Source organism: Coptis chinensis, chromosome 2 (assembly GCF_015680905.1).
Source record: "Coptis chinensis isolate HL-2020 chromosome 2, ASM1568090v1, whole genome shotgun sequence".
NCBI classification, from domain to species: domain Eukaryota; kingdom Viridiplantae; phylum Streptophyta; class Magnoliopsida; order Ranunculales; family Ranunculaceae; genus Coptis; species Coptis chinensis.
The window spans coordinates 62060731-62112222 of NC_141457.1; the positions used below are offsets into that span (position 1 = coordinate 62060731).

The 51492-nt window shown below is 34.9% G+C and overlaps 2 protein-coding genes across 3 annotated transcripts; one reads left to right on the plus strand and one right to left on the minus strand.

Moving 5' to 3' along the window:
• Positions 1-20206: 20206 nt before the first annotated feature.
• Positions 20207-24356, plus strand: LOC147517011 (blue-light photoreceptor PHR2-like). 2 transcript variants are annotated; one of them, XM_086589447.1, is made up of 4 exons: positions 20207-21334; positions 22871-23100; positions 23351-23431; positions 23940-24356. In XM_086589447.1, exons 1-4 carry the CDS (start codon positions 20354-20356, stop codon positions 24028-24030), a joined length of 1383 nt encoding a protein of 460 aa, XP_086445573.1. In that variant the 5' UTR covers positions 20207-20353; the 3' UTR covers positions 24031-24356. The 2 variants fall into 2 exon arrangements, with proteins under 2 accessions (XP_086445573.1, XP_086445574.1); XM_086589448.1 differs by having other exon boundaries at positions 20228-21334; positions 23354-23431.
• Positions 24357-25360: 1004 nt separating this feature from the next.
• On the minus strand, positions 25361-27003 carry LOC147517012 (large ribosomal subunit protein eL22z-like). Its single transcript, XM_086589449.1, has 2 exons — positions 26713-27003; positions 25361-25617 (listed from the first exon to the last, which is right to left on the minus strand). The coding sequence occupies exons 1-2, from the start codon at positions 26934-26936 to the stop codon at positions 25473-25475; spliced, it is 369 nt and encodes a 122-aa protein (XP_086445575.1). The 5' UTR covers positions 26937-27003; the 3' UTR covers positions 25361-25472.
• Between the last annotated feature and the right edge of the window lie 24489 nt (positions 27004-51492).

Below are 51492 nucleotides of genomic sequence, written 5' to 3' on the forward strand. Positions count from 1 at the left end.
CAGTTGCCTCATCACCTGCATTATCTTACAAGGCTAGTTGTTTTTCATTCCAGATTTCTTGTCAAATCATCCTTCAAGTGTTGATTTAACTGACAGCAAAAGTTAAATGTGGGGGTTGGTGCTATGCACGTTAGGTTAATTGGTTAAGCGACAATAGCAATAGAGTTTCAACAGTGGTAGTGTCCTGGTAGGGCACGTTAAGAGTCAATACATGAACAAAAGATATTGAAGCTTGATCAACATTAAGTTTTGCATAGAACCTTGTTTTGGGTCGGCGCATGTTATGTTCTTGTTTTTCTTTGCTCTCTTTTGATTAGGCACATTGACATTGTTAGTAAAGGAATTTTGCATGACTTCATGAAGTTTAGCCAGTGATGGTTTTTTATTATGATAGAAAGTATTGGTATGGGGAGGTAAGAGGAAACATTAAGTATTTAACCCTATATAGCAAGTGCTTTTGAGATGATTTCAGATACAATATTGCACAAGCTAATTTGTCTAAAATCTTTAGAGTTTTCTGGGTGATGTGTTTTGGGATTAAGGTGATATTAGCGTGATTAATATTTTCAAGTGAGCTTCCATGAGAAAGAAGTTTGAGACTAGGTTTAATACATCTTCTTGAAGACTTGAACCAAGTCCCAAGAGATTTGGAAGAAAATCATTGGGAAGCCATCAAGTCCTGGGGATCTTAAAGCCCTAATACTGAAGTTCTTCACACTCAAGAAGTTTAGTTAGCTGTGTCAAGGCATGTTTTAAGTTAGGATGGCATAACATTGTGGAGTGAATACTTTTAATGGCTTTTGTGTGTTGTAGGTTTAGAGTGACTTTCTTTATTACTTTAAATCACTTTACAATAAAAATATTGCTATATCGGCCAAAAAACGTATGCCTGATGGTATTTGTTGATGTGAGTAGGCCAGGCATGTTGAATGTATTTTTGGTTGTCTCATTACTTGAATTTGCAAGGCCAACCTTACGAGACTCGACTCTGCAAATATTTCGATCAGGGAAACTGTAGCAAGGGCAACAATTGTGGATATGCACATGGAATTAATGATCCATTCTACTGTCATCCACCACTACTATGGATGATATTATGTCTTATGAGTGTTATTGGTCAATTGCATGTTCTAGATGTGTGGGGGTATTAACTCGGTTTATCCTTGTACTTGGAAAATGGTTGGATGCTCTGCTGAAGGTGTTGTTATCTCTTTGTAAGTGGTCTCGTTATATGTTTATTGTTTCTTGGAATGAATATATATATTGATGGTGTACAACGTATGAAGATCTAAGCCATAACAAGTTTACCTGCGGATGAGATCAAGGGATTGAAATACTTAAACTCGTCATATTGTTAAGGGTCGGATCATACACATAAAACCAAACTCCTTTGTGCCTACTGCATAGAGAGCTGAAATTAGAAACAGCTCACTCATAAGAAGGTATTGGATCAGAAGGCAGCCTCAAGTTTTAAATATCATACGATATTTAATACTTCTAAAAAATTTGCAGCTAGGATTCGACTTTAAATTTTATCTTCTAGTGGGATTAAATTTAGTTTGACGCACATCCTCTAACCCCAAATTGTCGAAAATTTTATCGATTGTCTGTGCATGCATGGTTTGTTCTAGTTACCAATGCTAATCAGTTCATTCATATTAGCCTGAAGTTTTTCCACTAGACATTTCGAATTATGTAGAACACAGATTCAACACCATTAATGCATCTCTCCATAGGTCTAATTTCTTACATTTTTTTTTTTTGCTTGGTAATTTCTTACGTTCTTTCCTTTGCATATTAGGTAAAGGGTTATTTGTGTATACAAATCAGATATCCTACAGTGGTGTACGTTTGGGGCTTAACCAACATGATTATCTATCATAGTAGCGATGATCGTATCTCTTTCATTTAGTAGTTATATGATTATATTTTTAGTTTACTTAATTAAACAAACTAACACATTCTTCTTCATATTGTTTTTTAGGTTATTACAAGTGAGATAGCAGGGTAGCTCGATTAAGTTTGTTTGAAATGGATCGGTTGATTGGCAATTTGTTGGATGGGTTATGTAAATTGTATTATTGTTGGATTATGACTTGATTTTGAATCAAGTGTTTGAGCTATTTAATTTTTTTCTTTGTGAATAAATCATGTAATATGAATAAGTTCTTGGAATGATTTATGTTGGTAATAAAAGTATGATTCTTGTTTCTGTAATGGACTTGAGTTGTCAAGGTGTATGAATGCATTGGGTTTACAGGAATTTCAAATTTACAGGAATTTTCAGATTTACAGGGAAAAAAAACAAATAAGTTATGACGGCTTCCAAACAACTGTCGTGTTACATACCAATTCTTGACATTTTTTAATGTTAATTTATTGACGCTTTTGTTTCTCATGGTGACGCTTAAATAAAAACAGTCATAAAGAAGGTTTATTTCTTGACACTTTTTCTAGTAAAACTATGACGGTTAAGTAAAACATGTCACGCAAAAGGATCCAATTATGACATTTATAAATGAATTTTTGTCATATTAAGTTTGAGCATTTATGTCAGCTTCTTCAGAACCGTCATCAAAATTATGACGCTTTTGGTTAACTTTTATGACAGGCTCTATAATGACGGTAGTTTTTTTAATGAAAAAACGTCATTAAACCTATTTCATGACAGCTAAAAGCCGTCATCACAAGTCATTTTTTTAGTAGTGATCACAGCGGCCTTTGCCACATTTAGCATGACTAGACCCATCTGTGGTCACAATACTAATATCTCCAACGACATAGATTAAGTATGGATGTGTAGAATGAAAATAACATGTAATGTGATCCCTGAACATGTTCATTTTCAACTGGTCCAACCTTATGATTTATATTGATTTCTTTATTCTACTTAATCAAACTTTATATACACAACCATAAATGAATAAGTAGATAACTTTATTTCAAAATAATCATCAATTACTAAAGTGACAAACAAGAGTTACTTAGTAATACAGACTCCCACTGAAATGAAATATCACAAGGACTAATTAACCACTCCTTTACAAGCTATAAGCTTTTTTAAGTGCCTTAAGTGGTAAGCCTTTAGTAAGTGAATCCATATTTTGGAGATCAGTACTAACATACTCAACTGTCAAAAGATAAATAATAATTTTGATCCCTTTCTTCATGTCAAGAAACTTTATATCAGTGTCATACAGGACGCTAATGAACTCTTGTCATTCTCAAAGGAAAATTTTAGCGGCTTTAGTATCACAATAAATCTTTAACAGTTTCTAAATGAAACTTACAACATAATACCAGAATCCGAATATCCAATCGGTTACCAAATGATTGGTTTTTTGGCATGTGAGTGTGAAATCTTTTGTTCTTTGCAAATACCGCATAAATCTTTTATCCGCTTTCATATCTATTCCTGGATTAAGTATTTGCCAAGCATTCCAACTACGTACGCAGTAACTGGAGGCGTACAAAATTGAGCATATATGAGACTCCCTACTGCTAGCACATATGGGATATTTTCTTATAAATCGTTCTTTTAATAGGTAAGCAAATTTAACTTATCACCATTACCAAAATGTGCATTACCTGGTAAATTGTTGTGCATGCCGGAACTACTTAGCACCTTTATTGACGTAAGCATTTTGTGAAAGCCAAAAAATATCACGTGATATATCACAGTGATCTTTATGCATATAACAAAATTACTACATCGTATGTCACTTCTTGCTAGTAGAATATCATCAACATATATTACCATAATAAATAAATTTGCTCCCACTGATCTTATAATATAAACATTGATCCACGTTAATTTAACTTAAAACCAAAAGAGGCAATAACGTGATCAAACTTTAAGTACCACTGACGAGATGTCTGCTTTAAGCCATAGATGGATTCTTCACTTGCAAACCAAATGTTATGTGTCTTTGGACTCAAAACCCTGAGGTTGCTACGTATAGAAAGTATCCTGAATGTTGCCATTCAGAAAACCAATCTTAATATCCATCTGGTGTAACTCTAAATCATAATGAGCTACAAGTGCCATAATAAGCCTTCTCTTTATAATAAATGCCTTCATTATGAGTAAAGTCTTTCGAGAAAAGATATCTTTTATATCTTTCGATGTTGCCTTTTTGAGTCATGATTGGTTTTGCAATCCCATTAGCAAACCAATTGGTTTGACTCCTTTACGCAATTCGATAAGATCCTAAACGTCATTGTCTTTTACATATACTTAAACTCATTTAACATGGCATTCATCCAATCTAAGGAGTGAGCACGTTGTTTGGCTTGAACGAAAATAATTGGATTATTTTCAGTTCCTATATCAAATTTATGCTCTTGGAGATACACTATATAATTTCCTTAAATAGCTAGTCTCCTCCCCTTTATGTGAATTCTTTAATGACACTTCTAATTGAGTTTGTCGAGATTTTTCTGTAAAAGTAGGAGGCAACTTAGGAATACTTGGTTGATTTTCAACCGCATACTATCCAAAGACAGGTATGATCAATCCATTAAAGGAACATCATGTTCTTTCTTCAAATCATTATTCCTAGGTTGTGTACTCCTACTATTCTCAACATTCTCAATAAATATGGCATTATCCGTCACAAATAAATAGGGTATTTGAATAGGGGAAATAAAACATGAAACCCCTGTACCTTTTCGAATAGCTAATAAAGTAGTAACTAATAGTTCTTGAGTCCATTTTCCTTTTATTAGGCCTGTAAGGCCTAGCCTTAGCTGGACAACCCCAAATATGTAAATGCTTTATACTAGGTTTCTCTCCAGTCCATAGTTCATCATATGGGGTTTTAGTTACTGCTTTACTAAGTACACGACTAAGGTTGTCTATTGCAGTCTTTAAGGTTTCACCTGTAGAGACTCTGGTTAGAAATATGATTTGTCATTCTAACAACCATGTCTTTTAAGGTCTAATTTCATCTCAAATACACCATTTTGACATGGCGTCCCTGACATGGTGTACTAAAGAACGATGTCACATTCCATCAAGTATCTTACAAATAGTCTTGGATGTTGGCCTGATTCATCATACCCACCATAATATTTACCACTTCGGTCAGTTTGATGGTTTAACTTTATAAGCCTTAAACACATCCAATGACTGATTTTTCACGAATTAAGCATGGATACCCATAGAAAAATTCATCTATAAAAGTGATACAATACCATTGACCATTCCATGAAACCGTAGGGAATGAACCACAAATAATGGTAGATATGTATCAAATCTAAGAAGCCTAAAATTCTCTTGTTGGCACCAAACTTCCATATGTTTGTTTGTTTTCCCCTTTTACTCATTCAATACAAACTTTAAAAAGTCCGGAAAAAACAAGGGGACCAAGAACTCCATTTTGACACATATTTTTCAATTCTCAACTTAGAGATATGATCCAAATGCTCGTGTCATAATGTAAAGGAGTTCTTATTTATTAATCTACACTTAATACCATAGTTAATAACATGCAAAGTTTCTTTTGACCTTAAGTGAGAGGCATCCAAGTCTAACTTACATAGATTATCCGTATAGCATGGACTATAAAAAATTTGAATTTTTGCTGAGACTAGAGATTCTTTTTTCCAAAAGAACAAGTATAACTGGATTTGTTCTAAGAGGAAATTGAAGTTACTTAATAGTCTCATTAAAATCCAAACAAAAGCCATACTTTTTAATCTAAAGACCATGATGTCCTCAACACAATCTTTATTGTCATTTCCTATGAAAATGAAACCTTTGGGTATCAATGCGCTTTCCGCTCCTTGAGCAACTTTGCATGAAAACACTAATGTGAATAGTTGCAACCAGTATCTATCCACTATGACTTAGATGGTACTTCACTAGATTAAATTTAGAACAAACAAAACTTAAATTCATTACCTTTCTTTGCGAGTCACTTATGATATTTTGGACATTCTTTATAAAATGTGACTTGCATGTTTCTTGCAAAAGCAACAGAAGATAACCTTATCATGTTTATCTTTCACGTACATTTACTTAAGAAGTCACATTATCTGCAATATTTTTACCCTTATTATTCCATTTTCTTTTCTTAGTGCCTGAGTTGCCATTTCAGAAAGTTGCCAAGTGAGCACTATTAGTCTTATCTTGTTTCAATATTTCTCTTATTGCACATATTGAGCAATGAACTCACTAAATTCCTTTGAGTATTATACTTCATCTCAATGGGACCAAATTGTGCTAAAAGAGAAACTAGAATGAGGTGCACATAAAGATTATCAGAAACTCCAACTTTAGTGTCCTCAATTTAGCAACAAGATTAGACATTTCCATAATATGCTCTCTAAAAATTCATATTCCAGTATATCGCAAGGTGACAAGTTTACTAAAATGCATACTTGCCTCCATCTTTTCCGATGCAACATCGGTATGCAACTTGGCTTAAGAATTTCTTGACATTTTCTATCTTAGGCATTGCACAAAGAATTCAGAAACATAGTACTTTATTATCATAAGACTAAGACTATTATAGCGCTCCCACTTTTCCTAGGTAGTCTTTCATCAGCAAAACTAGTACCAGTAAAGCTTCGGAGGCACATCAACATGCATGGCATAATCCCAAAACCATACATCCAAAAAACGATTATAAGATGCATAACACAAAAGATATATCACATTACTATATATGTGTCATCTACTATAATGCATTGACAATAATAAACTGGAATATTATCATGCATTCATTAGTCTAAATGAAAATTAATAATCAAGTAGACAAATGACAAAATAGAAAACATTTATAAAACTTTAGTAGTGGGCCTTAATGAGAAACCTAACACACCATTATAATTCAAGTCTTTGGACAAGCATTTAACGTGTAAGTGGTTCTCTCTAAATACAGAAGGCTAATCCACATATGTAAAACAAAGTTAGGCTTGGCCAAACAATAAGTCTTCCTTAGGGCCGACTATTGAATGCATAAGTAACTCCTAAAATTATTTTCCGTATATTAATTACCTTATACCGTCTTTAATCTGGCCAAAATATTAAACTTCCTTTGGGCCGATTATTACTTGTATGGATTAAGACGCAACTATATACAATCCAATATACTTTGCCATTAAACCCAAATAAATTTTCCATGAAAGAGGCCACTTAGGCAGCATATCACTTTGAACTTATCCAAGTTTCATGGTTTAGATTGCTAATTTTTCAAATGTTTGGAACATGCTATTATTCAATTCTATTAATTAACATGATGATAATAGTAGAAAAGAAAATTCCAATATCAAAGTTCATAAATCCAAACATGATCAAACTGAAATTTAAGTCCATCTACTTTATTGGGCCCGAAAAACACTTCAATTTGACTATTCATATGCCCAAAACGGACTTAAAACAAGGTATATACAACTGAAATAAGTTAATTGGGCCCAAAAAAAATACCAAATAGGCCCAAAAACGAATCAAACTAGGTCCAATCAACTTAAGTCAGACCCAGTCAAGGTAGTCAGACTTTGTTTGCAAAGTCAGACCTGGCATACATGGGTCAGACCCAAGCCCAATCTAGTGTATGGGTCGAGATGGACTTTGGGTTATGGGGCAGACTTTAAGAAAGCACAAATACTTGTTTTAGCGGGCTTTAGAAGAAAACAAAAGGCCCAAAAAGGTTTTGTGTTTGGGATCGGTTTAAAACTCAGAATTTTGAACTCTGACTCAAGTGAGTTGACATTGAAAACTCATCGTCACTTTCACCCACAAAAGACAGAAGCTTAAAAAACAGACTTGATGGTTTTTCCGACCAAACTGCCGCCATTAAGCCCGTTGACTGAACGATACAAAACAAGTTTCGACTGTCAAATATCATCTCTACCATCACACAACCCACCACACCAAATTTCAGCCCCATTGGACCCTGCATCTCCGAGATACATAGCTTTTAAAATCGCCAGATTCATATAAAAACGAGTTTTTAACCACTTTTAACATCAGTTAACTACATGAATCTGAGATCGAAAACTACAAGCCACCGTACAATTTAAAACATGGTATGAAGAGATCAATTCTGGAAAATCTCAGCACAATACATCCAAACCCGAAGGAGATCCGAGAGTCCAAACTTGACAGGAAAAACAGTTTCGGGAATTTTCGATTTCAACCTTTGACGGCGATACCCACCATAACTGGCGATCAAAACCCATCATCCACCGTTAGATATGATCCTTAGATGATGAAGTACTGACCTCACAAATCCCGACCCCAAAAAAATCCGGTCGCCGGAATCCGACGGTTCAATAACGTTGAAACCGAAAAAAAACTGATTTTTCTCAATTTTAATTTTAACTGTATAAGAAAATAAACCGTATGTTTTCTTAGTGACTAACATCCAGGTGACTGATACCAATTGTGAGGATTTCTCCCGTATCTAGAATCACATGTCAATCAATAAATAAAACCAAATTATAATAGGACATACCTGAAGTCATAGCGTTGATCAAGCAAGTCTTATAAGCAGCAGCGGAACGTTGTTGTCTTCCACTCCAAAACCCTTCTTGTGTTATCTCACAGTGGATGGAAAACTTATGAGAATCAGAATAGGGTTTGGGGTGGGGACCTCAACTTATATATTACTAGGGTATGCCCGTGCCTACAACCCGTGAAACCTCAACGTGCCTGTCGCGCTACCCTGACAACTCGTTGTGCCTTCGGGTAAAGAAGCGCGATGTCGCGATGAAATCGCGTGTCTTCGACGCGAAAATAACCGCGTCGCCTACCGGTAGCAAGGTATATGTCGTCTTCGGTGAAACAACTCATCGCGTAAGGCCGGTGATTGCCCATTATCCATAAGCCCAATAACATCAATTAGATTGTCCCAATTAATCGCGATCTGTGTCAAATTTGGAGCCCAACAGGTTTATAAGCCCAGCCTTTTGGCTGATTTTTGGATGCCTACCTCCACTATTACAATTTTTTTTTAATTGAGCTCATGCTCATGGTTCCAAGCCCATAAAATATTCAACCCATAAAATTTTTGTCCAATGTTGACTTTTTTGTGTGGGGGTGGGTGAGGTGAGAAAAATTGTTTAACTCACCCCATAAAAGCTTTTTAATTCACCCGGCCTCCATGAGTTTTGAGTGGCTATGGTTAGGAGGTGTGTCGACCACGTCTCACCTTATGACGTGGAATCTGTCCTCCCACTCCTCCCTTTTTTGTTAGATAGATGGGTGTATTTCTATTATAGCTCATCATGATAATAGAAATACGCTTAAGCCCAAAAAAGTATCTACACATATCGTTAAGCACATACTCACTTTATACACGTGTCATGACTTCACGTGTGATTTGAGACATGTAAATGACTCGGTCATATTACTTTAAGATCACGGTTTAGTGAGTATTCTCAATGTCACTCGGACGTCGTTCGACAATTAACAATTGTGTAATGTGTATGATCTATGTAGATACACCTTAAAGAGAAAAGTTCTAAGAAGGAACTCTTAGTAAAATTCCTAGTATGATATCGTGAGGGAGATTTAGCAGCAACGACATATCGGCTTTCAGTTTCTTGCTGCTGTAGTTGTTTAAACTGCACTTCGCTCCCTCTTGCCACCCTGTAGAGTTTTTTTTTTTTTTTTTTTTTTGAATTCTCGTAAAGAATATATACGCCAAGATTGGTATACTGAACCTGTGGCATGGAATTGTTTGGGTTTGCTTGATTTTAATTAATATGATTGTTGAGTTGTTGACTTTGGCAAGAAGAACTGATTGGACGAAAAGTTTTTTTTGTTGTTTGTGCTTTGTGCCGCAGATAGAAACGACTGTATTATACGGGCAAAAGATAATTGAGAATAGTACTAATCGATGACGATCGTAGACCTAGTGAGGTGGAAAGAAGGTGACAGATATAGCGAATACACGAGGCCGCGGCGATGGGAAAATTAAGTTGCGTGAGTGCAATTCCGTTGATCAAAAGATATCGATGAAAAGTCTACGAAGAAAAGTTTCGAGCGGAAACAATGAAGCTGACGGAAAGTTTCACTCAGAGTTCGCTCATAAAGATCGGCTGAATGGTTTAGAAAAAATAATGAAGCTGTCAAAAAATTTCTCGTAGAAAGATTGACACAATGTTTTAGAAAAAATAATGAAGCTGACGAAAATTTACGCTCGAAAAATTTCTCGTAGAAAGATCGGCACAATGCCTTAGAAAAAATAATGAAGTTGTCGGAAAGTTTTAATTCGCTCGAAAAAATTTGCTTAGAAAAAGCGGGGCTCAATGCCTTAGAAAAAAATAATGAAACTGTTGGAAAGGTTCAATTCGCTCGGAAAGATCTGCTCAGAAAAATCGACTCAATGCCTTAGAAAAAATAATGAAGCTGTCGGAAAGTTTCTCATAGAAAGATCGGCACAATGCCTTAGAAAAAATAATGAAGTTGTCAGAAAGTTTAACTCGAAAAGTTTCTCGTAGAAAGTTCGGCACAATGCCTTAGAAAAACTAATGAAGTTGTTAAAAAAAATTCGCTTGGAAAATTTCTCGTAGAAAGATCGGCTCAATGCCTTAGAAAAAATAATAAATTCGGAAGATAGTTAACCGAAAGCGCTACTGACAGTGTTGTTGATTGACGTAGTTGAAATGAAATAGAACGAGACACCCTCATATAGAGACAAACGCCCCCAATGCTAACTTAACTTAGCAAAATTATACTAAGCGAGCATAAAAACGTTCAAACATAGACTGACGAAGTTAAACGTAGTAACTTGGGAGGAATTTGTCGTAGAGATAGTAACGTACTAAACGAGCGTAAAAGCGTTCAAACTTAGACTGACGAAACTAAACGTGGTAACTTTGTCAGATTTGTTGTAGCGATAGTAACGAACTAAGCGAGCGTAAAAGCGTTCAAACTTAGACTGACGAAGCTAATCGTGGTAACTTCGTCACATTTTGTCGTAGCGATAGGACCGTACTAAGCGAGCGTAAAAGTGTTCCAAGTTAGACTGACGAAGCTAAACGTGGTAACTTCGTCAGATTTTGTCGTAGCGATAGTAATGTACTAAGCGAGCGTAAAAGCGTTCAAAGTTAGACTGACGAAGCTAAATATGGTAACTTCGTCAAATTTTGTCGTAGCGGTAATAACGAACTAAGCGAGTGTAAAAGCGTTCAAACTTAGGCTGATGAAGCTAAATGTGGTAATTTCGTCAGATTTTGTCGTAACGATAGTAACGAACTAAACGAGCGTAAAAACGTTCAAACTTAAACTGACGAAGCTAATCGTGGTAACTTCGTCAGATTTTGTCGTAGCGATAATAACGAATCGAAGCGAAATGCGAATAAATAAGCCAACTTAGACCGAAAAACTAAGCGTGGTAACTTCGTCAGATTTTGTTGTAGCGATAGTAACGTACTAAGCGAGAGTAAAAACGTTCAAACTTAGACTGAAGAAGCTAAACATGGTAATTTCGTCAGATTTTGTCGTAGCGATAGTAACGAACTAAACGAGCGTAAAAACGTTCAAACTTAAACTGACGAAGCTAATCGTGGTAACTTCGTCAGATTTTGTTGTAGCGATAATAACGAACTAAGTGAGCTTAAAAGCGTTCAAACTTAGACTGACGAAGCTAATTGTGGTAACTTCGTCATATTTTGTTGTAGCGATAATAACGAACTAAGCGAGTGTAAAAACGTTCAAAATTAGACTGACGAAGCTAAATGTGGTAACTTCGTCAGATTTTGTCATAGCGATAATAACAAACTAAGCGAGCGTAAAAGCGTTCAAACTTAGACTGACGAAGCTAAACGTGGTAATCTCATCAGATGTTTTCGTAGCAATAATTAATAATGTTGTGATGGAAAAAAAATGATATTATTAGAACTGAAGTAAAAGAAAGGCTTTATTGATCACCAAATCTTGAAAAGTGCAAAGAAAATATCGGAAAAGAAACTATTGAACTGGAAACATACTAACAAATTGTTGTCCGGTATTTCGTTTCAACTTGTCTATTTTGTCCACTCACTTAGTAAAATAATTTGTTATGACAAGCAAGAAACAAACACTGCCAGGGCTATCGAAAATAAACCAACAATGTCAAGGCCCCATTTTGCAAATGACCAAGGTTTATGGATTGGATGACGCTTCATCGCGAGAAGTTTGACCCATATCACATATCATGTTTTTGACAAGGCATACACTTCTCAGACAAATGCTTAACATCCTTTGGTATGTATGACCACCAATATCATTGGGTCATTGCTATGTGAGCGAGACTTCGCCTCCGGGAGTGGTGTTCACATAGTCCTAAATGAATTTCTTCGAGGCCTAGTAAATCGTTCATTCTGCCTAAACAACGAAGGATAGGATTGAAACTTATGCCACTGTAATAGAGTTTTTGGTTTTCAGGAATTCTGAAGCATCGACATCTACATGATCGTCGTCGGTAGATACTGAGATATTATCAGTGTCAAGCTCGTTGGAATCATCTGACAACATAAGTGGTTAATCCAGTGTTGTTTTGGCAGCGATGACTTGATTTCCACAAATAAGTTGTGATAGAATCAGGATGTCGTATATCATAACGTGAACACTGCACAATACTGATAGATATAAAATTTCATGCAATTCGTTGAATTAAGTTCAAATAAATGTCCATTCTATCATCGCGAGCCGCATATTATCATTCAAAGTGGCTAGCGACTAACTTAGAATAATTAATCGTAATTTAGTTACCCTTAGCTGAAGAGTTGTGTGTATACCGCAAATGACAGTTTCGTACTCGGCCATATAATGTGAAACATCAAAAAACCAAACGTAGAGAGACCTCCCAATTATGTCTTTATTCAATTTCAATATGACAAAAACCAAGACTGGAGCCAGACTTATTATGCAAACTATCGGTGTAAATATAACAATCAACTAATATATCCGATAAGTATTTCAGGTTAGCGCCCCCGGGAGGTAATGACAATTAGGGATCGACGTGTTTCTCATCGAGTAATGCGTTCAACAGATCGAGAAATATTATCGATAAAAAAATCAACCATTAGCAAAACCAAAGTTTATCTCTTTTTAACTGTATGAGTGTCAGAGACAATGTTGTAAGCGCTAAGGTAATTTTTCCATTCTGCGACTCAATCCGTAGACATTGCGAAAAAACTTGTGCAGCAGATATTCGATAAGTATAAATTTTGACTATTCCTTCTTTGAAATAAGCTTAAGACGTCTAACAGCATGAAACAAGGCCAATGTAATTTTCTCAAAGCAAGAATGCCTCCATTCAGCTGATATAAGAGCCGTACTAACAAATAATATGAGACGACCATCGTCACTATCAAACGACAATTGACAAATATGAATTAGATACGTTTTGCTGAGATTTGTGAAAAGTAACCATTGCGAAGTCCATATTTATTGTCTTGAACTTGTGGGTAACCATTGCGAACAACGAGAATCTAATCATCACCACTTAAATGATCCCATATTTATTGGCGTGTGTTACGTTATGGTGTGACAGATACAACACCATTTTCAAGAACTCGTGGATGATGTACGTTGCGAACAACGGCAATCTCATCCTCACCACGTAAACGATCTCACACGCTACAATGTCGTTGGCGTGTGTTATATTGTGGTGCGATAGATTGCACATCATCTTTGAGAGGAATAGTTCATTTCAGACGACGCTTGTAGTAACTGTTCTATTTTCAATCCGTACACATTTGAACTTTCGAAGAAGTGCTTCTCGAGGTACTTGACTTATATTATCAGTATCAGATTGCGGAGACCATATCTTCGTGGAAAAGTAGTAATGTCGCGCAGCGCTGAAGAGGAGTAAGATGGGGTTCTTTTTTTTTTTTTTTTTGTCCATTGTCGCCAGGTTGACCTTGAACATCATGGTTGGGTTGATCGACAGTAATTGTATCGAGAACTTGAGATCTTCTAGTATTCGTCATAATTTTTGTAGAACGTGATCGAGGGTATTGAATTAGAACCACAGACGGCGCCAATTATGTTTCGATCAAATATGATCAAAACACTAAGTGATAATGAAAGAGATGAAGAACGTAGAAAAGTAGTTAGAAAAGTGATGGTGATCGAGAGAATGATGAGACTGTAACTTTCTGTTGCCTACGTACCCAAATTATCGATGGGATCAAGTCTCAAAAACGTAGTTCTGTATGAAAAATAGTTTGGAATTTATATCTGTAGAGTAGATATTTCTTGTAGAAGTAATTGTAATGGAGTATGACTCTTAGTTGATGATTATCTCTTTGATAAGAAAACGAATCTAGACATAAATTAATGTACGTAAATTGCAAGCCATGCGGCTAGGGTTCAGCCCTAGACACATGAGTTAATGGGCATGTACATTGATCTATGATATTGCAAATTGGGTTTTATCCCTGTTGATTAAGCGAATAAATTGGAGACTCCTACCAATGGACGTTTGCCACGTAGGTGGGGGTTGAAACACCTTGCAAATTAGGTTTGGGCACATGTGGACACTTACACTTTGTATGCTCTGTAGATTGACAGTTGCTACACTTGTTCTTTCCAGCTCTCCCATTTTTGCTCAGCAGCTTCCACTACGACTACATAACAAGCAACCCAAAATAAAACTTCATCTCTTCACAAAGGAAATTTCATAATCCAAAAGTGAGATCTACATAGATACGTGTTATTTTTCTTAAAACGTGTACTCGGACAACTTATCAAAAGTGATTAAGTGCATTAACTTACATAAGTAAATTTATTTAGAAAAAAATACTCGTATAGGAACTTACATCCAACATCTCCATTCAACTCCATCTGCAGCTTGAGCATTGCACTAAACATTCTCCCTATTTACACCTACAACAGAGCGCACCACAACAAAAATGCGGCCAAATAAAAATCACAAGCAATTGCCTCATCAAAAATAATCAAACAAAGTGTTAACAAAATACTAAGAAAATAGATCATTATAATATTAAACAAGGCTGTCACCAACTTATATAAACTTACCCCTACCTTTTGGATACAAGCGTGGGCATTTGGGTTTCATGTGTCCTATGATACCACAATTGCCACACTTATTTCTTTTCATCTCGTTATGACCTTTTAGTCTACTAGGATTTTTGGGCCAACCCTTGCATTTTACATATGGTGGATCATTAACTGATTGACGATGTGTGGTTTTAGGAGGAGTAAAAGGAAACTCAAAAGGAATTGGTGGGCTGCGATCAAAAGTTGATGGAGTCTCATCCATTTTATAAGTTCGATCATGAGTAGAAGGTATGTCAGAGTGGACCTGGGGCCTACCATACGAAGTAGATCGAGTCTCATAATTTATTTGGAAAGAAGCTAACACGGCTTTTAAGGATTCACTGTCTCCCAGAGTTTTGGAAGCCCACAAACATATATCTTTGCAATTGCTTGTAAGTTCACCATAATGAATGGCTGTGGTAGACCGATTAGAATCATTTGGACCGGGTACTCTAACAACTGATTTAGCGACTTGGGTCCATCTCCTAGAAAAGCAGCTCTGCGGAATTTGTTGAACGTCTTCATGTTTGTAAATTGAAATTATATGTCTACAAGAAAATCCAGATGACTCAAATACTCCACAAGTACATGAACAATTAGCTTCCCTTTCTAGGACGTTGTATTTCACAATTGACTTTTTATGTCTGTTTAAATGACGACTTACAGTGTATACACGAACATTCTCACTCGCATCTTCTCTACCATCTACAGTGTGCATCACTTCCTGCTTTAACTCCTTCATGAAAACATCAAAAGAAGCTCGAGTGTAGATAGATCCAGCCTATTTTGCATATTCATCTAAGTGGGTTTCGATAACAGGCATGCTCATTATAGTCTTCACCTCTTCCTCATGCTCTCTCTGGCGGATATTCAAAACTGCAATTTCCAATTTCCCAAAAACATCAAACAACCGCATGCCAGGCCTCACATGATATCGTATAACAAAATTTATACCCTCACACCGCTGGTTGCTTTTACAACCAACAAAGAAATAACCATGGAGATAAGCTTCTGACCACTTATCCCTTTTTTAGTATATCATTCCCACCCAATTGTGCTTATCAACCTTGTAATTTTCCACAAACTTTTCCCATCTTTTATCAAATTCATTGTGGGAGCACTTCAAATGCATCATCGAGTTGAAGGCTTTTGAAAATCCTTGCTTGGGGACATTCTTGAGGCAATTATTCATGATGTGCCAACAACACAAACGATGTTTCGAATTTGGGAGAGTCGATGTCAAAGCCTCGCTAATCGCTGGGTCACCATCAATAATCACAGATTTTGGGTGTTCTCTATACATTGCATCAATAAATGATTGTAATACCCATTTATAAGACTCCACCGTCTCACTTGTCATCAATGTAAAACCAAAAATTAATGTCTGTCGATGGTTGTTGATCCCAGCAAACACTACAATCGGAATCTTGTATTGATTGCTCCTGTATGTTGAATCAAATAATAACAAATCACCAAAGCAATTATAATCTACATGTGAGGTGGAATCTACCCAAAACAGCCGAACTAGCTACCCGCTCTCATTTAATTGGTAATTATGGTGAAAGAAAAGATCTGCCTTTGTCTTGCTATCCATGTAACCCAGCAGAGTGTTGGCATCGCCATCAATACAACAAATTCTCCTATCATACCCCAATTTATTATACAAGTCTTTCTTCAGAAAGCCAACATTTGAGAAATCTCTAGCTCTATGAACAAAGATATCCATTATTTTGCAATGACGAATACCCACACCATTCAGAGTCCTAGTATATTCCAAATCATGTTAAGGCACTTTTCTATATGATCAACCGAACATCGAGCTTGGATACGGCACAAGTGAATGTGTGTGATCCCCAACAAAATCTTTCACAATCCACAACTTTGCTTGGAAATCATAACCAGCCTCAAAACGAGCTTCACATTTAAATTGAGTGATTGCTTTGGGTGCTCTTTTGTGTTACCTCGGTATGAGATGCTTTGGATCTTGTTCACTTGCAGCTGAGCACAAAAATCTCTACTTAACACGATCACCATTTTTACGAACTCTCAAAGTATCCTTACGAACACTAAAGCCCACTACCTTGGCATAATCATTATAAAGTTTGTATGCCTCCTCCAAAGTTTTGAACTGCAAAGAATAAAAAGTTGTTTTGTCTTCTTCATAAAGTTTATCAACCTCTGGCCTACTCACGGATGTATCCTTGGTGTCTGTAACTTCATCATTTTCACTATCCACCATAAAAACATTTGATTCATCCATTTCTTCACACCTAAAACTGTCAGAACATGTATTTCTAAGCCATTCTTCGTCGTCCTTGGAGATATGATTCATGGTAGGATCACTACATAAAACAAATGGAGACTTTTAGCACAAATTTATACAGTTCTACACCCTCTAAATGGTAATACTTGTAAGACATTAGAGAAGGGGCACCAGTGGCGGAGCCAGGGGGCCCAGGATACGCCCTGGCTCACCCTGAAATTTGGCAAAAAAACTTTGAGTAGGTAGTCAGCAAAACTGATAACATTATTTGCTCCTATTATACTTTGAATTTTCATTTTGTGCCATTGAATTGAATAAGAGCTTTAATTAGTTGTAAAAAAGTAAACTATGAGGGGTTATTTGGTAAAGGTAATATTTCTTTTGTTAGGCTGATGGATTCATCGGACTCAGCAAAGTACTCACATTAGAAATACTGTACCTGAAAAGATGGTTAATGATATAGAAGCCTCTCATATCTGATTCCATGGTCCTTTAAGTTTAATTGTTAGAAGTCATGTAGAATTTACAACAAGTGACAAGTCATGATTGATGGAAAACAAAAGACATATGACTTATTAATAAATATAAATACTAAAAATCTTATTTAGTCCAATTTACTAAGGCTAAACTAGATTAACTAGTTGCTATTAGTTGTGGGTTGTAACCCAATTCAACACTATTTATGAATTAGGAAATCTCCATTACCTAAAAAGGAGAGATAGACCCACTCCCATTAGAACCACTCCCGAGCCACTCTATCGGCTTACAAATTGAATTAAGACTTTATTTTTTGTGGATATGATATTCTCACAATGGATAGCATGCCCACAAAATTTCATCCTATTTGGATATGTCTAACCTTACGAAAACTAGTGTTCAATTTTAAACGTTTATCTAATAGTCTAGAATTTTCCGATTTCATAATAACATTTGATAAGTTAGATATATTTGAATGAGCCAAAATTTAGTGGGCATGTTATTCATGGTGGGAAGATCATATCTACAAAATATGAGCTCTTAATTTAACTGGTAGGATGGGATATGGCCTTGTACATTTTGGGAGTGGCTCGGGAGCTGGTGGCTCTAATGGGATCGGAGTGAGTCTATCCCTCCCCTTACCTAAATATATTAACATAATTTTTTTATTTTCAAATATTGACAAAATAAATTAAAAAGTGTTTGTTTACAAAAAATATTTATATACATTGATGAATAATGTTTAACTAAAATAAAACAAACTAAGCTCCTGTAGTTGTGTACACACAAGTTGACTTGAGTTGAAAACGTTTAGTGCTCACTGGCTCACCCTGGAACAAATTTCTGACTCCGCCACTGGGGGGCACAACCATTTATGAAATTGATGGGTTGGATGTTCCCCAAAAGATTGCGGCTAAGGAGTTATTTTCAAAGGATGGTGCTGAAAACCTGAAGATATTTTTTCTCAAGATGGATACCGACATGCGTGCTATTTGGTTATTGAAGAAGCTTGCTGAAAATTAACTTGATGGGTTCTTAAGTCTTCTCTTGGGGTTTTAGATGCATTTTTTTATGTTTATTTGAAGTGTTGTGGATGTTTTGAGAATTTAAACCTAGTCTTTTGTTGTTGTTTTCTAAATGCACTATGGGGTACATGGTTGTGGTAGTTTTATGATATTATGCATGTGTGTTGTTTGCAGGTGTAGGAAAGCTTGTTTATACTTTACGAGTGTTGATAAAATAAGGTAGTTTATGTCTTCTTTTTTTTTTATTCTATATGCTAAATTTCTTTTTACAGGTGTCATGTATGATATATGTGCCCAAAATATCGGTCATGCCAAATTTTTTTTCGCAGAAACTATGAGTTTAAAGAAAATTGTTAGGTAACAGGGTCAATTTGAGATACCCCCCTATTTGAGAACTTTTTTTTAAGATACCCCCTTGTGTCATTTGAGGAGTTTGGCAACGTGGATTAATTGTCCACGTAATCATTTAAGCAGCACTATTGATCTAACCAACGGATGTGATAATTTAACTGTTATAGAGTTTTACAGGGGGGTATCTCAAATAGTTTTACATATTACAGGGGGGATTCTAACATAAAAATATATTATATACTGTAGTATGGTAGTTAGAGATATGTAACTTAAGTTGTTATATGCAGAAATGGTTCTGTTCGGCTCTATGTTTCCGAACAGAAGGTTTGAGTAGTCTGCAGATGTATGTTGTAAAAAGTGACATAATATATAAGTATGACAATTATAGTATCATATCTATTCGTAAAACTTATATACGACAATGTATAAGCTGTGCACGACACTATATAACAAAGAAAGTTTATATACGACAATGTATAAGTTGTGCACGACATTGTAAGGTCAGGTATGAACATTTACTATTCATAATTCAATGGTATGAACACTAAATATTCATAGTCCAACAAGAGTATGAACATTCAGTGTTCATGTCCGTTTCCAACTCTCTTTTCCTTTCCACAGTTTTTTTTTATATAACAAACAGAATTATTTTTTTTTCCAGTTTTACTTTCCTTTCCACAGTTTACCAAACAAACACAATTTTAAAACTGTTTCCATTCCATAATGGACCACTCATTTCCTTTCCTTTTTTTCCCATTAGTTAAAATTTAACAAACAGGCCCTTACTCTTGATGTAGGGGGGCTCAACACAAAACATGTTTTTTAGACAATGACAAACTTGTAATAATTTTTTTTTTTTTATTATTATTTTTTTTTGGAGTCTTCCCAACCCAAAATAGAAAGTGCCATAGCGAGTACCAATACAATAATAAATAAGGGGTATGTCTAAAAAAAACCCAAAAAAAAAGAAGAAGAGATTAATGGACATAAGTATGTCCCTCGAGTCATTCACAAAAATTACACTAATGCTAAACTGCTGAAGTATAGTAGTATACCATTTCATTTTTAAGCCTATAAAGTTTGCATGGAATAGTATAGCAGTGGTGAATTTGAAGTGTGCAGTTTGGACGCTTCTGCTGAGGCTTTGGTGAACAACAGAACATCCACTATTTAAGACTGTCCATATATAATATAATCTACATTCAAGCATCACAACTCTTCTGAAACCCAAAAAAAATGGAACAAAACCTCAAAATCTCCACTCTCAATCCAACTGATGCAGAACAAGAAAACCCAAACCCCAAAGATGAAATTCCAGTTGTACCCTCACCCTTACCATTCCCACTCTTCATCTCTCTCTCCCTATCCACCACTCTCTCTCCTCCACCTCATCTCCACTCAAACCCATCCTCATTTTCTCCTTTCCCCAACAAACTCAAAATCCCTTCACAAATTTCCTCACTCTCCACACTTTCACTCACTTCCACCTTCACTCCACACAATAAACCATCCTTAAAACACACTATCTCTTCTTCCCCACTTCAAATACCACTTTTTAACACCCCACATCATTCCCCACACCCCAAAAACATACCTGCTATTCGTCGTTGTTCCATTGTATGGTTTCGTAACGATCTTCGTGTTCATGACAATGAGTGTCTTAACTCAGCTAACAATGACTCCATGTCTGTACTTCCTGTTTATTGTTTCAATCCTCAGGATTATGGTAAGTCGTCCTCCGGGTTTAATAAGATTGGGTCTCATAGAGCTACATTTTTGATAAACTCGGTTTTTGATCTTAGGAATAGTCTTAAAAGTAGAGGCTCTAATCTTGTTGTTAGAATTGGGAAGCCTGAAAATGTGTTGGTTGAGTTAGTTAAGGAAGTTGGAGCTGATGGAGTGTTTGTACATAGGGAAGTTTCCAAAGATGAGGTGAGAGAAGAGGAGAAGGTTGAAAAGGCGGTGAAAGAAGAAGGGGTGGAAGTTAAGTATTTTTGGGGTAGTACATTGCATCATGTTGATGATTTACCATTTAAGTTGGACGATATGCCGACGAATTATAATATGTTTAAGGAGAAGGCGAAGAAGTCAGAGATTAGGAAGACTATTGATGGGTTGGATCAGTTGAAAGGGTTGCCGACAAGAGGGGATGTTGAACTTGGAGAGATACCGACATTGTTGGATTTGGGTCTCAGGCCAGTTGCAACGGCTGCTCAGGTTCGATGAGAATTAATGTATTTATGTTCCATTCTATTTTTAATTGGATTTCCTCTTTCTTAGAAATACTGCAAGCTTATTGCTTCTTGTGTGTTTTTAAAACCAAATTGCTTAAAATTGTTCTGGATATATGTGGTTTAGTTGAATTTTGTTGATGAAAGCCTAGATTTTACTAGAAATTAATTAGTTTTAGGCCTTAAGAAGTGCAAATTATGTTAGTAAATTTTATTCAGAGATATGCTATATACACAAATCAGTGTAAAACTGTAAATTGCCAAGTGATAATCCACCCTTTTTTATTGTTAGTACATTAATGTTTCTTCGCATCTACTTGTGTGGATGAAAAACAGTATATACATATCAGCCTTTGGAAATAAAACTTTAGTTGACATTTCAAAATAAGAGCGCCATTCATATCGACCCGAGCAATTTCACATGTCCGTTAAGAAAATCTTACTTAATTTTGTTCTGGATATGATGTGTTTGTGTTGAATTTTGCTGCTGGAAGCATAGATTTTAGTAGAATAGAGTAAGTTTTAACCCTTGAGGCAAACACGAGCATAAGAAGCCATGTCTTTAACCATTTCTGTTTCCTGAATTGGTATTGGAGCGTATATGTATACTCAAATCTTTGTAACAGCGAATTGATACTCCGCCATTTTTTATAGATAGTACATCGATGTTTGTCATATGATTAAATATACGCCAGTGATTGAAAAAAATAAATAATAAAACTTCACTTAAGATTTCAAAGATAGAAGCGACTATTCATTTTATGTAGGTTATCGCTTGCCTCATTTAGTGAAGAGATTCTGCATTGGTTTGACTTCAAAGCATCAATTGTTGTGTCTATATATTGTTATTTATTTCCTCCTTACTTTCAGTTACCACTTACCAGAAGCCTGTATGAAAAAGATAAACCAATGTATCTTGTTGAGATGTTCGCTAGTGATTTTTTTAATAATTTAGATTGGTTTCTCATTCCAAACTGTTATAGGAGCAATTTCAGCCACGTCGAATGCTCTATTGGTTTCTCATACTAATTTGATTAGTTCATGCCTGCCAAAGAAGATTTTCAAGTACATTTCATGCTAAGAATTTCTCTCTCAATTTGTCTGCTAATAGTCTAAGTCACATTGACACAGATTCGCTTTTCAGTATCTGACACGGGGACCTGTATGAATAGGACACGGAGACACAGCTAATTAAAAAGAAAACTTTTACTATTCTTTAGTTACACAACTGATTATGGAGCTCTAGAGCTTAAAAAACACCTCCTTACAAACAAATAACTATGAAATTAAGTGGCATATTATATCGAGTTGTAAATATATTAATAGATTATTTTGTTAGTCTTTTATAGTATAGAAGAAACCCGAGTTTGAAATCGTATCCATAATGTGTCTGTGTCTCAAGCATGAGTGTCCGTGTGTCTATGTGTCCAACATGGACTATTTTCAGAATAGGAAGTGTCCATGTTACGTAGCTAATAGTTGATATAGTATCCTTGATGTTAAAGCTATTTTTTTCACACAGGATGGAGAACTTACTACCAATGCTTCTCTTGTGGGAGGGGAAACTGAAGCACTGCAGAGGCTCAAAAAGTTTGCTGCTGAATGTTTGGCGCAACCAACCAATTTAAATAAGGACGGCGGCCAAGGCAGCATGTTTGGGGCGAATTTCTCCTGCAAAATCTCTCCATGGCTAGCCACAGGATGCCTATCTCCTCGTTTCATGTTTGATGAAATAAAGAAATCTGCCGCCAGGTATGGCTCATTATACATCTTTGATCTAAAAGATGCTCCTGTTTCAAGAGCTCTCTCATATATTTTTGAATTAGATTTGAGTTATCATTTTCTTAAGTCTGAAAGCCTTTTTGAATTCAGTACACCCTAACTATTACATTCTTCTATAAGTACCATACACCTAAATAATAATCAGTATGGACATTACATAAATACCCTTTACATATATCCTACATTCTAACACATTTCTTGAACAATTTGCTACCTGAAGCAGGAAAGTAGATGGTAATGGCCCATCAGCTGGTGGAATGAACTGGTTGATGTTTGAGTTGTTATGGAGGGATTTCTTCAGGTATGTATAATTCAGTTATGCCACTTAAACTAGCTAGAGGCTGTTTTACCCTTCCCATCTGTGAGTAGACTAAAAGCTCTCTCCTCTAAGAACAGCCACGAGCACTTCTATTGAGCAGTGTTCTAGTTATCATTTTCTTAATGAACTCTCCTGTGCTTATCATAGTTTACCAACAGCAGTAAGATCAAGTAATTTACTTTCAGATGGTAAAACATAAATATGGATATCTGCCTTGGAGATTTCCCATTGCTGATTTATTCCAATCTAATTATCATATCATATCCATCAATATTATGTTATAAGCTCTTCTGAGTCATATATTGTTCTTCTGTGTCCAAACCATGAATGTTAAGGGGATACGTGGTGGTCAGTTCAAAATAGCTAGACATCCATTTCATCTCATCTTTTGTTATGTTTTTCAAAGGACATATACTAATGACTGCCGCGTGTTGACTTTTCTTCCCATACTAATGACTGCCGCTTCGGTTTCACATCGTGCTTGTTTCAGATTCATCACCAAGAAATGCAGCTCACCGAAGAAAATGCTTGAGAGTGCTCCAGCAACAGCTTCAACAGGCTCCCTTGCCCTTGCCTGTTAGGTTTTTCTATGGAAGTGAAATGAAATTAATGGCTACTATGCAAGTTTCTTTTTCTTTGCATAGTTTCTTTTTTTGATTTTCATTTAAGAGGTGATTTCTTTCTCTTTTGATGTTCTAGATGTACCTAGAATGTAGAGGGTGAAAGACCCGTTTTTGGGAAGATCCAGCTGTTGAGTATTGGCCTCTAGTTTTCAGTTCATAGGAAAAGTTTCTCCTATGCATGGGATTCTCTTTGTGTTTTTGGTTGAATAAACCGATGCATGGAATGCAAAATGAATCGGTAGTTCTCAACTTTGTAATATATGCCTTCTGGTGTACTTTTACAAGGCCAACTGTGCTTAGAATCAAGGCCCAAAATATTGATATCGATGAATATATCGGTGTACCCAAAAACCGATATATATCGGATATATCCATTTTTTTTGTGACTAGTCAAAATTTTGTTTTGTATGTCGATATATCGGAAATATCGTCTATTATATCGGAAATATCGATAATATATAAGTCAAAGTCAACAATATTTGGTCAAAGTCAACAATATCGGTCAAAGTCAATAATTTATATTGTATATATCGGTTGATATATATCGTTATATTGGAAATTCTGATATATATCGGGAAAAAAAAGTTCTATATTCGATAGATATATATCGAAAATATCGATATCGGTGTACTAAAATACCGATATATATCGGTGATATATCGGATATATCGGTGATATTTTGGTCCATGCTTAGAATTGCTCACTTGTAAGTTGTATGTTGTAATATCCTAAATAAAACTGGTCACTCATGTGTCAGAAATTGTTTTTACTTTTAAATTTTGAGAAAATGACGATCATTTCAAAATGGTTTCTCCCTTTCTTTACACCCCCCCCACACACCCCACACTGGTAATATGATTTGCTCTGCAGTTGTTTGTGATCAGGACATTCAAGCTTCTACAATCATTATGCACCAAGTTCTAATACCTCCAAAAGCATGTAGTACTTCCAGAAACTGCGGGATCTTATGGAGATTTAAGTGGGAACCCTTTAATGGAGATAGTAGGATTGTAGGAAGACGGATATAGATTGTTTCTCGTCAACAAGTTCCACAAAACAGAACTTCATTGTTGCATTAATTGGAAATGAAAATATCCATCTTCTGATTGATTGCTACAATCTTCTTGCTGGTAATAAAATCAAACTCCTACTTTGTTGCAAGGGAATAAGTTTGACTGTGTCTACAATCCAAGGGAAAATGTATAGCAGTCGATGTATCTTGAAATAAAAAATGTAACAAATTGCAAAATTTAAAAGTCGTGCATAAATTACTTGATACAAGAATCCGCACTATCAACTATTAGTTAAAATAAAACCACAGCTGTGAAAAGAATCAAGTTCCAAAGTAAGTACAAAGATGAACCTAAACCAGAGAAAATTTTAAACAAGTCCTATCCATCTCAATCTTCCTCTTCCCCCTCATTCTCAGCAATGTTGAAGTACCGCAGCTCATAAACATTACGTTCTTTGTTGGAAGCAATCACACGAAGCCAGTCTCTTACATTGTGTTTCTTCAAGTACTTCTTTGTTAGGTACTTCAGATACCTGAACAACAAAAGAAATAGTAATTAATTCCCAGTTTCCAATGACAATGTATACTTAGAAGCTAATTCAGCAGCACTTGAAAGCCAGACAGAACGGAACAAAAAGTAGTATAGACGAACACTCTCAAAAGTCTACAGAAGATTTGAAAACTTTGCAAAACAAACCATGTCAAAATTCCGATGCCTGCACAGTAGCATATATTGCCAACAAAGGTCTCCAACACATCAGTAAAGCAAAGAAAAAATCCCATGCTTACTGATCGGAAACTGAACTTCATCTTGACAATATAAAGATTGCGAATGAAAACAAATATGTGCCCGGGTAAATGCTCAGAAAAATATATACTAAATTTGATAAGCAAATGGTCGATCCTGCCGTCTAAGCAAGAAAACAGATAAGGGGCAGGGAGACACATGCACAGACAAGCCCCAGAAAGTCATAAATTAATCAGGGTAACGAATAACTATCTCATATTGTCTGCAATATAATAGGCCGTGTAAATATATGCAAATACTAAACATGGACCGGGCAGTCATTCTTCATTCTTCACAGCGGACACTCCTCTTATTGTTAAAGAATATGATCAGTAGTACCTACAAAAGCTAGTAGCAGATGTAATAATGCCCCTGGAGTATATCACTTAGCTTAAACCACTATACCCTCCCTTCAACAATACTGAAAGACATGTTTCCCCGTAGTGAAAGCTATTGCTTCCTTGGACCCGCATCCACGCTGTCTCCTGCTTCGCATAACCAAGTCTTAAAATGCATTTCTCCCTCTCAAAGTGCACCCCATCCGAACTCATCAGAGGACCAGAGATTCTGTAGACTATAGCTGCCTCCAGTGGACATCCTGAAGTAAACTCTGACCTTCTACCTAAGAACAATGGCTATGCTAAACACCTACCACGCTCTCCACCATTTATATAAAGCGATCAACCTGGGATCTCCAATTTGGAAAAACAGTGACTAAAGACTCCCAAGTCCCATCTGCACAGTATTCTAGGGGCATCATGGAATATAAACATAGGTAGTTATTGTAAATTTTTTTAACAGTCGTATTGAAGGCAGTTAAAACACAGACGTACGTACGTACCGCTTGGAGAAGTTGGTGTCAGAAGTAACAGAGATTTTGTTCCTGTGACGTGCAATACTAACAACGTCACCAAGTGCACCAACTTTAATCCTCTCTTGTAGAAACTTTTCCAGTGATGCAATGTCCATTATCTTATCTTCCACCGGTTTCCCACAGTCAATAACGAACGTTGCTGTTTTCTTCTTTCCACTCTTGTTGCCTCCCACTCCACCTCCACTCGTCATCTTCACTACACAGTTTTTCAAGCGCCGCGAGAAAGAAAGAAACGCCTTTTGGGGTTTATAATACTTTGTTTTATTACTACTACTAGGGTTTTTGTTTTTTCAAGGCACCCCACATCTCCAATGGGGCACCCCAAATCTTTACAAAAGTTTTTCTACTGGCCTAGGTAACAGTTACAAATTTGTAAAGCATGGGGGGGAATTCTCCAGTTCATGATATACCAATTTGTAAAAATTCACATGCCATTGGTTCAACTGATGTTTCAACAATGTTAATGGTCAGTTGGAATCACGTGTGTTTCTTTTTTTGTTCGCATAATTAAATTGAGATTATCTTTTTTTCTAATGGTTCTCTACCTAAGTCTGATACAGAGAGTCATAAACTCATAACAATCATTAAAACATAAAAATATATGGTATATAGCTAACCTTACAAAAAAATTTAGGGTCAACGAGTATTATCCCCCACTAGATGACCAACACGGTCAACCCAAGTTGACTTTTTTAATTGACTCATCTAGTGAGAGGGGGTAATATTAGTTAACCCAAAAATTTATGAGTTTTGTTTAATTCTTGTGGGCTATATTTTTACAAATGTTATTATTTATTTTTATAAAAGTTTATGTTAGAATGAAACAATTACTACTTATTTTACGACTACAATTTTGAATTTTATGTTGAATTTATATAACTCTCCCTCTCTCCCCCTCTCGTATTAAACTAGCAAGTGTAGCTAAAGGAAACAAGTGAAAAACACTTCTACCTCCTGCTCTCACTCTTTTCACGTGTTCTGTCTTCTCTTGAAATAAGAAATCTTATGCTGCAAAATGCAAAGTCGTTATTTGCTTTCTTATTCTTAGCAAGTAACAACACTACCAACTACCCATTGATTTATACAAGCTTGAAAATTCTTGAATAATCAAGTCCTGTAGGTGTCATTTCTTTGATTTGACAAACACCATACCCAGATAAATAAATAAAAACCAGTTAATAAGAGCAACCCAGACTTGAAGTTGCATTGATCACTCGAACTTTTGAATTTCAATTACCAATTTCGTGCATAGTGTATATATAAAATAAAAATTAACACGTACTGGATAAGATAGGATTGATGACGCCGCTAGGAAGAAAGAGAGAACAACACATAAATAATTGATTCCTAAACCATTATACTCTTTTTTGTGCTACCAGTGAATTTACTCTACAACTGGTTAACAATTCATTCCCACCCTGGAATCATGTAGTAAATTTGTGAATTACTCCACAACACAATTCCACAAGTTAACCAGTGAATTTACTCTACAACTGGTTAACAATTCATTCCCACCCTGGAATCATGTAGTAAATTTGTGAATTACTCCACAACACAATTCCACAAGTTATTAGAGTGATACACCAGCGATTAATACTTCGAAATATATGTCCACACAAGTTCGTCTCTACAAGTTGATTGATATTAAAGCAACACTATGTCATCAATATTTCATGTCTTATTTGTGTTGAACTGTTGATAAGATATGTCATTGCTTTAATAGAATATATTAATTTATTAGAAGATGCAATGTGCTATCAGAGAAATAAACATCCCTCCTCCCCACAATTTGGTATTTAGAATTGAAGTTGTTTTCCAAACGAAATTGGATTCAGATTCAACCCAAATGAAAAAAAATAAAATAAAGGTCTTGAATATTCAAATATATAGAGAGATAAAATTGTGGTGTATTGAACTTCTCACAAGGCGTCGAGAGCATGGAGAAGAAGAAAAAGACAATGGGGAGAGGAGGAAAGAAATACATAAAATAAAAGAAAGTGGAGTGAAAGAGAAGAGGGAGGCGGAAAGAGAAATTGAAATAGTTTCATTTTTGGTCCGTGGGACCCAGTTCTTATTTATAATTTGGTAAGAGAAAGTGTAATAAAGAAGGAGGCACGTGAGATTTCTTTTTTGTGTTTGAGTCCGTTCACGTCCGCATTTTATCAGTCCGCTTTAGAGCCAACCTGTATATATATATATATACTTTTCTCATTCATGCAGACTCATCTCTGCCTTGGTTATTTGTAGGAAAATTTTGAGATAGATCCTAATTAAGTTTAATAAAAAAAGATTGCAGCAATGTAGTAAGATGTGGCGGAAATTTAAGAATTATTGCACAAAATATTTTGTTGTACCTTACATAGATGACCCTGATCTAATGACCAAAAATCTATCCGAATGTTAAGAAGCAAGATTGGGAGAAATTTGTAAAAATAAGGTTATCGAAAGAGTTCCAGGTATATATTTGTCATTTCCTTTGAATTTTCATTTCTAATAACTTTATAATTTTATTAAGGTGTGATAAACTAATATATATAGTATTTTCATTTGGGTTGTTAGGAACTAAGCAAGTTATATTCAATTGGAAAGAAGAAACATGAACAAGTATAACTATCGACTAAGCAAATTAGGTTATGATGGCTTTGTCGATAAGATGGTAAGTAGATGTTATATTTAAGTTTGTAAGATAAAACCAACGTAGGTAATCTAATATTGCTTGGTTGGTTTGGTTATTTGTAATTGATAATAGAGAGCAGCTGGAATACCTATTGATGAAGATGATAGATCGCTTTTGTGGCATTTAGCTCGACAAGACAAAAGTGGTGAATATGTTGATGATGCCACAAGGGATGTAGTTCAAAAGATTGTAAGAATCATGCATGCAGTTGGTTGCTTCTCATTTTTTATTAAAGATAGCACATTTGTAGAGTCTGTTTGGGCATGGATCCTCTTGATGTTGTAGTCTTTATTTATTGTATTTTTCATTATATATTTGATTCTATCTTGAAAATAATGAGAATGAAACAAATACATTTTCAGTGTGATCAATACATCAAATATGTCCAAAAAAAAGAGAAAGATGAATCCAAATCCAAATTGAAACTATATATGTGACAATAAGCTTAGTTTCTTTGGAATAAAATACAAAGTATCTTCCAATTTGTGTATATACATGTGTTAATGCAAGTGTTAATTAATTATGTGTAGTGCCCACAACAACAAGAGGGGATTGTATGCGAATATATTATGTATAGCGCTTTATGCGAGATTTAGTGGAGGATCCTGGTCCACCACTCAAAAAGAATATGACTGTAAATTAGCATTATTTTTCATATAGTCTTAGATAGCTTATAAATTGGTGCATGTGTAAATATGGTAGGCAATGCATTGCCTACATTATTCATTTTCATGATATTTATAATATATTTTTCGTTGAAAAGGTATTTGGAGTATGTTCTCTAGCAAGAAGAGTTACACCACTGAAATAGATGAACCTCGTCTTGAATTTATCGACTTTATCCAACAATTTATCTAAGTAGTTAATTTGGATAAGTGGGCTTCCATATTTTCCCTTTCTTTATGCATGTATATATACTTTTCTTATTGATTTTTTTTTCTTACTTGTGCAATATACCCTTCTTGATTCACTTGTTTTTTTATTTTATATATTAGTCATAGTGGAATGAGGACTTCATGATGCAGATGCATGGATCGATTAACAGATAAATATATGGCAGCTAGGTTGTTTGGTGTTGAATTGGAAGTGCGCACAACAAGCTAAGATATGGCTAGGATAGCGTTAGTTGGCGTCATATAGTTTTTTGTTTGTTTTGTTTTATTGTGCTTATTTTGGTATTGGAATGACTTATTTTGTTGGGAGTCAAACTGGATGATAGATACTAGGTCTGATCCATGAAATCAATAGAAATTAATTGTTTTGAATGTTGTTTCTTTTTTTCCGAGTGGATGTTGTTTCCATATCATAAAGCAGGTTAAAGCGATTTTGGTTGTGATGTTTTGATAAATGTATGTGGATGTTATTTCTGTCATAAAGCAGGTTAATTGGATTTTGGTTATGACGTATATGATGCAGATTGAGAAATTAATATGATCGAATACAAAAATGAGAAAAGGTTTTAAAAAAAAATTATGCTCATTTATCTCACTTTTAGAAAAAGTGACATAATATCTATTAAAAGTGACACTGTCACCTTTTTTTTTTCTTTTTCATACGAGTTACATTGAGTTGATTCCCAAAAGTAGGGGTGTGCACGGGTCGGTTTTGGAGTATATCCGACCACCAAACCGATCTTGTCTGTTTCTGTGCTACAAGAACCGAACCGATGTTTTAGATTTAACCGACCTGAAACCGAACCGACCAATTTCTAATCTAACCGATATCCGATCCGAACCGATTGTTTGACGGTTTTAACCGATATCAACTGAACGGACTCGACAAATATGTGCTGCCAATTCTCTTGATGAATTTCGAAAATTAAATTAAATTCTCTCAACTTGTAGACCGAACACAGTTAAAATTAGATAGAGAAAAATAAAAATAAATGAGATAAAGAGAAAAAAAAAAGATGAAATAGATGAACTAGAAAAGAGAGAGATAAAGGAAAGTAGAGATTTGTTAATGGTGATGAACTGGTGGCGGCTAGATTAGAAGTGAAAGTGATGAAGGTTATAAGGGTTATATACGGGGGCATAAGGGGAATTATGTTTTATTTTAAATTTGGGTTGGATTGTGGTCAAAAAGTGAATTGAAAAGAGTGGACATGTGGTGACAAACACACGAGTGCAAAAAGTTGACATTGACGTTAGTTTCTTTTATTCATATTTCATGGTATACTAGATTTTGGACCCGGGCATACGCCCGAGATCTATTAAATATTTTGTGTGCTGAAAAGGCTTTACAAAATGTCTTACACAAATTTTCGAATCAGAATATATTTTTATTAAAAATAAACCGAAATACGTTTAATGACTAGCGATTATGGTGCATAAGTACTTGAAAACTAATGGATCAAATTGAGATAGTCCCTTCTCTTTGTGGTTTAGGATATTAATATGTAATTTTCAAATAGAATTATCTTAAACTCGATCTAGCTTGTATAATAGTTTTATTAGATTTATGGTGATTTAGCGGTAAATTTTTGAATCAGAATATATTTTTACTGAAAATAAACCAAACTACATTAATGAGCAACGATTATGGTGCATAAGTACTTGGAAACTAAGGGATCAAATTGATATAGCATATTCACTTTGTGGTTTAGAATATTAATCCGTAATTTTCAAATAAAATTATCTTAAACTCGATTTAGTTTGTATAATAGTTTTCTTAGATTTATGGTGATTTAGCGGCAAATTTTCGAATCAGAATATATTTTTATTGAAAATAAACCAAAATACATTAATGAGGAACGATTATGGTGCATAAGTACTTAGAAACTAAGGGATTAAATTGAGATAGCCTCTTTACTTTGTTGTTTAGAATATTAATCCGTAATTTTCAAATGAAATTATCTTAAACTTGATCTAGCTTGTATATGATCTTAGCACTTTTCAGTGTTTTTAGAAATTTACTTACTACGTGCTAAAACTCAATAATTCCTTACTCACTGTTTTTCTTTTAGAATGTCAATCTAGTTCGAGTAGGGATTTCGTTCCAACTTCTAAGACAAGAATCTAAACGATCACAACTGAAATCTACACCTTGGAGAACTAAGTGAGAAGGATTTGATAGATAGATTTTTTTTTTAACACAAGTTATCTAAAATTTGTAAGTTTGTTTTGTAGTTAAATGAAAGAGAGAGAAAGATAGGGAAGGATTAATCCTACTCATGCAAGGCCTAGCTACAAGTCTTTTAGAAACAGGTCACTGCCATCTCAAATCCCTAACATAATATACATATCTCTAAACATATCATGCTAGCATGTGCAATTGAAATGATATTTCATCTCTGAAATATCATTCCAACTCCTAGTTCTACTTTACAATAGTTGATCAGATATTTGTCAATCTCTGTCATTTTGGGACAGGATAAAAAATAGAACCTAAGTTTTTTAAGTAGTGATTTTGGAATCCTAAATTTGTAGCCTGATTCTCACATGAGCATCATTAACCCTCCCCTTGGGAGAGTTTTAGCTCATGATCCTAGGATTTGATTAAAACTACAAGTAAGATAAATAAAAAGAGATAGAAAGAAGAAATGAATACAAAACCAACTAATTACCTAAGGAAAACAGAAGTTTTTATTCAAGAACTAGAAGGTGTAGTCCTCCATTAACAATAATAGAAATGAATACAAAGCCAACTTCATTTTGCTATTTAATAATAGAAGTTTGATTGAAGTTGTATGAGATTGCCTAATAAGGTGAAGTTCATATATATTGAAGCTACTTGAATAACAAGGAGTTCCCAATCATACGGAAAGAGATAAGATAAACACCATTTTAAATGCAAAACTGTACTTATCGAGACATTCCCACAACATATAACCCAACTATGTTTTGAGGTTAGTTCAATGCATTTGCATTCAGTTTCTGATTTTCCATTATTTATATTTTGAGGTTAGTTCAATGTAGTTGCATCCAATTTCCAATTCCCGTTATTTATTTTTTGAGATCAGTTCAATGCAGTTGCATTAAGTTTCCGATTTCTCGTTAATTATTGTTTGAGGTTAGTTCAATGAGTTTGCATTCAATTTCTGATTTCCCGTTAATTATTTCTTGAGGTTTTGCATCTGGTTTATTTTTTGAGATTAGTTCAGTGCAGTTGCATCCGGTTTCCGATTTCCCGTTAATTATTTTTGAGATTAGTTCCACGCATTTGCATTATGTTTCCAATTTATAATTAATTTTTCTTTGAGGTTAGTTCAATGCAGCACGTTACATCTAGTTTTCGATTTCCCGTTAATTTAATCTTTGAGGGCTAGCTCAGTGCATTTGCCTCCAGTTTATGATTTTTCGACAATTATTTTTTGATGTTAGTTTGATGTATTTGCACCCAAGTTTTGATTTTCTGTTAATTATTCTTTGGGGTTAGTTTAATGCAGTTGTATTCATATTTTGATTTTCTATTAATTATTTTTTAAGATTAGTTTAATGCTTGCATTTACATCCAGTTTCTGATTTTCTGTTAAATATTATTTGAGATTAGTTCAATGCATTTGCATCCAGTTTTTGGTTCCCCATTAATTGTTTTTTGACGTTAGTTTCATTCAGTATTATATATATTTTAAAATATTTGTCATTATTGCTTTGTCGTTATTTTTTTTTTATTTTCTATTATATATTTTGTGATGTTATTTTTTGTAAAATTGTTTTTAACTATGTTTTGAGGCCGTGTTAAGGATAATTTCTAAATAAGTCGGTGTTTTATCATAGACACTAAAATTGTATGATTTGTAATAGGGAATTAGTTTCTACAAATCACCTATTTTTTTTAGCAATTTTTTTTATTTGATCAAATATATAAGAATTTGAACATTAAAAGTGTTTGATTCTATTTTTTAGCAAATTTTTTTATTTGATAAAATATATAAGAATTGAAAATACATTCAAACTCTCTAAATATAAGAATTAGAAATACACTCAAACTCTCCAGAGAGATTCCATGTACGTGGGATTGTAGGCTATTAATTAGAAAATAATATCTTTCATATTAGAGTGCCACATAGGATAGAGAAAATACTAACTCTCATATTATAGTGCCACATAGGAGAGAGAAAATCCTCCTTTAAAGGTCTCTGCTTTAGTATATAGATAGTATATGTACACATGTGCGGGTGGTCGGGTCAGTTATTTTTGAATTTTACAAATTCAACTGACAACTGAACCGACATAATCGGTTTTGCAAATTATAAAACCGAACTGAACTGATATTAATGGATAACCGACCCGTATGACTTGGTTCGAGTTGGGTCGGTTCTATCGGGTATGGTGGATTTTTGCACACCCCTATCCAAAAGTGACACAAGAAGTGGGGGGCTTTTGTGACGTTTTTCACATACTTATGTCATGCTCTGGTCTAAGTGACACAACTAGTACACTTAATGTGTCGTTTTTGACAAACCATGTGATGCTCTTTCTTAAAAATGACACAAAAAGCTATTCTTAAGTGTTATTTTATTAACAGAAAGTGATACATTTAGTAAGACTTGTGTATCACTTTTGTTTGAACTTTATGTGTCGGGAGTTGTTAGGTCACTTCAGAATTAATTTCAAAAGTGAGACAAGTGACTTCTTGTGTCACTTAAAAAAGGGCACAAAAAGCCCTTCATATAGTAGTGTTTGTTTTTCTTTAAGTTCTTTTTTTTTCTTTTTTTTTGGAGTACACAGTACACTTAGAATTTTGAGTTATCTTCATAATGTTGGTGGTAGAGACTAATTGTTGTAACTTTGGAGGTAATTGCTAAGATGCTATCAGCAACAATGCAACAGGCATGTACTAATAAGTGTACCTTAGAAAAATGTGCAAGAACTTGCTTTGATTGGGGAGTGGAGTTTTCAAATACCTTTTGAAGCCATCAAACACAACCAAACCCAAACCCTAGTAATGAACATCAAATACTTGACCACACCTTTTGACGTCTTAGGTAACGTTTCAACTCGTCGAGTTCCTCCTCTATTAATAGTTGTGAGGTGCTTATTGTTTTCTTTGCAGGTGGTTTGTTGACCTTAGGAGTGTTTCTCTTGCCTATGTTAGTTTTATACTTGTTTTGCTTGTTTATACTTCTTTGTTAAATAACAATACTTATATTTTACTCTTTTAGTAATGTTTTCCCCTATTTGTTGTTTGTTAATTGTTAAATGTGGTTCACAAATCGATTTTGATTTATAGTCAAAGAAAAATATAAAACTAATCTTCATAATGTAGATCCATTTTTTTTTCTACATATCAGACGCGTTAAATCTACACAAAACTTATTCACTTTGCCATATATACTTATGCAATAATGCTTATATATGCTGGACTTTGCTCGCTCTGGTATTTATATGCATATTTTTTTGCTTATATTGTAGATTTTAATTTTCTTATGTTTTGAGTATTGATATAATTTTTGGTAAACTTAGTTCTATTATGTTTTGTATGAAATCAGGTATGTGATGTCATCTGTGTCAATGAATCACCAACTCCTGGTTTTGTTAAACTCAATGGGGCGGGCATAGTGATTAAGTTTGTCTATTTGGGGATTTGTAAATTTAAAATGAGGTATATTTGTGTGGTATTATTCCAATCACTATTTATTTTATTGATTATTACTCATATTTTCTCTAAATTGTGACAGTCTTTTTTTTATGTAAATTTGTGAGACTATTGACAAAATTATTGTGGCCTAGAAGTTCAAGGGAGGCATTGTATTAGCTTGTCCAAAACAATATCATGGTAGTCAAGCTATTTGAGGTGGCATCCACCATTTATTTTGTTTGTTGGAATTGGTTTGTAAGAAACAAACTTACAAACTATCAAAAAGTATAATAGATGAGAAATGTGAACTTGACGACAATAACAAAGTATTGGCATAGCGGAGAATTTGTTATTGCTATTATAGACTAGACTAGCTTTCGAACCCGTCCTACAAACGGGTGTCATTATGTAAATTACTCTGAGAAATAATTGCAACTATTTATGCAACTAGAGCTATGAGATGTGAATATTGTGTTGATTACACATCCAAATTTCTTATAACGTGAAAACCCTACTCTCCATGAAAATAAATAACACACTTTTGATTAAATTCTTCAACTTTTTGCTACTGTTTAAGAATAGAAGTTTGATAAAAGTTTTGTAAGAATGCCCAATGAAGCGAATATCATATTGAAACTACTTGAATAGAAAAACATTATCAATCATATATATGAAAAGAGATATAATAAACACCATTTTAAATGCAAAACTATATTTGTTGAGACATTCCCACTATATATAATACAAATATATTTTGAGGTTAGTTTAATACATTTGCATCTAGTTTCCAATTTCCTGTTAATTATTTTTTGAATGTATCTAGCTTCCGATTTTCCGTTAATTATTCTTTGAGGTTAGTTCGATGCATTTATATTCAGTTTTTGATTTTCCGTTAATTATTCTTAGAGTTTAGTTCGATGCATTTGCATCCAGTTTCCGATTTTCCGTTAATTATTCTTTGAGGTTAGCTCGATGCAGTTGCATCCAGTTTCCGATTTCCCATTAATAGGTTAATTCCATGCATTTGCATCCAGTTTCCAATTTCCCGTTAATTATTCTTTGATGTTAGTACATTGCATTTGTATCATGTTTCTGATTTTTCTTTAATTATTCTTTGAGATTAGTTCAATGCCTTTGCATCTAGTCTTAGGCCGATTTCATGTTTGTTATTTTTTGAGGTTAGTTCAATGCATTTGCATCCAGTTTCCGACCGATTTCTCATTAATAATTCTTTGTGATTAGTTCAATTCAGTTGCATCCAGTTTGTGATTTTCCGTTAATTATTATTTGAGGTTAGTTCGATGTATTTGTATCAAAATTGTTAATTATTTTTTAGGTTAGTTCGATGCATTTGCATCTAGTTTCTGATTCTCATTAATTATTCTTTGAGGTTAGTTCAATGCAGTTGCATCCAGTTTCCAATTTCCCGATTTTATAGTTAATTATTCTTTGAGGTTAGTTCAATGCATTTGCATCAGGTTTTCGATTTTCCGTTAATTATTCTTTAAGGTTAGTTCAATGCATTTGCTTCCATTTTATGGCCAATTTCCCGTTTATTATTCTTCTTTGAGGTTAGTTAAATGCATTTGCATCCAGTTTCTAATTTCCTGTTAGTTTTTCTTATGGTTGGTTCAAATTAGTTGTATCAAGTTTTCGATTTACCATTCGTTATTCGTTGAGTTTAGTTCACTACATTTGCATCTAATTTCTAATTTCTCATTAATTATATTGTGAGGTTAGTTCAATGCAGTTGCATCTATTTTTCTATTTTCCGTTAATTATTCTTTGAGATTAGTTCAATGTAATTGCTACCAGTTTCCAATTTCCTGTTAATTATTGTTTGAGCTTAGTTCAATGCATTTGCATCCGGTTTCCCATTAATTATTCTTTGAGGTTAATTAGTTATATGCGTTAATTATTATTTGAGATTAGTTTAATGCAGTTACATCCCGTTTCCTATTTTCCGTTAATAATTATGTGAGGTTAGTTCAACGCAGTTGCATCCAGTTTTTTATTTCCCGTTAATTGTTCTTTGAGTTTAGCTCGATGTATTTGCATCTAGTTTCCGATTTACCATTAATTATTTTTTAGGTTAATTCGATGCAGTTGCATTCAGTTTTCGATTTCTAGTATAGAAATTCAAATGGAAAATAAAAGAACATATCACCTAAAACTAAGAACATTCCCAATGCAAGCAACTTTGAGGGAAAATAGCAACTTGTCACCCTTGTTGAACAAAAAACAATGCCCCAATGCAAGGGTGACAATGAGGGTAGTTTTTCACTAAGTAACAATGAGAGTAGCACTTGCTACCAAGATTGCCACTGAGTTGTGAGTTTCGGACAGAACCTTTTATTCCATCTCGTGTGTGTGTGTGTGTGTGTGTGTGTGTGTGTGTGTGTTTATATATATATATATTAAGATGGAATTAAACATTCCGTCTGAAGTTTAAAGTCACCTCTGCATTGGGCAACCCCTGATAGTTTTTCACCAGTAAGATAGCTATGAGGGGAAATAGTCCTATGTGGTGCCTTATATGGAGGTAGCAAGTTGCTGCTTGCATTGGGAATGCTCTAACTTCCATAGGTTCTATGCGCTATGGGAGAATATAGCGACAAATTGCTAGATTTTACATGAATGCACTACTAATCAATGATCTGGACAAATCCGTAGAATGGATTCTGCAGTGTAGTTATATCAATCAGTTAAGATGTATAAATGTATTTTGAGTGGAATTTGATCCAAGACAAAAGAATGTATTATTAGTATTAATATTACTTGCTTGTGCCCATAAATATATTTTAATGCATGCGTTTAGAATTTGACCAATTTGACCGCTACAACTTTTCATCAGTTAGTTGTTCCTCCTTTAGAATTTGAGATTCATCATGACATTTAACTGCCACTACCAACATTGGGAAGCTATGAAATTAGGCATCGACCCTCAACCCAACACACCCGCCTTACCAATTCATATGCCCTACGCTTAAAGCTTGTGAATGGTAAGGGGAATGAGCAGCTCAACCCGGACTCTATAGACCTTTTTTCCTTAATTTGCATCTTTCCTATTTTCTCTCCTATTTTATAGTAATTAGCCATGACACGTGGACATTCTATAAACGCTTCCTCAATTAAGGAGGGTAGAGCTATAATATATATATATATATAAAGACTTGTGGAGAATATAAAATCATTTTATTTTTTTAGGCGGATGGACAGAACGTCCCTTGGATGCATTGAGTCAAATAAAGCTATGAATTAATAATTAGAGATGCTCTAATACTTCAACTTAAGGGTTTAGTAAGGCACGGTTAGATGTGGCCTTATGCGACAATCCAAGTGAGGCCCTTTATATTTTTTTCTTCTAAACTCATTGACAGGTTGACGAAAAAAATCCATATTAAAAATGAAAATTATCAATTTCACATGCAGGAGTAGATTGATTATCTTCCAAATACACAAACATTGGATACCAATTTGTGGGATTTGTGAGAATGTGAGTTTGAAATGATCAATAGTTAAAATTTAATGAGTAAAATCAAAATAAAGAGGTGTAATATGAAAGTAGAGAGAGAGAGAGAGAGAGTTGATATAAAAACTAACTAATTGGCCCTGCTATTGCCGGGCTTGCTACATTAATAGTGGATGATCTTATGATTAAGTGGCCCAAAAGTTGCATATCATTTATTTTGTTAGCAATTTATAGTTTAGATTAATTGATCATTTTTTTCTGTTAGTTTAGATGAAATGTGATCATTTGAGCTCAATTGTTTAATGATAATCAAGTGCGTGGGAACAAAGTTTCTTGAAGTTGGATATACGGAACTCAGTAATCTGTTGAACATGTTTTTCACAAGTGCAAAATTAAATTGGTAAGTTTTTTATTAAATCTAAAAATTCAAGTCTGAATATCTTTGCCAAAAAAAAAACTTGTACTTCGAAAACCACAATGCGAAGATATATGCTTGATCTCAAATCTTAATTACTCAATATCACAACTATTTAGCTAGATTTGAAGTTACTCTGACCAACACTGAAGCATCCCTATCATAGGAAAGTTACATGCAACAACCTGAATGACAATGTAAAGAAAACTACAAACATATGACCTGTATTCCAATTTTATATTCTGCTACAAAGGTTGGGAATACACATGCACCCCATAGGTTATGTTGCTCCTTTTCACGATCATATCCTCTGTAACCCATAGCTTCAACTCCTTTCTATCACTGCTAGAGAAAAGAAGTTCTATATTACACTGGATGGTAAGCTCATCATGTCTATCCCTACCTCTTTTATCACAGACGCTTCTAAGAGTTCCTTCCTAAATAATTTTATCCCTCACCGTTGTACCATAGTTGGAGTTCCGAGTCACGGACTGATCTGTTGGAGTTATCCCTCACATGAGAATGAGGAAGAGGAGAGAAATCAGTTCTATTCGCGTGAAGAGGTCTAAGCGTGCGCGTGAAGATTGGTCTAAGCCCAAGGCGTGCCCGCGCCCTTGTTACTGGAAAACGAAACAGGCATTTGAGGGCGTGCGCTCGAAATTGGCCTTGCCGAGAGCACGCCCGCGCCCATGTCTATTTTTCACAGTTTCTATCTACAGTAACCGCAAATAAGGATCCCAAAAACAAGGCTTTGGGAAAAAAAACCAACACAAGAAGTCACGAAATTGAAACCCAATTTTGAGAGCAATCAAGATTGAGAGAAAACCTTTGCAGAGAAAAAAGTCTGTAAAGAGAGATGAGTGATCCAGTAAGGTGAAGAGACTTGAGAGGAGTGATTATAATATTCTTTCCCACGTTATAAAAGGATTAGCTATTGTAGAAGTAGGCATCATTGGCCAAACCACGGTACATCTTTGTATTGTGGTATATATGCTTTATATTTTATTTGCATTATTATTTGTTGTTAATAGTTGTTTAGAGAGTTGGGCATGCTAGGTTGGTTGTAGTGGATATTTAGAATTTGTCTGGAGTAATAGTGTGTTCATATTACAAGTTATCTGTGTAGTGGGGATCGATTGGAATCGTTATTCCCCAACATGATCACCATGAATCTCATGAATGCATTTTCCACATAGGCCATGTAGAGTTGGAAGGCTTCAAAAGGCAGACCGGAATATTGGCCAAAGCAATTGAAGACCTGCCAAAGCAAATTTATAGAAAAACATTTGTTTTGGTCCAACACTCCCATTATATAGCTTAGGAAAACTAATTCGTAGGCCGTGTTGTTCAATTATTATTTACAACCTTAAATATCATAATGTAGTCTCACTCTAGATCATATTCTAGTAGCACATAGAATGAACAGTGCATACCCCCATGCATATAAAAGAATAAATGCTTTAATTCATTCAATGTGTGTCTATATCATAATGCAAGACAGATATTGTATACTAAATCACAAAGTTGGACGTGGTTCATGAAAATCAAATAAAGCTTCAGGTTTGTAACCAAGTTTATTATGATAAAAAGAAACCATAGGTCCAAGATCACATTAATTATTAATACAAAGAAGAAACACGCACTGCTGCAGCTTTAGATACAACCACTACTTGCAGTTTTTAGAAAATCCAAAATTCAGTCGGAAGTCTGAAAAAACAAAAAATAAGGGTATGCTTGATAACTAATTTTTCCGCTGTCAAACCCACATTTTCCCATTTAACAGGGTACCATTTTAGAATTTCGCAAACTCATCACGTGACCAAGTTTTCCCACTTGATGCAGGAAAAATATATCCAAGTTGGGGGTGGATATATTTTGCCTGAGGAAAATCGATCAAGATTTTCCCACTAGCTTCAACCCAAATTGATCCCTACCTTCTCTATTCTCTTCCCCTCTCTCACTCAAGTGTGATCTCTATCTCTCCCTCTCCAGCAAGTGAGCACTTGAACCTAAAATTGAAAATTTGATTCCACGTCATCCTCAAAATCACGTAAACCACTCGCCACATTAAAATCACCAGACCATTATTCCAAACCACAAAACTCAATAAACGTAATAAAGAAAAACAAGTTAGGACTAATATTCCATTGTACAAAAATCATCTTCAATTAATCAACGTTCTATGAAGATTGCAAGAACGAGCGAGAATATTATTAATAATAAGATGGTTGTTCGGAGAGTGAGGCATAATTTGTCGGGGAGGTTTCCTTCTGTGTCTTTGTTTAAGGAGTATCAGAATGCGACTATGGTAGTAACTTTTCTTTGCATTTACTTTGTTTGATTATATGTTGTTAACTTTTTTGTTATTCTTAGAATTAATGCCGATTGAGATGGTCAAGGTGTTGAGTAGTTTTTTATTAGTTAACACACACAAAGGAAAAGGAAATTAATTAGAAAAGTACGTAAGATGATTTAAATACTATGTTTGTTTAGTTTTGAAACCCCAGAGTCGAAGACGATAATAGCTTTTTCAGCTCAATGTTAGTGTGAATTATGGAAGTCCTACACTGTCTAGGAAATTTTGCTAGCTCAAAAAACAACTTATAGACAAGTTTTTTGTGGTTACTTGAGTATTCGAATATTTTGCATCAGTTTTGCAGGTAAGGAAGCATATTTCACCAAGATTTTATCTTGAACAGGGGAAGAGTCAATGGCTTGATAGGTGCTTCGACTAGTAAGATCTTACCAATGATTATCCACATATTGCTAAAGTGTTGCAGTTAACAAATGACAGCAAAGTTGGGATTGAACTTTCATCCTTTCACTTGAACAAGAGTTTCCAGGAAACCTGTCATAATATTTTTAGAAGAGAAAACACAAAATGGAAAGAAAAATAGGTAGGCTCACATGATTGAGAGAGGAGAATGCAGCATGTATTCAAGAAGGAGACCGGTGTGACTTTGAAGTTGAAGATAAGTCAGAAAGTATATTTCATATACGCATTGTCAAGAACCGAGAATTCTTAGGAACTTGTCTCTCTGTCTAGTTTGTTGAATGTTTAACTTGACGTACACTAGGTCACTACTAAGCGGAAGTCATTCCTTATCATGCATCCTTAACAAACATGTATGCAAACTGCTAGATTTTTTAGGAACCTAAAATGCTCAACAGGTTTGTATGGCAACTGTTATACCTGGCCATAGTATAGAACTATATTTTGGACCCGGGCATACGCCTGGGATCTATTAAATATTTTGTGTGCTAAAAATGCTTTATAAAATGTCTCACACAAATTTTTGAATCAGAATATATTTTTATTGAAAATAAACCGAAATACGTTAATGAGCAGCGATTATGATGCATAAGTACTTGGGAACTAAGGGATCAAATTGAGATAGTCTCTTCACTTTGTGGTTTAGGATATTAATCCATAATTTTCAAATAGAATTATCTTAAACTCGATCTAGCTTGTTTAATATTTTTCTTAGATTTATGGTGATTTAGCGACAAATTTTCGAATCAGAATGTATTTTTATTGAAAATAAACTAAAATACGTTAATGAGCAGCGATTATGGTGCATAAGTACTTGGAAACTAAGGGATCAAATTGAGATGGCCTATTCACTTTGTCGTTTAGGATATTAATCCGTAACTTTCAAATAGAATTATCTTAAACTCGATCTAGCATATATAATAGTTTTATTAGATTTATGGTGATTTAGCGGCAAATTTTCAAATAAGAATATTTTTTTTATTGAAAATAAACTGAAATACGTTAATGAGCAGCGATTATGGTGCATAAGTACTTGGAAACTAAGGGATCAAATTGAGATAGCATCTTCACTTTGTGGTTTAGGATATTAATCCGTAATTTTCAAATGAAATTATCTTAAACTCGATCTAGCTTGTATAATAGTTTTATTAGATTTATGGTGATTTAGCGGTAAATCATCACCGCTCGGCTTACATACTAATGTGTACAAATCACTAAAATAGATTGATTGTTTCCATATCCTCAAAAAATACACTACTCCCACTTGAAAAGATTTATCACATGAACGTGTCCTGCGAACGGGTGTCGTTATATTAAATTATTCTAAAAAATATTAGCAACTATGCATAGCTATGAGATATGAAAATTATATTAATTACTCATTTAAATTTTTTGCACCACTCTCTATAAAAATGAAGCATCAAACCTTGGTAAAACTTATCGACTTCTTTTTATTGTTAGGTTTAACAATAGAAGTTTGATTGAAGTTTTGTAAGAATACCCAATGTGGCGAAAATAATATTGAAGCTATTTGAATAGCAATGCATTCCCAATCACAATATAAGAACTATGATAAACACTACTTAAAATGCAAAATTATATTTGTCGAGACATTTATTCCCCATACATATAATACAAATATGTTTTAGGGTTATTAGTTCAATGCATTTGCATCAAGTTTCTGATTTTCCATTAATTATTCTTTGAAGTTAGTTTAATGTAGTACGTTGCATCCAGTTTCTAATTTTTCATTAATTATTCTTTGAGGTTAGTTCAATGCAGTTGCATCAAGTTTCTGATTTTTCGTTAATTATTATTTGAGGTTAGTTCAGTGCAATTGCATCCACTTTAATTTAGTACAGTTGCATCAAGTTTTCGATGTTTCGTTAATTTGTATTTGAGATTAGTTCATTGCATTTGCATCCATGTTCCAATCTCCCATTAATTACTTTTTGAGGTTAGTTCAATACATCTGCATCTAGTTTCTGATTTCTGATTTCCCATTAATTGTTTTTCTAGGTTAGTTCGATAGTTTACAATTTCTATACAATTTGCATACATATATATAAGAGTCTGTTTTTATAAACTCACTTTCGTTTTGGGTTCCTAATTACTCGTAATTACTCATGTGAGAAGGCTAAAAAAATAGACATTTATACTTTGAGGTCAATGCGATGCAGTTACATCCGACTTCCAATTTCCAGTTAACTATTTTTTGAGGTTATTTCAATGCATTTGCATCCAATTTCTGATTTCCCGTTAGTTAATATCTGATTTTAGTTTAATACAGTTGCATCCAGTTTTTGGTTTTTCGTTAATTATTCTTTGAGGTTAATTCAATGCAGTTGCATCCAATTTCCAAATTTATGTTAATTGTTCTTTGAGGTTAGTTCAATGTATTTACATCAAGTTTCCGATTTTCCGTTAATTATTTTTTTAAGTTAGTTCAATGCAGTTACATCAAATTTATAATTTCCCGTTAATTATTCATTTAGGTTAGTTTAGTACAGTTTCATCCATTTTTCAATGTTTCGTTAATTAGTCTTTGAGATTATTAGTTCATTGCATTTGGATCCAGTTTCCGATTTCCCGTTAATAACTCTTTAAGGTTAGTTCAATACATCTGCATCTAGATTCTTATTATTTATACTTTGAGGTTAGTTCGATGCAATTATATTCAGTTTCTGATTTCCCGTTAATTATTCTTTGAGATTATTTTAGTGTATTTGTATTTAGTTTCCGATTTCCAACCAATTATTCCATAAGGTTAGTTCAATGCAGTTGCATTCGGTTTTTGATTTTCTATTAATTATTTTTTGAGTTTAGTTCAATGCATTTGCATCTAATTTCCAGTTTCCCATTAATTATTATTTGAAGTTTGTTTTATGTATTTGCATACTGTTTTCGATTCCCATTAAATATTTTTTAAGAATTTGCATCAAATTTCTAATTTCCCGTTAGTTATTATCTGACGTTAGTTTAATGCAATTGCATCCAGTTTTCAATTTCTAGTTAATTACTTTTTTAGTTTAGTTTATTGCATTTGCATAAAGTTTCCGATTTCCCGTTAATTACTCTTTGAGCTCAGTTATGTATTTGAATCTAGTTTCCGATTTCCTTTTAATTATCCAATGTGGTGTGTAATACCAACTTCTACTGATCCATCTATAGTGTCCTTGCAAACATGACATAAAAAGTAAATTATGCTTGCAAAATATGGTTTTTTGCCACGGTCAGTTGTGGTGGCAAAAAGCCCAAAATTCGTGGCAACATGTGTTTTGCCACGAAAAAACTTTTAGCCTCGCTCGAGGCAAAAAAGGGTGTGGAAAGAAGTTTGTTGCCACGACTTTTGCCACCGCTACAAGAGAGTGAACATTTAGCCGCGACCATGTCGTGGCAAAACATTGTTTTTTATTTGAATTAATTTAATTGTCAAAATAAATTAATTTCTTTTTGTCACAGACACGATCGCTGCAAAAAGTATTTATTGCCACAAGTCGTGGCAATAAATGTTTCTCCCGCCATTATTTTTTGTTCTTTTTTGCAGCAAATGGCCGTGGCAAGACATTCTTTTGGTTTTTTTTTTTTTGCAACAAATGGCCGTGGCAAGACATTATTTTTTGTTTTTTTTTGCAGCAAATTGCCGTGGCAAGACATTCTTTTGGTATTTTTTTTTTTTGCAACAAATGGCCGCGGCAAGACATTATTTTTTGTTTTTTTTTTTGCAGCAAATGGCCGCGGCAAAACATTACTTTTGGGTTTTTTTTTTATAGCAAATGGCCGTGGCAAAAAGTGTTGTATATATAATAATAATAATAATAATAATAATAATTTGTGTACTAAAACCACATAGAGCTATGAATGAGAATCTAAAGTGAAATTTCATTTCACATGGAAGCTACATAAACCAATTCCAATCACTACCAAAAAATAAGAGAAATAACTATCCATCTTTCGAAGTATTTCGTATCACACAAACAAAAGTATCAAACTATCTACACAAAAATTCTTGTGATGAAAGTTCAAAATTCAACAAGACGATAATGCTTAATAGTACCATATTCCGCCTATTAGCGCCAAAATCGCAAAAACTATGAAGTTTCGGAATCAATCATGCATGTACAATAAGCCATCGTTGTGCATTTATTTTCTGCGTAAACAAACAACAAAAAAAGTTTAGAAATAACAAGAAAGACATAAACCGAAGACAATAATTAAAGGTTTATCACTCTAACAGTGTTTAGTCATCTACCAAGCTTAGCATATGCTTCATTAGTGTCGACTCTATAAACCAAAATGTTCACTATAAGTTTTGTAGCTATTTCATACCTAAGACCCGAAAGACCAAGGATGATAGCCACTCCCTGCCCTTTTTTTCTCACCTGCCCAAAGGAAAAAAGAACAAGTCAAGACCGATCACTACTTGTAACATATCTAGAATTCTAGATTCTAGACAAAACAGAATAGATGTAGATGCAATTCCATTATTAGAAACTGAATAATACAGATAGATAATATTATAATGTAGCAAACACATGGATTATGACGTAGTTGACAATACCCAATAATCGGCCTTAAACCCCATCAGTTATTCTACTTTAAGTAGTTGAAAACAAGATACTACACAAATAATCACCGCAAATGAAACAAGATACTCTTTTTGCATGCGACTTCCGTAAATGAAAAACAAAAAGGTAATTTATACAAAAAAAGATCAAACTTCTTCTTTAGCCAAAACACTTTCAAATCGAAACAAAACTTAGGAGGCTACCCAATCTCATTATCAGTCTCTGTATCAGTTATAAAGGTGATCATTTCAGTAAAAGAATATATATTACTTTGCTTCTTTGTATTATTGTAAACTATAATAAAAGTATTGCTCCATCCCCTTTCTTAAAACCAAGATCAACCCGGACATTGCAAACAATGCCTACTTATTAATCGATCTACCCAATAACTTCTCAAATTACGAAGTTTTTTTCAATAAGATAGGTCAATTGATGAACAAAACTTTGAGTAGGGACAAGCATGCAAAGATATACCCCCGCAGAAGCAGATCATGAACTTTATGACTTCAAGATTTATTCGATACACCAAGAGAGAGATACAAATCAATGTCCGAATTGATGCTTAAATATGATACATCGAAGGGGAGGTTGCTGAAATCACGTAACTTAAAGGAGCACTGGAATTCTGCAAAAAACTAAAAAGATTCCTAAAGTAAGCAAGGAATTCACATGTGTTGGCCCTTCGATCACTGAACTCTGTTGCTATTGGCCATCTAGTTAGAATGTAATAAACTAATAGGAGACACTTACAGCCCAAGGGCACTAGTGGCATCAAACAATTTTGGCCTTCGAGATTCTTTTAGAGAGACTTCGGGTGGCGGGGCAAGGGGTAGCATCAACGACTTTCATATTCTCTTGGGAAAACATTTTCAGCACAGGAGTTATTTTAACTTATTTATCAACCTTAGCTTGACTCTTATTACCACATCATTAGTCCCCATTGTCCTATTATTCTCTCTGTTAATCAATTGATAACCGCACTTCAAAGTAAATCCCTCAAAGTTTACCTTTTCAAGTTGTAAATATCCAAAACTATAAAATAGTAGATAACTGAAAACATAGCAAATCTAGAGAGCATAAGAGAAAAAGGTCCCACGGAAACTCTTGACAAGAAACAAAAACGACAAAAATGCATAATGGATCGTGAACTATCTCTAATCATCATTCTCATCATCATCTGCTCCCTCGCAGAGAGTTCAACGCATTCAATCCCTTTCTTTCTGGGATGTACTCGATCTATCTTGATTCCACTTCAAGTATGGATCCCGTTGAATGCTTTTTCTCTAAGATCTGTTTTGACAAATTGATGCTCCGTGTACAGCGAATTGGGCATTGAGACATCGATCACCGAGATTTGTTTCATGCCAGCCGCTAATAAGTCAAATCGCTTTCTACCCAAAAAAGACGGGGTTTGATAAACATAGGTGCTTTCAAAACAAATGTCCATTCAGCAAAGAAAGTAGATGTCTCGGGTTGAATAAACTTCTTGCTTCTTCGATCCTACGATCTCACAAGAAGGTAATGCACGCAGCCCAGTATTAAACACTTCCCTCCCCGTGAAGAAGAAGAGCGGGCTTGACAATCAGTCAGTGGCTTCGATCCGAAGGTCTCCTCTCATCATATGTCAGCTTCTTCAAGTTGAACCTCTTGTATGCCTTCGGAGCCTCTTTCTCCGATTTCTATGTTGTTAGATTAGCACGAATACCAGCATGTACCTTTCTGTACAGTTCTTCTATCCCATCAGCTTCAATGCCTTTCTTGATGTACTTTCGAGAAAATGGGTCCGTACTTCTCGCTCATCCTCTATTAAGCGTCATCATATAAGCGGCAACATGGCCACCATAGACATAATTTCGGTGAACCCCGCATCCAACTGCTTATTCTCTTTCTTAAATCCAGCAAATCTCTTGTCACTGTGAGGAATGTCAAGCCCACCATCCAATGCACCCTTAAGTCTAGTTTCTAATACTTGGCGACTAGCACGAACGGTGGATGCATTTGCGTATTTGCAAGGGTTAGTAACTTAGTATTGCTCTACCGCAGGTAAAAACTTAGCATGGACATATTGAAGATTACACCGACGCATCCGCAAACTCACTAGACCTTCCGAAGTTCTGCATTTCTTTCCTAGGCGCCAAATGTAATGAAACTACTGTAACCAAAACAAGAAGACATAACACAATAAAACTGCCCAAGCATAACACAATATTGTTTTGAACAACACCGGATTGCAAGATTGAGCTTCGACTTCAAGAACAAATGCACCGATGCTTGAGTCCAACAAAAATAACATACTAAACAGAAGTTCCCTTTCATCTTCTACTTCTCTTACCTTCCCGGATCCTAAGTGCAAGTGTTGTAATGCCCATCGCAGAGAAGGGGCATAAGTGAGTCTATATACAAGGAACAACCTGCCTCTAAATCTGAGATTATTATCTTATCACAGCGGCGAGCAGATGAGCTTTTGAAATCGATAACTATCCTCAGAGCTAAAATACCATAATAATAATTACATAGCAAGATGCCCTCCAAATGCATTCATTACTCCATATCAATTTAATCTAAGATCCCGGTGTTGATCCGTTCCCCACAATTCCCCGACTACACCACGAGAATATAAAAAATACTTCTATAAAAGCACCAAGACAAATATCATAGTCAACTAGTCTCAATCAAGAACGTAACAATAGCTTACTATATTTTAAAGGCATCATGGCAACAGATATATGTGTGGCACAGGGAATATCTAGAAGTCAAAGACTCTACGACGAGAGTTTTACAAGACCAGTTTTGTTCCCGATATGCCCGGTTAAGATCCTGGCTTCTCGATGTTATTGAAATTGGGTCATCATTTTCTTCAAGAAGAAAGCCAAGTAGTAGCTTAAACGAGATCTGCGATAGCGCTTCAAGCACAACCCTGCTCTAGCACCTCTTCCCAATTGAGTAGGAGTAATCAAACTTCAATCCAGAAAAATGGGTTTATTGAGGCTCAAAGAAAGATCTCACTAGCCATCCAAGACAGTTAAAACCAACTAACCTATTGAGAAAGTGCGATAATGGGGACCAAGGGTTGGGCAAGTGGGTGCGATATAACATAAGTCATGGTTATGATCCTGGCTCAAAAACTTTGCCGCTTTTAGTTAAAAAGTTCTTAGACAAAGCTTTCTTATCTTCTACATCCTACATCCTATTTTCAGTTCTGGCAAACGGTTGAGGTTGGGAAACTGCCAAAATTCTGCAATCATTGCAAAATTGTCAGACATCTTGTCACAGAATGTAGAAAGCTAAAGGGAGATTTGCAAAGTAATATTGGAAATGAGAAACGAGATAAAGAGGTTGTGAGGGATCAAGCAGGCCGAGGTGATAAGGCTGGCCATAGAACTAGGAAGAATAAGGGGAAATCTCCTTATCAGGCAGATATGAACAAACAAGGAGAATGGAGGGCTAAGCCTTCAGAGATACCAAAAGAGCTCACGGTACAGAACAGATTCGAGGGTTTGGAGGTCGAAAAGATACTTAACATTGTCGACAATAATGTCATAACACCACCTGTGGAGAATGGGGTATATGAGGATGGACATGAGGCTTTACCAATGCAAGCTGGGGAAACAGCAGGGGAGAGAGCCAGTGGACCTCAACAGCAACATGAGGTTGTCGATAAGAATCCTACGGAGGGCAATGCACAGTTAGAGGCAGCAACTGGCGGTGACCAACTCTGAAATGAATGAGCAACAGATAAATCCAGTAGAGAGGAACACCGAAAGTAACATTTGGCTGACTACAACTCTGAGCACTTCAGTAGGTGGTGGCAGTCCTTGTTCCAATAGCTCAGAAATCTCCCCCAGAAAAAGACTAGCGGATTCTGAGGCAGATAAGGTCTTCAATATGTTAAAAGGAATAAACAAGGATTCCAATTTAGAAGAGAGACCTCCGGATCCTAATACTACTACACCACTCAGGTGGGCTGACTTAGGAGATGATGACAAGAATGATGACCCAGAACTGGATGGAGATACCTTCATGGATGCGAACCAAGAGACTTCTCATTGTAACCACAGACCCTCATCAGCGGCCATGAATGATTTCCGAGAGTGTATCAGCTACTCTCTTGTTGACAAAATTTATGTTAAATTGATGAAACATGTTCCCCTGTACCACTTTCTTCAAATTTCTTCTTGTTGTCTCATCCCTCCCACACACACACACACACACACACACACACACACACACACACACACACACACACACACACACAAGACATGTATCCGTCATCCCCAATAATTAATCCTTTTTTTAGTGTATACCCACTCTTGCTCTAAG

Coding starts and splice junctions, on each gene's coding strand:
- LOC147517011 (XM_086589447.1), top strand. CDS start 20,354: ATGGAACAAAACCTCAAAATCTCCACTCTCAATCCAACTGATGCAGAA. Junction 21,335..22,870: donor CAGTTGCAACGGCTGCTCAG/GTTCGATGAGAA, acceptor TTTTTCACACAG/GATGGAGAACTTACTACCAA. Junction 23,101..23,350: donor ATAAAGAAATCTGCCGCCAG/GTATGGCTCATT, acceptor TGCTACCTGAAG/CAGGAAAGTAGATGGTAATG.
- LOC147517012 (XM_086589449.1), bottom strand. CDS start 26,936: ATGACGAGTGGAGGTGGAGTGGGAGGCAACAAGAGTGGAAAGAAGAAA. Junction 25,618..26,712: donor GACACCAACTTCTCCAAGCG/GTACGTACGTAC, acceptor TTTGTTGTTCAG/GTATCTGAAGTACCTAACAA.